Below are 64,931 nucleotides of genomic sequence, written 5' to 3' on the forward strand. Positions count from 1 at the left end.
ACAAAATGCCATCATTGAGGTTACTCATGACAGGACATCAGCCACAACTTTAAAAGCTATCACAGTGTATTTTTCTGATATACTCAAAAGAACTATTACAAACATTATATTTAAATGGGCAAGAGGAAGTATTGATAATGTACACACCTTTTAAAGGATGTAATCAAGCATCAGTACTACAGTATAGAAAGGGTAAAGTGTCTCTGCTGAAATGCAGTCTGTTCTGTTGGGCAGATGTGTTATTCTCGTTTTTATTTTTTCAGTGAGATACTTAATTGAGTAAATGAAATGTCTCTCTTTGGCTTTCAGAGTCTGAAGTGAAGGTCAGTAAAGTATATGACACCAATGAGGCAGAAGGATGAACCAGCAAAGGAAACATCTATAAGGGACAGTGTCTGAATGCAACTGTGCATGTAAATTTGTTTTTTACTGTAAGACATTGATTTTCCCCAACTCTGTCAAATACATTGTGCTGTTGACCTTACAAACTGTCTTTCATGGCTGAAAGCTTTTACCTTTTTTCTGACTTCAACAAAGAGTCTTATGGGAGATGTCACTTCTGCCTATTCACTCTGTTCTGTACCTTCCCTAGTTAAAACACCAAATGCCACGGAAGTTCACTAGAGGGAGTGCTTGTTACTTACATATAAGAGATCTATTCATAAACACAATTAAAATAGGCTATAAACAGCAGATACTAGGTTTTGTGTTCATGCCAGAATACAGATCATTCTTCCTTTCTTGGAAGAGGATATAATCCTCCCAGCTACACACGGTCCTATCTGGGTACTTCTGCTTTTCCTGAAATGCACCGTTTTCTTGACCTTAGTGGTCATGTGCAGAAATGTATGCAAGATGTTACCTGGGTGTTTACATAAAATAAAACAACACCCCCAGTATAATTCCATTTCCTTTCCTTCCATCTTCCTTCCTTTCTGAAACACACCAAAGAAGAAGACCTTTTTTAAGTATAAAACTTAGCTGTATCTCTTGGAGAATGATTCATCTAAATCTTTGCTACTACTCCAGAAATGCTCCTGGTACATATCTTTTCAGAAGCAGAGTATGTTGCATGCAGTAGTTCCTTTGGATATTATTTTGGTTTTCTGTTGTCACTGATCAGGGGATATCTCTTTATTCTCTCCCACAGAGAGAAAACTGAATGATTCACTGTGCAGTTGAACAGTTTATGAATGGAAATTGGAAGGGGAAGCAGGAGCACAGAAGAATCTCTCAGATGAAAAGATTGCATAACTGTTGAACAGACATTACAATGTTGGTTTTAGGCTCTAAATAGCCTCTCCCCACAAAGCAAAATTAATCCCTGAAGTGGGTAGGAATGGAGGAATGAACTTGAAATATATTGGGGTTTTTCCCATGGTAAGAAACAGCTCCACAAAAAATTCCATTTCCTTTCATTAGCTCTGCTCTTTCTTGTTTGGATTGTTCTGTGTGTCACTGAAGTTTGTGGGTGTGACAGATCATCTGCCTTGGAAATAATACATAACATTAGATGTAATACATATGCTGATTAGTAGGGCAGCTTCAATTAACTAGAATTAATAATCACTTCCCGGGCCTGGTTCTCTACAAGTCTAACTATTACATTCTGCTTAAAGCAATAGAAGATGGCAATATAAATATCCAGTTTCACTCTCTCTAACACAGCCTTATGGCAGAGAATCAGCCTTGAAGCACTGTGTAGGATGCAAAGCAGATAATTTTCTACTAATTGATCTCTGTGCCTGTGCCCACTGCCATCTATCTCACACTAAACAGAAATGGCAACATTTCTGCTTTTTGCTTTCACTGAGGCATAATTGGCATCTGTTGTGGTATTGGTTTATGAACTGTCTGGTCAAACTATAGTGTGCTGTAGCCTATAAAACATAAAAATTAGATTTAATTGCCAAGACACATTGTACTATACTTGTTAGCACAATGTGTTTTTTAAAAAGTTTTAGTGCTGTTTTGTCAGATGCATTGCTGGTTATTTCAGTTTTTATACATACATCCATGAAATGTTTTCACATAATGACAGATTTCAAGAACTATCACTTAAAATAAATGAAAATGTAAAAGACTTAAAATTTTTTCCTGTGTTTTTTCCAATGTCTGTTTAGGGGAAAATATTTTAATTGGATTCAAATTAATGCTTGAAAATTAAGCATTTCCTCCATAGTATTGCATGTTACAGATTGACACCAATCATGACAGCATCTCATGCTTTTATGTACACTTTTTAAATCCAAACATTTTCTTAGTAACTTATGGAGTGAAAGGCAAGAGCTGTTGACCTTTCTGAAGCAAAAAGAACATCAAGTTAATAACACTAACTTTCCTCAGCAGGATATTTCTTTTGACAGCTTCCAGAAGAGTAATTTCAAATGCAACTGTTGACACCATAAAAAGTTTATTTGAGTTTTTTAAAGCCATAAAACTATATTATTAAAATTGAAGAATTACAGTTCTGAAGAAGACAAGACCTTTTAAGCAGACAAGATCCCCTCTGTAGGTTCAGCCTGCCCTGCCCACTAAAAGTCTCACTAATCCAAAAAGACCTGAGATATTTGGTAGATCTGGCATAAGTATAAATGACTGGCATCAATTCCATGTTTTAGCAGCAATGTCTGAGCCTGTTCCAGTGCCCCATTAAAGACTAATGAAGTACAGGCAAAAGACAAAGAATGCATAGATAACTATACTATAACATTTAGCTTATGCAGATAATGGACAAGAAAGAAGAAAAATATTAATATTCAGACCTGAAGTTTCACCTTGAAGATCACTAACAGGAGAACAGCCTAATACAGGAAAAATGGAATGTAACTTGAATTGAGTGACTAAGCCTCAAGAGGGATGAGGAGTGCAAGGCATGGGTGCTGAAGCATAGACTCTACCCAGAGAAAGAGAGAGGGACGTATCTGCAAGAAAACATTACTAAGTATTACTAATTACTAATTCAGCACTGCATTAATTATGGGAAATTATTATTAGCATCACTATTTTTACCATATACTTCTAATTTATGTCAAAAGTAATATAGATAAAACTAACATTTTGACTCTATATTAGAACTCTGAATATGTACTTTTTTAATCATCAAGGCTTTCTGACTCTTACTTCTGGGAAAGCCCCAGCTTACTTCTCACTTCTGAATCTTTTCACCTCTGATGCTTTCAGGTTTTTGTATTTCGTGTTTGTGTGAACAAAGCCATGCTGGACATACAGATTTTTTTCATTTTTACTAATTTTATGGAAGCTGCTGTGTATATTACTACTCCAACTTACTTTGCTTCTATCTTCTACTGCTTAATATATGTTTCCTTAGAGGAGCTCATGTTAAAGGATGACTCCAAATGACTAGGTTGGAAGAGACCTTAAAGATCAATCTGCTGAATATGAATGAAATAGCTGAGGTCATAATTTCTTTCAACATCCCATCTAGACCTCAAAGAGGACAGCCTTTTCCCAGTCTCAGACATTTGCACCAGTCAGGAAGGATTCTTACCTGATCTGCTTAGCATGGGCCACTACCACCAGTGCAGAGAAGTTCTCTGGTTTAATAAATTAGGAAAACAAATGCAAACACCTTAACATTAGGAAGAAACTTTAGCATAGAAATGGATTTGACAGGAACAACAGAGGTCTAAGGAGCCTGTAAACATTGCTGGCATTACCTAATGTGATGTCTTTGTTAGTCGTCTCCAAAACAGGGTGTCTGTACCCCAAGGAGTGTGAAAGACAATACAGGGGAATTCAGGAAAAATATGGTTTTGTACCATTAACAAATGAAATAAAAATAGGAGTTTTTAAAAGAGTGATTCTTTCATCTTTGTCTCATCCTTTTTAATTCCTATTTCTTGTAGGTTTTATAACGTACATAATATGTTATTACAGTAGTACATCTGTATAACTTGTTTATAAATAAACATGCATAGATTGAGGGGCTGTGCTTAATTTTTTTTTTTTTTTTTTACTTGAGGTTCATGATCAAAGAAGTTTGGACATCTGTGTCATATTGGAATCATCCTGCACTGGACATTTGTCTGATCAGCTGCAAAGCATGAGCCTTGGTACAGATTAGGACTCCTCATGTGGCCAGCTTTAAGTAGCACTGTTGAAACAGGTTACCTGTTTTTTCCACTATGGAAAATTAACCTTATGGGTGAGTAACAGGGACAGATCAGGCTGCTGATATAGGTACAACATATTGCTTCCCTCATACACATCTCCATCTTCTTCTTGGATAGTACTTTATACTTTAAGAAATTCTTTGCAGTTTTCCTTTCTTTAAAGAAAGGAAATACATATATATATATGTATTCCAATACATATATATTGGAATTTCAGTGTTGCAAACCATATGCCAGTTCTGGAAAAATGCCTCTGATGGTGACTCCAGCATTTGTGATGCAAGGTTAGTAAAACAGCTGTACAATGCTCCATGAGTAACAAAAAAGATTTTTGAACCGGAAAATTTTAGCAAATATTCTAAAATAGCTTTGTCAGTGATTAAAAGAAAAGAAAATAAGAAGTAAGCATAATAGTATAACAGATTTATGTATTGGCACCCTACAGCAGAAATGCATTCAGTAAGAAGAGACTGAAGAAATTCAATGTACATTAAAAAATCAGGTAGGACAATAATTTATTTATTTATAATATATAAAGTCATTAAGAGCAAAATTAACACTTTCCACATTTTGTTTGACTGACAGGAGTATTTGATTTGTGGTAGCATTTGTTCAATATTTGTAGTTTGAAGAGATTGTGTTTGTCTAGACTAGAGAAGAAGAACATTTAGGGGGCTTAGGTAGGAAGGAGCCCATTATCTCTGTTTAGGGTGAGTTAAGCAGGAGTTCCAGGCTTCAGACTGAATAAAGAGCCACATCTGGAAGATTTTTTTTTTCTTTTTTCTCAATTAAAGGTGAACAAATTGCCTGAAAAATTTATACTCCCCATTATTCTGTCTAAGAAAATGTTAGATAACCATTTAATGTCAGAAATTGAAGTGATTCTGCCACAGGGAGAAGATATGAAGAAATAAGACTTCATCCAGCCTATTTGTTTTGTAAAACTGTATTGTTTTGTAAAATTGTTTTGAGTTATACAGGGCTAAATCTGGGTTTTGGTCTACCTTTGCTTTATCTCTCAGTGAAACAAATTCCAGAAGGATAAACCCCTATACCCCCAAAAAATATTTTACTCAAAGTCCCATGGATTGTAAGTGATGGTTTTATTTTTCTATATTGATTGTGTAATTTTGTAAAGCTGTACTGTAACAAGCCACATTTTCTTAAAAATGTCTGTATGGAATTCAGCCTTGACCATGGTTAAATAAAGTTGTGAAAGAATCCCTGTCTAAGGCAATAGCTCTTTTCTGAAAACAGGGTTTCATTGTTATATCTATTGATCTAGGTAATTTATTTAGCTAACTATGTATTTTGATCTTGCTCAGTTGTGTAATTCTACTTGTGTTTTATGATGCCAAGTACTTTACATATATAAATCCATCTCAGAAAAAGGCTGAGGTTTTTGGAACTGCTTTTGTAATTTAAGAGGAGCATGAGTCAGATTTTGCCTTCTAAAATTACTTAGGCTTCATAAAGAAATATTTTCCTCAGTGTCTCTTTCCAAAGACCTGCTAGTGTTAAACATGGACGAAGTTCCCACAACAGGAGAAGTGAGAAGGATGAGGACTGTGTGACAACAAAACCCAAAACTCAGAGAGCTAGTCAGTTTGTTCTGCTTGTTCTTCATGAGTTTGCTGCAGGGAAAGAGGCTGTTCTTGTCCTCCTGCCTGCATATGAATTCAACAAACTGCTGAGAGGGAAAGTCAAATTGGGGTGATGAGAACAAGGGACGATGGGTGAGATGTGGATGCTGTAGGGACAGTGGAGGACAGGGAGATGACCTGTACTGGTGGTGATGCACCATGGTCAGCTGGTTAATGTGGGGAGTGAATTGACTTTTCTGTGGAAAGCTTTCACTGTCCTGGAAAGACATATGTGACTTTATGAAGATATTACTGAATTAATAGCCACTGCATGTAGAGCTTATGAATACTCAGGTGGACAATATACAGAGCTTCTCGAGGATTTCACATAAAGAAATTAATTATAACTAGGCAAAAGGTTCTTTCCAAATAGAAAGGCTAATACAGAAGTGGGTTTGTGGTAGCTGCTTTTCTTGTGAAAGAGTTAATGTGATAAACTTTGGTTTCTGTCTTCACTGTTTTCCTCACAGGACAGTTACTTGACAATTTAGAATAAACCCCAGGGAGCCAGTGAAAAAGTCCAATGGTTTTCACTGGTTTTTATATGACTTTTTAAAGAAGGATAACATGTTACATAAGGAAATTGACACCTTCTATAAAAGCTCCCATTAAAGGACTAAAGCAGATCCTGGAGTCTTATAGATTTTGCCCTCCACTTCTGTTTGATATGATGCCAGAGCTAGTGAGGTCATATCATAGCCTATACCTATACCTCTCTGGTGAAAGTGTAAATCCTAATGAGAAATGTCCAAAATACTTCCTTTTCTGTTCAGCTGTGCTCTTTTGACCACGTGCTTGCATCTCTATGTGCACACAGAGCAGCTGTATTCTGGGACTTTTTTCCCCTCAGTTTTGTGCCCTGATTTTTATTTAGGAAATTATTGGAACCTGTAAAACCAGGTATGTTCACAAATGACAGTAGCTAAAAAATGAGCAAAAGAGCATCCTTTCTGCTTCCACTGTTCTATAAGGATGTCACAGCCACTGTGGGGTGGGCTGCTCCCACTGGGAGCCAGGAGTGGCCATGAGGTTGGCAGGGCCATGCTCTCTGTGGCAGGTCAATCCATCAGCAAGGGAGCAGGGATAAGACAGGGATGGGGCTCATGGCCAGCCCAGAGCCCTGCAGCCAGCTGGCAAGGCCCCAGGTGATGGGGCAGGTGGGAAGGCCAGTGGGGGCAGTAGGTGGTGGGCAGCAGGTACAGGATGGGCACAGACTGTGGGGTAGCTCAGGAAAGGGCCACGGCTGAGATCTGGGTGTGCATGGAGTTCCCAAGAAAATGGGAGCTGTAAAGTTACTTCAGTGGTACTTCTGCCCTTTCTGCCCTGACACTTTTCCAGCAGTGTGAACCCAACCAGGCTGCAGAAACAGGGGCAGCACCCCCAGCCTGGGAGAATGGGGGGCTCAGCAGCAAAGCTGGACTGAATTTTTCTTGCATCACTGAGAAATGCTGTTGTATTACCTGGAGAGTTTTCTTGGAAGCATATTGCATTATCAGCAAAGTCTCTGGGTTCCAAACAGGGCTCTCTGGGTCCTGGAGCATGAGGCCAGCAGTGTGAAAAAGCTTTAGGGTCCAATGGGGCCAGTGTGGCCATGGCCAGAGGAGCCTGTACTGGGCTGCAAGGTGTTTGTGCAGCAGACAGGGGGCATACTCAGTAAAATCCTTGAGGGTTTGAAGCTTTCAGAAGCATCAAGCTCCTGGAGGAAGGGCACCACCCAAGGTGTGCTTCCTCAGAGGAAATTAATTTCTTAGAATCTTTGGTTTGTGAGAGATGAAGGGAAAAAGGAGTATCACTGTGTGTATAGTTCTGACTCAGACCAAACCCAAAGTTTAAGAGCGCCTGAACTTCCCAGAAACTCAGAACTCTTTCTGATCATCTCTGGAACAAGACTTACTCCACTCACCATTTTGTTCTTTAGAACAAAAAGAATTGATTTCTGCACAAGTCCTTTTCAGGAAGCACATTGTTATCTTGTGGTTGTAACTGAAATTTACAGCACAGAATATATATATTAAAGAAAAAGACTTTCACAGTAGAGAAAAGAGAGGACTCTAAAGCTGTAATGAGGCAGAAAAAATTGGAGCAGGTAAAAGCCTTGAATACTGAGATCCCCCTATTTACATTTACTTCATACAGCCACAAAGATAACGACTTTTTTTTATTGTGGTATGGACTTACTGGTATCAGGAAGGGATAAAAGCAGACAGTTTTAAAATCTTTCTCTTCAGACAGCAGTGAGACCATAACAGAATTGTAAGTTGATAATAGAGTGACTTATTTATATTTCAGTACAAAGTTCCAATGTGCTACCTGATACTTCAGTGTGAAAAAATATTGCTGTGGATATAACAGTCATGAGCATGCAAATGAACTTCATATCACTTGTTTTAGATGTTAAAGTCTCTTTCCAGGCAGTGATGTAGCTCATGTTACACTCAGGTAAAAGATCTAATAGGAACAATGCAAGGCTTTTTGGTTTTTTATAGATTTATCCCTACCTCACCATACACAGGCAAGTGTGGGGTGTTATTGGATGAAATCTTTTGTGGAGAAGCAGCTGCATTGCCAAAACCATATCAATATAAGTCTTAATGGATTCCAGGAACTGGTCTGTATAGTCTGTCTGACCCCTCCTAAGTGGCTTCTATCAGGCAGTTTGCGAGAGGGATGAGGTTCTAGCCTCACCTGGATACAACAAAGTAAAAATTAACATCTTCTTGTTCCTCGTGATATGCTACAGGGAGGAAACAGAACTTTGTTGACCATGTAAGTGCAGTTTCATTTATGGATTGAGATTGTGGCCATGCCATAACATGAAAGCAAATAGATTTGACCTTTTATGCCCTCATGTTCAAATGTACAGTAGAAACTACCATAAAATCTGCATGAGTCCAAAGCATTGACATGAAAAGGCTTTAGGCACCTGGTCTGAGTCAGAGTAAAAATGTCCTTTTCTTCAGAGGTGTTTCAGGTGTTTTAGTAGTTACTGGAACAGTAATATGGGAACGAGCTTTCAATTACGACCCTCCACTTGGGGCTCAGAAACCTGACAATTCAGGCATACTACAAAGCCATGGCATTAAACATGTTCTTCCTGCCCTGCTTTGGCAGCAATTCCCTGGAAGTGAACAACAGGGGATTTCAGCAGGTGCCACTGCCCCAGCCTCAGGAATCCAAAACTGAGTCAGCAGCACCTCTTGCTATGACCTTGCTCAACCCAAGGCAGATCTCTCACCTGCTGAGATGGGCACATTACCTCTCTGTCCTTCAGTCTCAGGCACCTTCATCCAAGGATCTCCTCTGATGTGGAGCCAAGCCAGCTGCACTGAGCCCTGGGCCCAGTACTGTCCCAGGAGCTCTGAGGTAGGTGCAGGGGTTTTGCTTTCAGCACCTCGAAACTCTTGTCACTCCTCAGCTGAGTATTCAGGGTCCTGCTTCTTCAAAATGGCTGCGTTGTGTTAATGCTTTGTATGAGTGCTGATCCCTTGCAGTGTTTGTGAATTGGACTGACTCCCTTTGAAGTTGTTCTTTGGACAGTACTGAACTCTGAGAACTGTATCGTGGACCATTGCTTCTTGGACTTTAACATTCTTTATATGATTTTTCTAAAGCTTTTTAAATTATACTTCAGGGCTGTCTGGGTGAAACTATCAGGGCTGGTCAGTTTTTTTCTCACTTCCTCGCATTTGTATCAAATCTCCAAATAATGCAAAGAACACCTCTAAACTGAGATGCATTGAGAATCCCTTCCCACCTTCTGCCTGTACTTCAATGTTTATCTCTTGCTTTCAAAATGACCAGATTTTCCTATAGCTTGTGGCTCCTCAGCCCTGAGGATCAGCTGCATCCAGAAAGGATGATAGACACCTAGGAGGAATGAGTCAAATGGAAAGGAAGTCAAATGCTTGGTATAGATGAGTAAACAGGAGTTTACTCATCTATACCAAGCATTTGATTTCCTGGGGAGTTCAGGAAGGAGATGGAAGGCCAAGGATTGAAGATAACCTTTTTGGTTTCCGAAAAAATATTGTTAAGATGGGTGAGGGGGAAGGAGAGGAAGAGGGGAAGGGAATGCTAGTAAAAGTAATTGTGTATACAAGTGGAAGAAAGAGAGAGTATTACTGGATGTCAGAGCTCACCTCCTACTCTGGGACTGCAGATATGTGTATTTCCATCCCAAGCTGTATTCTGTCAGTCTTGATATTTGCTGACCAAAACCCAAAACTTTTCCATTATTGTAACACCAGTGTTCCTGCTCATGGCTGATAAGCCCAAGCTTTTCAACTCTGAATCATCAACTGAAACTTTTGTCTCTGGACTGAATACATGCTATTCCCTCATGTATTCAGGGAATAGGGGAAAGAAAGTACAGGGAGATAGGGTCAAAAAGCTATTAATTATAACAGTAGTTTCTTTATTGTTCTTTCCTTCATGATTACTTTACACTGTTTGTTGAAAAATAGAATACGGCTCCAAAGAGCAGAAACAGATTTGCAAGAATTATTTGTTAGGGTTGATTTCTGCTCAAATAACCTAAAAACAAACAAAATAAAAACCCCAAACAAACAAACAAACAAACAAACACAAAAAAAACCAAACCCAAAAAACCCCAAACAAAATTAAAAACAGTAACAAAACCAAACCAAACAACCTCTCCAATTTCCAGTTTGAAGGAGATGAGGTCCTGCTGGAGGTACTGCTGTAAACCAGGGATGGCAGCTCCTGTTGTCATGGCACCACCTGATGGGATCTGCTCGTCCCTGCTGCTCCCAAATCCCTCACGTCTGGTGGCAATTCCCCGGCGAGTTTTTTTGCATTTTGCCCACGGCTGGTCTTTCAGTGGAGCCCAGATACACCCGCAGCCCAGTCCATGATGGGGCACAGGCATAGCCAGATCTTCAAGAATTTGTCCCATCGTCCTGCTGTTTTCCAAGTTTCAAAAGCCAAGTCAAGTTCACTCCAGGCTCATCCCCTTGCAAATTGAGCCTGATTATCTGTAGATACTGAGCCAAAACTGCCCGTAGTCTTGTGTGCAGACACAAAAGAAATGGAACTGTGGGGCTTGGAGTGCAATAATGAAGCTCCTCTAATGAGCACTATCAACAAAACCTGTTTTTTTTGCATGTATGATTGACATTAGTAGTCCTTTGCATCCATAGAGGCAAGTAGAGCGAGGTAGCCTAGAAATAGGCACCCTGTGACTGAGGTCAAAGGAAGAGGAGGAATATGGGTATGTACTTAAAGAGCAAGCTTTCTCAGGGTGTTCGTGCAGGGGGAGAGTGGTTTTCATGCTATACAATATGGCATTCCAAGCTAATTCTAAAAGTGTCATTTAATGAGTGCTCACTTTCCTTTTGGTTTTTCCTGTTATTCTGGAAACATTTAGCTTGCAGTCTATATCTGTGTGCTGCAGCTGCCACAATATCCTTCAGAGAAGAACTCTCCTGCATCTTGCAACAGCAGCATGATGTGTCAGTGCAGCTGCCTGGGATTCTTCCACCAGGTCATATTCCAAACTGTTGATGATGCTGGATTTTTTCTTTTCACTGGGGAGAAGTCTTTTGTGGATAAATGAAACTGGTTTAGATTCAACTCCATATCACCTCAGATAGTTTTTTTAATTGCATTAATTGGTTATTTTTTAATTATGGCTTGAACTTTCTTCTTCACCTATTTTTGGCTCTTAAGAGAAAGTTTTCCATCCCCATCATTGCAGGAAAAGGTTTCAAGATATGTATCTCAGTGAATGACAACCCATAAAGTAATTATTTAAGAAATAAATAAAAAATAAATAAATTATTTGAAACCATTTCTTAGTACTTATCACATCTAGGATTTCTAGATGCATGAGACTGGCAGTAGGACTTCCAAGTAAAAGTGTGAAGGAATAAAAAAGCATTACTTTCTGGTCCCATTCTCTAATTCTGCCACATTTAATTTGAAAGATCTCTACACATAGCTAGCAATATTATAGACTTAATCTGCTAGAGCATCAGTTGCACCAACTGGTACTAACTCAGACTCTTTTTCTAATGTGTATACCCACAGAAATGTCATAGTTATATCACTTTTATAGTTACATCACTGAGAAATGGGGATGGGAGAGAGAAAATAATTTTTATACTTGTCTGTTATTAGATTTCATCTAAGCTTCAGTCTAAAGCAGTTTTGTTACTATAGACTGAGTATACCAAAGCTTTTTTTTGGAACCTACATCCTGAATATATACTCAGCAATGGCTTTAATGAGTTTAACTCATTAAAAAACCTATGAGCTAAAACTTGCCTTTCAAGTCACGGAGTAAGTCACGGAGGATGGGATTCAGCTCATGTGAATTAAATAGTCTAAAATGGAAGAGTCTGGATAAATCCCGGGGGGTGATAGACACTCCTATCTAGAAAAGAGATTTAATTTCTTGCTAAGGAGGAAGTGAGGGAGGGGGGAGAGGAGGGAGGCAGGTCCCTGCTGGTGATCAAAGTTTTCTGGTTTCGGTTGCATCTGACAGTCAAGCAGGGCCCAGGCAGGTTCCTGACAGTCAAGCAGGGCCCAGGCAGGTTCCTGACGACATCCCAGGCTCTCCAAGTCACAGAAGGCGCACTTCAGTTTGGTGTTGGGTTCATGGGGCAGCAGTTTGAAAATATAATCTGTGGGACAGAGCCCCCATTGCATCTAGTCCAGAGCCCACTGAGGGGATAAAAGCTGGGGAGAGTGTGGATAAAAAGCAAAGAGTTGGAAGTCACCTAATCTGATTTTCCTGAAGCTGGCCAAACAGAGGAACATTGCAGACACTTGGAGTAGCATCTGGCTTGGCTGTCCCTCCTGCTGTGTCCCTTCCCTTCCCCGGGACAGCAGCGGTTCTGGCAGGAACAGGAGGATGTTTGTGGTGCCAGCTGTTGCTGTAGGGAAAGGGGAGCACAGCTCATCTCAAAAGTGGGAGCCAGGAAGTTCTGCACAGAAGGAGGATCTTGCAGCAGGTGGGAGCAAAGTTTCAGGATTTGGTGCTCATGAAGTTCTGTGATCCTGTACGGTGCCAGTCGTGGCTTCTACATGTGTGATTAGCCTACCAAATAATTAAATTTAAATGTATTCAGTGTAGCTCAAAGAGCTGCAATTAGTGATGCACTAGCCTTATTTTTTATCCTGTTGCTCATATTTCTTCTCCTTTATAAATTAATATTCCCTAATGCTTCATCAGTAGGAAATGCAAACTAAATGTGTCATAAAATTGCTGATTTCAAAAACACATTTCATTTTTCTCCATTGTTACAAAAAACAATAGATGGAGCTGAAACCTGCAGGAAGTATGCCTTATCATCCATGGCCATGGGCTCATTAAAGACCCAGCCTCTGACATTTGAGGTATGTTTCTAAGAACAGAGGTTACAAACAGATCACTACATGTGTTAATAAAAGCTAAGGCAGCCACTCATATCTGTGTGTGGAAAGTCAATAATGTCCCCACATCTGAGGCGAAGCCGCAGAATTCTGCAAGAGAAAAAAAATTCAGGGCAAATTAGTTCACGCTTTGGGAACTGGGGCAACACAAAATATTTTGCTCTTCTGGAAGCTTACATGTGCTTAGAGATTTGAAAATCTGGCTGCCACTGCAAGTTCAAAAATCAATATCTTTAAATTTCCATCAAGGCCTTAAATTAAGGTTAAAGATGCTTCAACATTAGAAGTGGAAAAAGAAATCAAACTTGAGAAAAGTTCATTGTAGGTCTTAGCCTTTTCACAAAGCCATAGTGCCCAACTACATAGGAAACCAAGAATTTCTTGATTATTTTCTTTTTTGCTTTTTTCATTTGGCTTCTAGCTGCTTCTTAGGAGTTTGTTCAGTGCTGAGCTAGTCAATGAGAACCAAAGAAGATGCTGCTTCAGATGTTTTTGGACTGATTTTTTTTTCCCAGTCAGCCAAACAGGCTTGTTTTTCTGACACTGGATCCAGCATCCCCAAAGGTGTCCAGGTCATGTAAGAGAAGAATGGCTCATAGTGGGCCATCAGGTTGGCCACATTAACTGGCTTGGCTTCATCCCATGTCTCCATTAGAGCTACGAAAATATGTTAAACAAGCCAAGTGACCTCAGCATCTCCCCTCAAGGCCCTTCACCATTTTCATTGGCCTCCCTTGGACACTTTACAATGGCTTTATATCTTTCTTATATTGTGGTGCCCAACAATTAGCTGAGGACTTTTAGAGTTTGTGGCTTCAGGAACTCAGCATCATGGCAGAAGCCACCAGGAAGCCACCATCACCTGTCTTCTCTCACGCCTGCCCAAGACTCCCTCTACACCTCACTAACCTTGCAGCAGCAGGAGCTGTGGCAAATAAAAATTGGAATTTCTGAGGTGGTAAGTTGGTCCTTTTCAGAGGATGGACAGAAAAAGTGAAAACCCACATAATGCTCAGGGAGGAAACCCAGGGAGGGATGGAGGAAATTTCCCTGAATTCACATGGGGATGGTGCTTTTCAATCTCCAAATTCCTCTCACCTTTCTCCTCCAGTATCTGTTGTGGCAGACTGTGGGGTGAGAAGCAGCAAGCAATGACCCCTGCCCACCTTCACAGGGGTGATGGGAATCACAGGAAAATGAGCAGCTGGGTGGTATAAGAGCAGAGCTTGCCTTTAGGCTGATTGCCCATCTCTGTTCTTTAGAATGACACCTCAAGCACAGAGCAAGGCAGGTGCCACAAAGCTATTCCCAGCACAGTCTTAGCATGTGCTTCCCCACCAGAGAAAGAAGGAATACCTTGACTGGGGCTAAAAACATACATTAAAGGAAATATTCAACTGGTGGAACAGCTACTCAGAATGCCTAAGAGAACACATTCTTGTGATACATTATGTACCAATACCTAAATTGCTATTACAACTAGGAGACATCTTAAATACTGCAGAAAATAACTATTAAAAATATTTATGGATGAAAATGTATATTCTTTTCTGAGATGAAAATGAAGAATTGAAAAGGTCTCTGATCTGTAAGGGCACTTGTTCCTTAAAAATATATATAATATATAAATTTTAAAAAGAAATAATGGGTTTCTTTTTTACTCATTTGGCTTTCTTCCATTAAAAAAAGGCCTTATTTTTTCACTTTGTAAAGCAATTTGAGTAGAGATCACCAAATCCATCCTACAACTGTGGCAGCATTAGGTGCCAAAACAGAGGAGATGCCCAAGACCAAAAGCTGCACACTGCCCTGTCAGTCCTCTGCCTGCTCATTCCCCTGCCAGCCCAGGCTTCTGGCAGGAATCCTGTAGCTCCCTTGATGCCTTGGGCTCCCTTTGTGAAACTCCCCCATGAACTGAGCAGCAGCCCTTTGTTTTACAGCACAAGTGCCGGCATTGCCTGCTGTTCTCAGCAAAGAGCCAGCTCCTCAGCCCCGCTCTCTGTCACCCTGCAGGTGTTGCTTTCTGCAGAAGGAGGTGAGGCTCCAGCTCAGGCTGCAAACAGAAGCCTCAGGCACTGCCTGAGTGCCTTGACATTGCAAACATTTGAGGTGTTCAAATCTGCTCTTTTTGGTGTGCACCTTCTCCAACTCTTTAATTTAGGAAGACACATCACACTTTTCAGTGCAGGAATGACAGACAACAGCTAACTGTCTGTTTGTTTCCCTGACCTACATTTTCCTGAAGAAACACTGCATATATTAGAGATTCTGCTTTGGCTCATGTGTCTCTTCCTGCTCACTAGCAATGGCATCACAATTATTCAAAAACTTCTTACTAAAAATTTTTCACTTCCTCTTGTACACAGTTCAGGGAAACCAAAAGCACACTGCTGCTTTCAACTTTGTATTGTGTAGGATTTTTATGATGTTCTATATGCCTGAAACAGTGATAACAATAATCCAGTTAGCCTATATTGCCAAACTGAAGAGTTTGTTTGGGGTCATATAAGCTTTTGTTGACATTAAACAGTCTCCACTTTGCTCCTGTTGTTGTTATTGTGCTGCAAAGAGTTTCAATGAAAGGCACAAATGAAGATCTGCAGATACATTGCTGAGACATGCATTGGAAATGAAGATATGCTGAGAACTTCCAGAGAAAAAAATTGCAGAACTGAAAATGCATTTAATCTGGAATAGATGCCCATTTCATGATTTTTTGGGAACCTGAAAAGACTGGTATTTTAGACAGCAAACTGCTCTCTGCCAGAACAATTGCAACTTCTTTGGGAGACAATTACCATCACAAAATAGCTCAGTATGAATAGCTGAGTATGATCTTTCTTGGTATCAGCACACTCCAGCATATGAATGTCTCTGAATTAGATATGCAAGGTGTACATTAATGCAGAGGCCCTGCACTCTGTTGGACTATATTTCCTGGGCTGAAAAAAATTCTTCCAAAGCTTCTTTCCCATTTGCATTCCTAAAGGAAATGACTCAAGACAATACAATAAACTTCAGTCATGGAGCAAAGAAATATCTGGACCGAGAGCAAAATACATTGTTGCCTGGGTCAAGGGTAAGTGCAGATGAGTTGACAGACCCTGCAGTTAAAAACTGAATGGCAGAAGGACCCACAGATTATCTTCAATCTGTCTACGTAAATTTAGTTTCCTCTTTGCCATCAGTGTTTGTGCTGTTTATCACTGAGTGTTAACACATTGCATGTAATTTCCTAATGGTGTTTGTGCTTTTTCTGCCATTTCCGGGCACGGCCCATCATGTTACATACCCCCAAATATCTGAAATGTATGGCAAAGCACAGCACAGCAGAAAATCAGCCCGGTGCTCTGCACCTCTCCTCCCTCCAGGCACTGACCTGGCAGCCTCACCTGCTGCCCAAGGTTGGCTCCCAAGTCCACATCTGCTGCCAGGGAGCCTCAGCCACGAGAGCAGCTCCATAGGGCTGTAGCTGTGCCCTAAGGGAGCCAGAGCTGAGCCACAGCCAGAGCACTGTGGCTGTCCAAGCCAGCAGGTTTGCATGTGAGGCTGCCACTCCTCTGGAAACCTGCAGCTAAAAGGACCCCTGTCCCAGCAACACCTGTCCCAGCAACACCTGCCACAGAAACACCTGTCACAGCAACATCTGTCACAGCAACATCTGTCACAGCAACACCTGTCCCAGCAACACCTGCCACAGCAACACCTGTCCCAGCAACACCTGCCACAGAAACATCTGTCACAGCAACACCTGTCCCAGCAACATCTGTCACAGCAACATCTGTCACAGCAACACCTGCCACAGAAACATCTGTCACAGCAACACCTGTCCCAGCAACATCTGTCACAGCAACATCTGTCACAGAAACACCTGTCCCAGCAACATCTGTCACAGCAACACCTGTCCCAGCAACACCTGTCACAGAAACACCTGTCACAGAAGCACCTGTCCCAGCAACACCTGTCCCAGCAACACCTGTCACAGAACACCTGTCACAGCAACATGGATCACAACAACACCTGTCACAGAAACACCTGTCCCAGCAACAACTGTCACAGCAAGGGCCCCAGACAGCTCCTGCCCAGCTGCCTGGGCACTCCTATAAAATTCCTATAGGGACAGCTGGCTTCACAGGAGTGCTGTGAGGTGGCAGGTACAGACCTTCCTGACCCATGCTGCTTACTTCCTCCCTTCTTTCCCCTCCCCAGTGCCCTTCCAACACAAGAGCCATAAGCAAGCAGGCTATTGCCTGAGTCAACTCGAAGTGAGTGCCCTTTCCTGAATGAGAGAATTCTGGATGCACAGCTTTGCAAACGAAGGCAATGAGGATGTCAAGAGCAAGGCTATAGCCCCAGAAGGATGTCAGGAATACTGGAATCATTCCAGGAGCTGCCATGGTTTACTTGCACCTTAGCAGTGCTGGGAACATAATTTGACTCTCTCTTTTTTTATGTGTGATGGTCTCAGGAGTAAATTACAAGAGTAAAAGTGCAAGACCGGTGCATTTGTCATAGGAAATAGAATCCAGCTTTCTGATTTAAACTGCAACACAGAACCCCTTGGAAATATGCACAACCTGACCTCCCCCTCTCACACGCTTCATTCCCTTTTTGCAGGAAATAACAAATTTTTTTTGTATCTTGTTGAAACGATTTCTTACCAAATGTGTGTCTGGAAAAATCAAGAGCTTTTCTGAATGTAATAGCCATGCAATAAATAATTAATGAGCAGTAAGATCATCTGGGTTTTTTTATTTTCCTCTTTTTTTAAAAAAGAAAGGGTAAAAACAGACTTCTCTTGAGACACCTTTAAGCAATGGTACATGATAATTTAAGAAATTGGGTGGAGTACTTCCTTCCTGTAATCTGTTTGTAATGAGTGAGAAGTTAGAGATAAATAGGATGTCTTATGCAACGTCTGAAAAAAAGCATTTTAACAGTTAAAAAAAAAAAAAAAAGGAGCTTTTCCGACCTCCCTGTTGGGCCTAATCCTGAGTCTTCTTAAAGGCCCTGATGACAACCTGGTTCTTGGTAGATGGAATTGCTGGTGTTGTCCAGCTGGTAACTCTCCCTGTTATTTTCTCTTCTTGCTCAGTAGGCAGGCTTGCTTATTGCACACCTTGTCTTGGGGGTAAAAGTAGATTTGACTTCAAAGTATTTCTGGTGGCAGACAAGACTTGACAGCGTCTGCTTACCCAAACATGGGTGAATATATTTTCCCCGCAGCTGTGTGATGCAAGATGGGGACAAAGAGGAAAAAAACATAACAAAACCTGCAGGGATCTCACCATCCTGTATGCAACAGCCACAGCCTCCTTTTTTAACACCCTGCGCTTGAGCGCAGATGCCTGCTCTGAAACATCTACTGGCCATATTTCAGTTTGTCACACGTACATCTGGGCAACAAACCCTCACTTTTCAAATAGCTTAAAAAAAAAAACCCAAAAAGCCAAAAAAACCCAAACCCTGAAACACTTTAGTTGATAAAACGAAAAACAAAATAAACCCTAAAGCATTATAATTTTTTTTCAACTACATACAATACTTTGCTTCCCTAGGTATTGACTTTTGCAGGAGCTGACCATTCTCCTGCTGGTTTTGTCCAGTGGTTACAAGGATCTAGGAGGACGGTCAGCCTGAGGAAAGGCTTTCCCACTTGCATGTCCTTCATTTTGGGTTGGACTAGGTGATCTTTAAAGGTCCCTTCCAACCCAAACCTTGTATTATATCCATGACCTTGGTCAATCAGGGAACAGGCAGACAGGAAGCATTGGTTTCCTGCCCACTAGCCGCTGAAGTGTCTGGTCTGGCTACTGAGGTCTGTCAGGAAACAAGTCTGGTGGGTAAGGGACCAAAGAGCCTTGATACCTGGGGGAGCAAAGTGCATCCCATTGTAAGAGATCAGGTTTGTGGCCACTTGAGGAACCTGGTTGTGCATAAGACTATGGGACCTGATGAGATGCATCCCAGAGTCCTGGGGGAACTGGCCATTGTAGTTGCCAAGCCACTCTATGATACTCCAAAAATCATGACAATCAGGTGAATTTCCTGGTGACTGGAAAAAGGGAAAACATTTTACCCATTTTTAAAAAAGAGAGAAAGGACTGTGGGAACTACATGCCTATGGCCCTTACTTCTGTGCCTGGGAAGTTCATGGAACCTCCCAGGATCTATGCTAAGACACATGGAGGATGGGGATGTGACTCAGGACCGTCTGCACAGCTTCACCAAAGGCAAGTTCTGCCTGAAGAACCAGGTGGCCTTTGTCAGTGGAGTGGCTACAGCAGTGGACAAGGGGAGAGATGTTGTCTGTCTGGACTTTTGTAAGGCCTTTGACATGGTCCCTTCCTACATCCTTTCTCTCTAAGCTGGAGAGAGAGGGACTCAAAGGGTGGATTGTCCAGAGGAGTAGGAATTGGTTGGATGAATTTGCCCAAAGCTGTGTCCCTAGTAACACAGCTTTGACCAAAGCCTTGCCCATACTGATTTCAGTTGGTCAGTCCCTAGGAGTTTCAAGGCATGATCCCTGAAACTGAGACCCAAGAATATGTCTGCTTTGGTTTTACCAGCATCTCCTGAGAACTATGGGGCAGAGACCCAGGACAGAGTTCAGTTCTGGGGTAGCACTCAATTCCTTCTGCCATAAGAGTGTAGAGGGATCCCTACTTTCTGCAGGACCACAGAAATTTGTCTCTTGAGCTGCCCCCCACTTTGGGAGGGCATCAGAGCAACGAGGGATGTGGCCATGTCTGCCTACTCTTAGGGGCTCAGCTCAAACAAATGGCAACTACTGATGACATTTTCTCCCAACCCAAGTTACCTTGGGTAAATTTCTTATCACTCTGCTTGTCTCTGTCTGAGGGGAAGTTCCCTCTGTGAAATGCAGCAACCTGATAGACCAAGGTCGTGGATCCTGCCTCCTTCCAACATTTCTCTCACAGAATTAACACCTGAGGTTCTCAGTCCTGAGTCTGGGCCTTAGGCTGAAATTGAGATTTTTTTTCTTTTTTAAATGACAAACAGAATTGGACTTTACACAACTGGAGGAAAACTACTTCCAATAACTAAACACTAGGTAAGAAGTTTTGATCATTGCACTTTTTTTCCCTCCTCTTTTACAATGACTGGAAAATTAAGAGAGACTAATTTATGTAGGGATAACACTCTGAAATAAAAATAAGAGCAAGGGGAAGTCACTTTTAAAGGCTGACTGACTATCAGGATTATCAAACTGAAATCTGCCTCATATGGGTTAGTCAGACCAGCAGCCTGTCAGCAAACGTGCAATTTTCTGAACTATTTCAAAGGCAGTTGAAGGTTTTCTCAAAGCTGAGTCAATTCAAGCTAAGGCTCTAGCTGCTTCATGCTATGCAGTTAGATTTATTCACACTGAGGTTTTTAACCATGACAATGGAGGCAGTGATCAAAACAGCGATGACAGAGTGATTAGAACCTTAAAAACACCACCATGGTGAGGATCAGATATGAAAATCTCATTACTGCCTACTAGATCAAGAAATGTATACTTTATTTTGTGCTGATTAAATGGTCCAGGGGCATTTTTTCATTTGGGATTTTTTTTCCTAAAAATGCTTTTAGGGAGTCTAGGGACAGCTAGATTCACAGAGGTGCTGCTGTGAGGTGGCAGGTCCAGACCTGGAAAAAGAGAGCTCTGGTGTTTCACAAACTGGTGTTTCATTTCAGCTGCAGGAAACTGAGACACCTCTTGGTTCTCATTACAGGCATCACTTCCCTCCCAGGAGCAGTCACCAGTCACTGGACCACAGATTTATTTTGCACTGAGAATATTTTAATATTCTGTACAACATTGAACAGCAAAGACAAAGACTGCATCTGAACTTGGACTCTGATGCACGACACAATGCATCTGATGAGCCTGGTTATTCCTGATTTGGTGGCTGTGCCCCCTGCTTCATCCTACCTAAGGGCTTTTTCCCCTTTTCTTTGCTTCTTTGCTTCTCCACCCCCTTGCACATAACAGAGTATTAACTCTCCTCTGCCATCTATCATCACTCTCCCTCTATTCCTTCACAGACTTTTTCTCACTCCTTGCTTGCCTTCATTCACCCCTTCATTCACCTGAACCTTTGCTGCAAGGAAAACATATGCCAGGAGTCTGCTTTGGCAAATCCCTCCAGTTTTGCATAGAAACCAAGAGGAAAGTGTGAGTGTGTTTGGAGGGGGAGGAGATGTTGAGACTCTGGAAGTCTTGAGACAGTTTGATTCAGAGGTGTGACCAGGACACTCACATCAGTGTAAAATGTAGGAAGTTTCCCTGGCTATGGTAGAACAGATCTGGCTGGAGAGATCCTAGCCCCAAAAGGCTCTGCAGTCCAGTGACTGAAATGCTCCCCCAGAGGATGAAAGGCCCATCTCAAACAAAGCAAAGCTCCATATCATGTACTACTACCATTGCCACTCAATTAGGCAGCAGCTCTCATTTCCTATGACAGAAATTTCCTATGCTGAAATGAAAAGATGTCAGTTTGAAAACACTGACGTAAATTTTTTCACTTTGAGTTTTTTTTCCCATTCATTGGTCAACATTACACAAACCTGCAGTTTGGGGGTTGAATAACTGACAGACAAAATGTTTTGACCCTTGAAGGCTGTGACATTGGGCAAAGAGCCAGGTCACATCTCATGTGCAAGAAAGAACTGTTAGGTACATTTTCTTTCTCACCATACCACCCCTCCATGGGCCTAGAACATCTGTAATGAATCTAACTAGAAGTAATTGGCCAAGATATCTGCTTATTCCTTAAGAACTGATAGGAATGTCTCCTTTCTGGAAAGCTCCACAGGTGATTTCATGTTAGCACTAAAATGAACAATCAGTCATAACTGAGGACTGGAATTTCTTCAGATGTGTAATGGCATCATAGCACACAGGTCAACAGCATTGAGCAAAAAAGAGTTTTGCCACCTGGACAATGAGCACCAAAGTCATGTATTCTGCCTGCCATGTGCTCTGTCTTTCCTATCACTCTTGGCATCACAACTCAGTTCTGAGAGTGGATGAATGTTCCACAAATTGGAGATAATCAGATTGGTTCTGAGTCAGGGGTAGGTCTCCTCATTCTTTTCACTGGTTGCCTGCCTGCCATTCATCCCTCAAAAAGCTCACCTTGCTATGGGACAATTCATGCCATGGTTATCTCACCTGCCTAGAATGGACCAAACACCTGAGCCCTGAAGATTTGCTCAAGACCTCCTGGTGCTGGATGACAGAGAAGCAGAAGTTTTCAGAAAACTCTTCTCCTTTCCTTCACCTTTGCTATGATACAGGATAGATTCCCCAGACCCTTTTTCCTCCCTCTCTGTTCTAATTGTCTTCCTTCCATAGATCAGGGACTCCTTCTCTCAGTCCCCCTTGCTCCTGCCACCTTCTCTCACTTCCATGCAGATTTATCCTTTTTCCATCTTCTCACTCCTAAATCACAGGACTTCTTTTTGGAGGTTGCCCACTGTCACACTCCCATACTACTGTACTTGCAGACCTCCCACCACCACCTGTGCAAGCTGCTGATCTCTTTGTGTCCCAGTGCATCTAAAGCTGAGCTCCAACCAGAGCTGCACAGCTCAGCTCAAGCTGAGATAAGGAATCCCTTGGGAAGGTGGAATGATAGCTTGCATCTCTCTTGTTTTCATGTCACAGCTGCTAACATTGTGCCATGTCCTCCCACTGTTTGGCCTTCCTCTGCTTATGGAATGACAGGCTAGGTCTATGAGGGAGACCCCAGAAACAGGTCCTGTATTTAGCCTGCAATTCTGCATTCCTCCAGTCCCTCCTCAGCTGCAGAAGAGAATCCAGTGTTTGCTTCTCTGGAATAGCATTGCTGTTAATGAATGATAACATTCAGCCTTAGTGCAGCTCCCCAAAACCGTTTTTCTCTTTTTATTATGCAAAGGGTTGGTATGGCCTGAGGCTGAGTAGCCCTCAGAGCCTTGTGCAAATCAGATCCTCATCTGCATCTGCTTCCTCTGGGCTCCAGGAACCAGAGGCACATTCAGGTCAACCTCAAGGCTGTTGCAGATTGACTGTAGAGGAAGACCTCTGCACTGGAAAGATATTGAGGAGCTTTCTAACATTACTAAAAAAAAACCAAAAAAACCCCAAAAAACAAACCAACCAAAAAAACCCAAAAACAAACCAAAAGTCTAAAATGCCACATGCCACCAGACTAGTCTAAAATATCTTACACAAAAGTCATGTCCCTGTCTCCCAGGAAAACCAGTTGAATTGCAGTATTTTTACCAACAACGACAGGATCCCAAATACTCATAGACTGCTTGAAACAGCTCCAGGGAACACTCTCAAAGTGAACTCCAGAGCCTGCTGAGCTCAGTGAGAAGCTAAATGTAGACTCCACCCAAAGGAAACTCACCCATAAATATTCACACTCTTTCTCATAATCATTCTGAAAGACACGACCAGACTTTAGAGGGATGCTTTCTTAGCACTTAATTGCTTTCTGAGGAAATTTTAGCATGGCCAAATGAACATCATCAAATTGATTACCTTGTAGAAATAGTATATTTAATTATGAAATAATTTTCTTTTCATTATACTATGTTATGATATATCACAGTTTATTGTACTGTAGCATTAATTAATAATATACTCATTATAATACTTCAGGACTGTGGAATTTAATGTTTTTTTGCCAAAAGTACATGCTGGGTCTTTTCATTCTGAAAGTTTCTTTCCCCAGTTTTAGAGAGGAAAGCTTCTTTAAAAATTGTAGTGAATTAAAAGTTGCAGAATATTAATTATTTGTAGCCTTAAGGATCAAAAAGTTGAAAATAAAAAGCTCTTTTTCTAGCCTGCTATATTTGAACTAAAAGAAGATTGTTGAAAAAAATAACAACCAAAGAAGCAAATCTAATCTCATTTTTTGGAGGAGTTTTTAGGGGGTTTGATTTAATATATTTTTTACTCTTTGAAGCTATAAGACTGAAACTCCTTCCTGTTTACCTGTGGGCTCATGGTGAGAATACTGACAGTTGGTTTCAATTTTTTATATGTGGAAGTGAGAGGAGTTAAAGCAAGAACTTGAGTCTCCATCCTGCAACTGTCTTCAAATTAAAATGCCCTGGTGTTTCTGCATACGAAGCTACAGCATCAATAGCCATAGCTTGAAGAGTCACACAAGCGTTTTTTCCTCCATTCTGAGACAACACTAAGCACCTGCTCAGATCTAGGACCTTGAGTATCTTCATTCTTTTTGTGGGGTACTGTAAAAAGATAAACTTCAAGTGCAGACCAGCCTCATCAGTATCTTGTGGGAGCATGCCTCTGGAGTCTTTGTTACTGGAAATAATCATTAAAACTTAACTTGCAGAAAATACGGATTTTTTGTAGTTTTTATAATATCTTGATTGAATTAAAAAATCATGCCAGCATATATACATATATATATATATACAACAGAAGAAACTCTTATTTGGATGTTAAAATTCCCAGATAAAGAGCCTTGCAAAGGTCTTTTTCTTTCCACTGCCTATATTCAAGAGTGCCTTGAATGACAAACTCTGGTGTAGACATCTACAGTGCAAATGCCCAGAGCTAGGCAAGACAACCCCATCCCTGTCTCAGAAAACCCCAACACAGGGGTCTCTGTGCAGGCTCAGAAGCCCAGGTGGCAGCTTGGGTTCTGTATGGAGGTGCCCACTCCCCAGAAGCAGCTTGTGCTCTTGTGGGCAGCTGGCCTGTAATAGCTTTCAGGCTAGTGGGTGTTTATAAGCTCAGTCTCAGAAATGCCTTTTAGTCAAACATATACATTTAGGCAAGGAAAATAGGTGTGTTTTTAGGCACAGAGGGGTTTTACATGCAGAGGACTAACTCCTGATACTCTAGGATACCTGACTTTCAGCTGGAGACCCTCTGTGTATAAAAGTATCATACACCATATGTATATGAAATGCTTGTCCAGGCTGTAATGGATGCCACTCCTCCAAACAACCTCGGTTTTTACCTTGCTCTCTTGGGCACCACAACACTGAATTCATGATGAGAATGTTGCTCCACTGCTCTAAACCTCTTCTGTAAATGAGAGTTGGGAGGTTAAGCCATTACTCTAGGTCATTTCTGCATTTCATTACATAAGTGTCACTCAACAGTAAATTGTACTTGGTCACAGTTATGCAGAAGTTCTTCTCTTTCATAGAGGTGATCAGAGTCTTCTCCTCTGTCCACCTGCATTTTCTCAGTGTGAAACAGAAATCGTGTGTAGGGCAGAGCATTCACTACCAAACTGCAGTGGAACTGTACTTGAAAGACTTTGAAGTAAGGAAGGAGTTAATAGTTTCAAAATAGTCATTTCCTGAGCCCTCTGGTTGGATGAGTAAAAACTTTCAACTATTTCTATTTCTTCTGTGTCATTTAAGAGGCTTTCAAGGTGCACTGTACTTCTCAGACCAGGTAAGGAGTACAGCTTTTCACTTCTTGATTGTTTATTCATAATAGTTTTTCAGAGGAGCCAGACTCAGTCAAGACTGATTTTTCTCCCTCCTATTATTTACATCTGAAGTGAGAATGAAGTTCATTGCAATCCAAGAAGTACGTGTGTCTCTTTGTGCCAGATGATTGTGAGCTGTAGAAATAAATGAAGAACTGTATGGCTTAATAGTAGAGCAAAGATAGTTAAGAAATTATGTTGCACATATTTAGAAGTCAGAATTATTACAGCAAATACTGTAGTAAAAGAGAAAGAAAACGCATCACCAGTTTTAAGGAGTTCACTCTGCAGGAACCACTAAGAAAATAAGTTCTCAGGTGCAGTTTGCTTTAGTGAGGACAGTAGTAAAAATCATAGCATGTCTTTAACTCTGATTTTAAAAAGAGGAAGAATGAGCTTCTACATATTGGAGACAGAAAAGAAATCAAACCCAGATAATTTTGGACCAGTTTTAGTTGTAAATCTGAACCTGATATCTATCTTTAGCTATTGCAGAGTCATGTACTGTACTCATCCTGAGACGGCTCCAGCAGTTTGCAGCAGCCCGACACACATACAGAAGTGACTGTGGAACAATATCATAAAATGATACAATTTCATCAGGGTCTTTTAATGCATAAAAGCTGACCTCAGAAGAAAGTCCCACAACACAGTGCACTTTAGCACATGGCATTTGTTGCTTCTTAATAGATAAGGAGAGGGATTATTTGTGTGAAAACCATTTTGTTTTGTTTAATAGTTCAGAAACGAGCATAAAATAGTCATCTGTGGGGAAGTTATTGTAATAATGTGCTGTCATTGTGTCACCATACAGAAAGGGAAATGGTACGTGCCATGCTGATCCCTGAGTGAAATCATACAGTGGTATGGCATTTATGGGTTTTTTTAAAGATTCAGGGGGTTTTTTGCATTTGCGGGTTTTTAATTCTTTGCTTGTTATCAGTTTTAATGTTTGGATATTAACTCCTTGAATGTTTGGTTTAAACGCTTTCTGGATTTTATGCCTAGTAGTCAGGAGAATCTAGTAGGACTTTTAACAGCATTGGTTTGATTCAGACACAAAATTTCCATCCCTGTTTAGACTTAATTCCTAAATAATTTCCACTTTACTTGTGAAACTGCTGCTAGAGTAGTGATTGGACCTCTGTAATGAATTTCACGCTCAACAGACCCAATGATCCACATGAAGTTTTGTCACTGCATCTACAGATGGGGACTTAATATGAATCTCAGCTGGTGCCAGACTTGTGCTTTGGTTTTTGCAGCTGCCCTGTGCAGGCAATCTGATCAAGAGCCCCAATCTTGCCTTGCAAACAGCTGTGTCAGTTTAGAAACAACCTGAGAGCATGTCACCCTTCTGCTAGGGAAGCAGCTATGGCAGGGGTAGAAGCATTTGCATCAGCCTTAGTCTTAGTTTGAACATCAGTGCTAAGCAATTTGCTGTTCCTTACAGGTCTATATGGCCTTAGTTGGTAAATTCTTGCAGCCTTTTCCATAGTTTGCTGAAGGAAAGGTGGCTGAGGTGTGCCTACACTTCTGCAGTCACATTTCCCAGTTACTGAATAGGCATGGCTCAAGGGAAAGTGCTCAGCAACTTTGTGTGGGAAGAGCAAAGAGAACTCAGGCATCCCCTGTCACCAACCAGCATCTTACTCACTGCTTGTGTATTCACCTTCTGTCTTACAGTGTGGGTTTGGGTTCAACTCAGATGCATCTGCCCATGCAGATAATTAGGCTTTCACTGATGACTGTTAGTGCAGAAAAGGCCAGCTCAGGTGATATGAAATGTTTGCTCTCGGTGCCCTCTTTCAGCATCAGTATCTTTTTTTGATGTGGGAAAAGGGTGCACTCCCCTGTCTGAGGGTGCAGTATGTTATGTGCAGTGGTTACGTGTAACAGCACTGAAAACAAACAAATAGCAGAATGGTGATTCATTTTATGGCAACTTTGGTCTGCCACAGTAACTGCTGCATTCTGGTCAAGCGGCAAGAAGGGAGAAACCCAGACACAACTCAGCCACAACAAGTTGTTTTGTGGTAGACTCCCCTGTCCTGCTCAAAAATGAAGGCACAGCAAGACTGCGTCGCCATGCGTCTAAAGTGTGTGCTGGTGTTGTGCGCTTGTATTGCCACTGACAAACTTCACATTTGCACAGTTTCCAGATAAAAAGTCATTTTGAAACAGAAGTTCAGGGGGGTTCACTGCTGACAACTAATGTTTGCAAAGCTTTCAGTTGGACAGAAGTTTCCTTATCAGGCATATTTATTGACACTGGTTCCATGCGCTTCACAGCATGAAAAAGGAGCTTGAAAATGAGCTCTCCTCTGAAAAGTGACATTACAGAAATGCATTACAGTTTGGACCTTGACTACTGCCTCCAGAATTCCTGGATGAAATGAGCTCTATTTATAATTAAATGTCTGTGGGATTGTTGTTTTGGCTTGATTATTCTTACTGACAGCTCTCAAATGGGAAAGTCAAGCTGGTGCTCCTCTTGGGCTTACTATTTATACACAGGAAATCTGAGAGGAACTCAGCCTGAGAGTTAAGGTTGTTACTTAAAATAGGCTTTAAATGGGTAATATAATCATATAATCCAATTTTTGTCAAAATTTAGTTGCTAATCAATCAGAAATATCCCACAGGATTAATTTTCTGCATCTTTGAACCAGGTAATGTCAGTTTGATCCAGTCTCTTTTCCTATATTTTTGATTGGAAGCCTTCTGTCCTTACCAAATTTTCCATTGGTAATCTTATTTTTCAGTGTTGATGAATATTTAACTAAAGCTAAATATCAGAGAAAGAGAGAGAAAAATCTGTATATACTTCATGCAACAGCTCAATAATTAAATACTGGGTTTTAGCTGTCATTGATATCCTAACAGAGAGATTCTCCCTTTTTGCACACAGACTGATGAGGGTCCAAGAGTTGTTCAGGCTGGGGCCAAGGATCTGTAAGTTTGGTCAACAAGAGCTGCACATTTTGGTCATATTTTCACACTACTGCATGAAAAATTTAGGCTCAGCAGCTGGTGAATTGAAAATCCTTGCTTGCCCACCTGCTGACTAAATCTTGAAATAAGAACAGAAATTACACCTTGCTATGGTCATGAAGAAGCAGCTAGGCTACTTACTGTGAGATACTCTGCACCTGATTCACATCTGCACAAATGAGAAGGGAAAATAGCAAACCAACAAGTATGTGCTCTTTTATCTTCTCTTCATCTTCAGATGTCTGTATTCTGAAGCATTAGTAGTCCTGCACAGGTATGTTTTACAGCTAGTGAACCATATTTTTAAGGCTGTGAAAGAAAATAGAAAATATTATCAGTGCTTGTCACGGTCACTGTTTGTAATTATCTTTAGATATGTCCTCTTCTTTTTTTTTTTTCTTTTTTTTTCCTTATAAGATTTCTTGTTTGTTCCTTTCTGCAGATCTTACTCATAGAGGAAATCTGATCTGCTGCAGCGCGGAAACATCAGCAGTGAAATGGCGAGACAAATTCCTTAGGGAGCTGCTTGTAAGTCTGGTCAACATTTAAGATGAAAAGTTTTGCATTTTCTTTGGCAGGATGTTACATGCAGAGTTTAGCTGTATGAGGCAATTGCTGAGGCAATAAGGGAATATTCAGGAACACAAGCTTTGAGTAGGTGAGTAAGCACAAAGGCAGAAATAATCTTGTTAGGATTTTTTCTTTCTTCCCTGCCCTGCACCCCCCCACCCCCAGCCCCCCAACTTCTAAAAACATGATTTTCTAAAAACATGATTGGTCTTTGAGACTCACTAAATCATGAACAATTGAAATCCTGTTCTCCAGAATCCTGGATACACTGAATAGACCCCACTTTAGGGCTACAATGGTTCAGCAGTCGAAAGCTGTGAGAAAAAGCCTTTTGTACTTTTGTTGCTTCGCCTTGAGACAATCAAGCAATGCAGGGATCAAAAGGAAATCCCCTTGGAACACAGGCAGTGGTGAGAGATAGGGTAGGAAACTGTGGATAAGTCAGCCGTGAAATGGTGAGGATGAGACCAAAAAAAGGAAAACTGGTAGTACAAACTTGGGGTAGATGGGGACAGAGGGTGGGATCTGGGGAGCAGTTAACAGGAGGAAGAGAGACTTTGGGTTACATGATGATGATGATGAAAGTGGATTTGTAGAGGACAGCAAGGTGTGATTCTTTCAGGTCTTTCCCCCAAATACTCTGAGGAAACCCCTGAAATATCCAGGTCTCAGAAACATAGAAGTAAATCTTGGAGGCAGGTGTGTCTGCACCCTCTAGTGGGCTACAGAAAATTATTTTACCCAGCAGAAAATTACATTACACAGAATACGCTTTTACCCAGCAGTAACTTTCCACTTCATTTGCTAGGACCAGTCATATCCTGATGTTTAGCATATTTGACACACATGTAATAACTATTTTCAGCCTCTATAACATGATGGCTGCATCCAAACTTCTTTTTCTGGGATGGTCTTCTGTCTGTCATAGCCCCTGAACTATAAAAGAAGTTGATTGTGGCTCAGAGTTGTTTGAGGCAGCATTAGCTGGTGTGAGACAAAACCATGCCAGAACTGTAACAGCCCAGCAGTTGAATTTTGTGATCTGTTTTGACAGTGTTAAATTTACTAATATTGACATACTTTACATGTAGTAAAATCTGCCTTGTGCAGGTGATATCCTCCTCAGAGTCCTAAGGGTAAATATTACAGAACAATAATTCAGCACAAAAAAAATCAATGAACAACCTGTTTAGTGAGAGACCATTTCCTGTCTCATTGCTCAGCTCTCATCTACTTGCTGCTGGAGGACATATTCTGACTGAGATTTAGAACTACAGGAAAAAGCAAAGCAGCTTTGTGATTTCAGTGACTGAGTAATGTTCTGGGAAATATGATTCTGCCACTAATTCTACCTGGGAGTAGATGCTGATAAAAGCTTTTGTGATGGTCACAAAAAGGTCACCTTTTTAAGAAAAGGATACATGTGAAATGCCTGAAATGGAGCTAGGAGGGAACTTCAGAGCTTCAGCTCTGAACACGGAAAATTCTGATGCAGCCTCTGACTACTGGGGGATTATATTATAGTAGTTGCTTCTTATAACACAAGATAGCAGTATTTAAGATACTTAGAGACAAAAATAGAGAAGATATCCATTAGCAATTATAAGAACAAATGGATTTTGGCAGGTCTGAGAAAGCTGGTCTGGTGCCACCAAGGAGAATGCTTAAAGAATGTCAGTGAAACTGTTTCTTCTTTACATATACAGGCACTTGCTTTTGAAAAGGTCAAAGAATAGGAAATAGTATAACTTCTCCTCTAGAGCATGCTCCTAGGAGAAAGAGTGTGCACATTCAACTCTGTTCTTTGGAAAGTATTTAAAGTCTTATCCACCTCCCTCCTAGGTAGTATGCTAAACCTATGGACTGGGCTGAATTGCACCCAGCCAGCAGAAGCTGGAAGAGCAAGCAAAAGAGGAAAAAAGAGGTCAGCAGCCTGAAATACCATTCAGCTGGAAGGCTAAAGACCTTATCTCTAGTCTTGTCTTCAGAGACAGTTTCACAGTAATCACTGGATAACTCCAAAGGCCAAACTAAAGCTAGGTTCCAAGCCATGTGCACTTACTTGATGGCTGCCTTTAGAATCTCTAAATCTCTAATTTGCCCTCCTTCATGGTGTTTTCATCTTTTCCTGAGCTGTTGTATTGATAATTTTTTAGTGTGCGTCTCTGATGTGAAAGATGGGCAGTAACCAGAAGATTTGTGGTTAAAGCAGTCTCCAGCACAGATAATCTAACTCCCATGGTCAGACTTGAAAGGCAGCTTAAGGCATCTATTTCCTGAAATTAACCACTGTGTTATTGTTCAGACAGGGCTGGCCAGACAGCTGCAGAAAGGAAGCGTTTTCCTTCTATCAACCATCTTAAAAAATTGTAGTAAATTATATTTGGGCCCCAGAAAGAAAACGCAACAGGGAATTTTAACAGAAGGAACTTTGGCAAAGAGGTTCAAGGTCTCCCTGTATTTTCCCTGTGAGAGTGTGTTCTGTGAGAATTACTATGTTTACCCCCAAATTTTCATGTTTTTAAGGCTCATTCTCTGTCTGCACTGGATAATCTATGTGTGTGGCATGTGAAGTGTGCTGACTTAACACTGTTCCTTATAATTTTTCTGACTATTTCAGATCCCATTATGAGACACCAAAGCCTTCACTGGTGCCTTCATCCTTCCACCCATGTGATGCTTATCTTACAGAGCTTGAAATTCTGTTTCAAATCTGGTTTCAAGGGGTTAAGCTTTCAGAAACAGGAACCAACTCTGAGTTCCTAATTTTCAAATGCTTATTAAAAGATATCTGGATCTGACTTGCAGAGATTATTGAGTACTCACAAATCCAGGTATGGTCAATAGAAATGTGGTTTTGAAACAATAACATTTTATTTAATGCCAAATGCTCTTAGAAATCAGGTCCTAGGTAACTCAGGCCCTTCATTCCTCACATTTCTCTTTGTAATATGGGGTTAAATAATATTTATATTAGAGGAAGGCTGCAAATAAGAAAATTGTAGGTGTTTCTGAAGCACTTTGATGCTGCAACACTTGATGCCATAAAAATGCCCAAAAATAAATTGTTTATTTAGTATTTAGGACAAGAGTTTGAACAGTGCATTTTACATAGGACATAGCATCATTTATTAAACAATCAGGAGAAAAAAGTTGAAATTTTTCTGATAGGGCCTTTGGAAAATTGCGGGGAAGGCATTGGTTCCAACAGAAATCAAGTGGAAAAAGGCAAGCTTAAACATGTCCATTTTCAAGCCTGTGATCTGTAGAGTTTCTTGGCAAGTAATTGAGTTCAGTTAGAATAGAGATAGAGAATCTTGACTGATTTCCTGTCTTCAGCCTGTTGACTTACACCATTTCACTAGGAGGATCATTCAGCTAAAAAGCAACCAGGGGAACCTGCTGATGAAATTCTGGCTCTCAAGATCTTCAGCTGCTTGTTTATTTATTCAGGCTGCTAGAACAGTAACCTTCCTGAGATGAATGGGCATTGTGAGCATTTCAACATGGAAGGAAAAGACATGACATTTTCATAAGGGACACCTTCTCTTCCCCGCAGTCACATGTCTCTGCAAAGCTGCTGATCTCAGTTACTCAGTGTCTAAATCCTCAGTGCACAGATCAGAGCTGCTGGGGTCTTTACAAATACACAGTTAGTCAAAAAGTGTGCAACCTATCCATGATTGCAGCCAACAGAAGCTGGCTGCTAGCACGTGAATGTGAGACTGAGTTAAACAGAAGCAAGGTCAAGACCTTAAGCTGGACTAAACACTGCCTTGCACATTGCATACATCTCCTTATCAGCCCGATTTGTGACCTAAGTCTGTATATCCCTGTCACAGAAAATCACTGGACCAGTCTTTCACATGAAGATGCGCCTTCTTGGACACCCAGTTTGCCCATGGGGCATAAATATGTCTTTAACACCTCTAAGAGGATGAAGAATGAAGTTTCCTGTTACATGTCTGGCTTTTGCAAGTTTAGCAATTCTCAGCAGTGCAGACACATAATCTTAACATCCAGTGTTAGTGGATAAAATAGCCTCACAAACTCATCACTGAGGTTTTTCATGGTGAAATGCATGTTAAATGTTTGACATTTAAAACCATATATACTTGTGAAAAATTTTTTGAGCTTTTTAAATGAAAAGTTTTCTACCAACAGCTCTTCTCTGAGAAACAGGACACGGCACAGTTTTACATGTTATAGTAAGCTGATAAGTTTGCTCAACTCACATGTCTGTTCTGCTAATGTTTGTGGGTTATATATACATAATTACCCCCACATGACAGGGGCAGAGATCATAGCCAATATGGATATCATTAACAAATATGATTGGTTTACCCTGGGCTTGGAGATTTTTACAGTGAGTTGGGTGGATTCTCAGCACTTCACAGCTTTTGTTGCTGCAGTACTGCAAAAACCAACTGCAAACTCTCCCAGCAGTGCCTGGGAATCCCTTTGTTAAATGTGGAGCACCAGCATGTGGAAAGACTTTTGCTGTGTCAGTTAGCAGGGGAGAGCAGAGAGAGAAAGGAATCAATCATATTACAGAAAAATCTGTCCTGTGGTTGTGCCTGTTTTTCTGACTGCTTCAACTTGTCTTTGGGACTACTGTAGTCATGAGTGTAGAAGGAAAAAGAGGTGGTCAGAAACAGAATTATTAAGTTGGAGAAGAGTCTCAAAGTCATTGAGTCCAACCCTTAACCCAGCACTGCCAAGTCTGCCACTAAACTATGTCCTGAAGTGTCACATCTACACATCTTTTAAATACCTCCAGGAATGGTGACTCCACCAATTCCCTGGGCAGCCTGTTCCAATGCCTGGCAACCCTTTCTGTGGAGGAATTTTCCTATTATTCAGTCTAAATCTCCCTTGGGTTTACAGGCCAACCTGAGTCCATTTCCTTTTTTCCTATCAGTTGTTACCTGGGAGAAGAGACAAACCCCCACCCGGCTCCAACCTCCTTTCAGGTGCTTGTAGAGAGTAATAAGGTCTCCTCTTTTCTTCAGACTCAACATGCCCAGCATCCCCAGCTGTTCTTGTGCTCCAGACTCCATTGTCTTTCTCTGTACATTCTCCAGCACCTCAATGTCTTTCTTGCAGTAAGGGGCCATAAAACTGAAAATCTTTGCCATCTTCAAAAGTGCATGTGGTGACCTGGAGATTTGACTTTCTCAAGTTTGAAATAAAAACTTCAGTGTTGCGGCTTTGCCAATTATTTTGTTGTTCACACCAATGTGCTACAGGAGCTGTAAATGTTCCCCTGCCCAAACGTGCCTCAGCAAAGTGAAAAAGTTCACACTCTCCATGTATCATCAGCTTAAACTTTTCTAGTAAATTCAAAGGAAATGAGAAGGGGTATGTTTGCAAAGAACCAGCCAGAAATTCAAAGTGTGCCAGGTATTAGAAATAAAGCCATGCTTATATATTAAAGATATTTTGGTGTCCAGCTATGGACCCAAGAGGACTGAATGCTATCAATGGATGATAAATATATGGTTCATTCATAAATTAGGTCTGTCACATGTTGGATCAAGCAGGATTTGGTGCAAGATTTGCAGACTGATATTTGTATCCACAAGAAATACTTTGTCTTCTATTCTGAGCCACATTTTTCTTGTTTTGACTGACCCCAGACAGAAAAAAGGGCTAAATGAAAGGCATTTTGAACAGTTTGGATGAGACAATGACACTTCCCTGCAAGGGGAGATAACACCAATATGTGTGGATTCACTGGCTCTGGAAACAGTAGAAAACACTGGTCTGTTTTCTTACTATGACTTACAGTGAAATAATATATAATGAATATTATCCTTATTGCCATTGCACACATCTACAAACTTCTCCTGAGTTATTATGGCCATTACACACAGAAAACCATATGCAGTTGCACTAATCAGGGAAAGGAGCTAAAAAATTAGGTGGAATTATAAATGTCTGAATTCCAGGCTTTCATCCAGCCAATTCACATTTTTCGAGAAAAAAAGAGAGAGGAAAAATATAGGCTTATGTATATGGGCCAAATATCCTTTTCAAACAAAGCTGGACAGCAGCTGGGCTCAGTGGCTCTCTGGGTTTTATTTACATTCTTGCTTCTAAGGATAAAGTGAACAAATGTGTGATACCTGTTCTGGCTGATAGTTGCCCAGGTCCTTCCCTTCTGGATTGTCCTGTATTACATCCTTCCCGTACAGATGAGGCTACATGCTCACCCACAGACTTCATTTGTCTGGTAAGAAAGTGTACTGAAATATCTTTCACTTCTAGAGTCTTTCACTTCTAAGTCCAAGCTGCCCAGTTGGTTTCTGGGAATAGCTTTCATTGACTGACTCAGAGAAAGAATTGCCTGGCCCAGCATCTCAGTGTAGGTTCTCTCTGTTATCTCCAGTGTGCTCCACGGAGCCCTAGCCCACACCTTTTATTTCTGCAGGCCAGTGTCACTGTGCCCCTTTACTTTCTTCTGGGAGGGAGACAATAGGTTCAGGCTGAGCTTTCTGCATGGACATTATTGTCTCAGTGCTCTCCTCCTCCTCCTCCTCCTCCAGAGAAATGTGGTGTAGAGACTTCTGGGGGCTTATTTCCTTTTTTCAGATCTGAGCCAAAGCTTAACTCTCTTGATGTGTAGCCATCAAAGGCATCAAAGATAAATAATTCACAGTAGTGCTGGTAAATAAATATCTTGCAGACTGTTACTCACTGCCTTACACATGCTCAGAGTTAAATAGGATTATATAGAAGCAGAAGGTTAAGCTTGCAGTAATTAAACTTCTAAATAGTTTTGAACATCAAAATTAAATGTTTTCAATTTTATCTATTTATTTTATATTTATTTTATTCACATTTATTTCACTTACAAAATTAATTAGTCCTAAACCATCCTTAATCTAAATCCTTTCCACAACAACTCACAATGGTGAGAAATTATGCCATAGATTTTGGCAAGGCCCTACAGACAATTGCAAAATGACAGCACTTTTTTGATTACATCTGCAACATGTCTTATGCATTTATTTTTTTATATGTTAGGGCTACAAAGATTGCATTGCTGCTGAATCACTACTGTTGATCATGATAAATGACAAGAGTATTTCCCCAGTGGAGAAACAGCCAAATATGTTACAATTTTTTTAAAGCAAACAGAGCATTCTCAGATCAGAATTACAGAGTACGTAAATGCTCTTTGCAAATCAGTTTGTATTTATCTTTTCAACACTGACAGTCTCAGTGTCCTTTGTGGTAAACATCACAAAGGGTTTTAATGTGCTTGTTCTGTTTTATATACTTTTGATCCACTCATTCTTAAATTAAATAATTAGATAGAAAAAATTGTGCTACTCTACACTGAAAGAGTTTGGAAACCAGCCTCTCTTCTCCTTATTAGAAATAATCTCTTCATGTTTCAGTCTAGTGGGTGAGAAAACTGTGCTTGTTTTTTTGGCTAAAAGTGTAGTGTTTCCAATTCTGAAGTTCTCATTGCAGTTTCCACCAGTTATGAACACCCACATCCCCAGGAAAAAAAAAAAAAGAAAACACCTAGTCTGGGGCTCTTCTGTGTTGTTTATACACTGTTTAAAATGTTATCAAGTATTTCTTAACCTTTCTCTTTGCTTAAAAGCAGATTGTTTCAACCACTACTTCCTTATTTCTCCTCCCTTCCTCTTAACTCTTTAATAGAGGATCTCTATGTGTGCTTTTCTTCTTCATTTCCAGTCTATGAATAAGTTGATCTGTGCATCCTTCCAACCAACTGGGATTATGAAAACCTAACAAACTTTAGGGCAGCTTTTCATCAGAACAGCAAGATAGAGTTGAAGAGTTTGCTGGGAGTGGGGGGAGAGGTGGTGTCAGTCTTTTACCACTGAAAATCTTGTAGTCTTCCCATTCATCCTTCTGACAGTTTTATTTTGACAGCCTGCATCACAGATAGCATCATATTGTCACCACACCATGCTGAAAATGACTTGATCATCTGCTGCTTTCCTCAAACCTTGTCCTTCACAGTGATGTACCCCCATAGCCACTGATAGGAGTTACTCATGCCAGCAATGACAGGATGTCACAAGAGATAGCTGAGGTCTCATGCTGGCACAAGAAGGTGTGTGTGATCTTCTCCATGTATGTCCTGTGAGCCTTGTTCTGTTAAAAAAATATTGGGTTGATCTTTGCTCTGAGGCCAGCCTGAGCACTGTTGTAGCTCCATGAGCACAGCTTTCATTCTCATTGGAGTCCCTTTCTCTGGCCTGGCTTCCTAGGTATTTCCCTGAGTAATTGCCACCCTTGGCAGAAAATGAAGTCAGTGTAAGTATGGGATCTTTTTACTGTTCTTCTCCAATTCCATCCAGGAAGTGGGAATGTGTAAAGGATCTTAGCAAAATGAAGAGCAAGTAGATAGATACCTATACCCCTGTAGGCTGAAACCCATCATCATGACATCATCCATCTAAACAATGCAGGAATTCAGGAATTTTTGTTCAACTGGAAACAGCTCTACTTCACCCCTGCCTGTCACAGGGGGAAAAGATACACGCACACTCAGCCAGGTGATTTGCAGTGAAAGCATCACACACACCTACCAAACTCACCCTCACACACTTCCACAAGCACCTTATATCTGCCTGGGGAATAGTGCTAAAACGTGGAGTTGAGCCAGGCACCTTTTCTATGCTGAATGTCTTTCTTAGTCTGCTGGGACAGGATATCCGTTCTCAAAGAGTTTAGCAAGACATTTTACCGTCATGATCTAGAAGACTGATTGAGTGGCAGTACATTCTGGAAGATCTGCTAGAGTTCTTGAACTAGAGAAAAGCAATTGGCACTGCAACAAAAGCAGAAAAAGGAAGTATTTTTATTTGACTGCCACTGATTCTTACAATAGAGGATGAAGACCATTCATCCACTGTGGCACTATGCTCAACAACGCATGATTTAGATAGGAGCATAAGAGATTCTTCTGCAAAAAGGGCAAAATCCCAGGAGGCAGAGCAAAGCAAATGTGCATTTGTGACTCACATTATGCCTAGCATCAATCCTCTGCCTGTTCATGTGCCTGACCTACTTGCTGGGATCCACTGAAATCCAACACTGAATGAGAAAATTTCCATCGCAGGTGGAATTTCCAATTTCTGATCTTTATGCTAGCACTGACAAAGGCTTTAGGAGCCTAAATACCCTTTTGTTGTCACTCAGTGCTAAGTCTCAAGACTGAGATCTTCAGCTGCACACCTTTTGCTAAAGGTGCCATTATAAAAGCTGTGAATCCAAAGGACTGAGTCCTCAGAAGCCCATATATCCTAATACCCAGCCCAGCTGCAGGCCTGAAATCACAGTTGTTGAGTGGGGGGAAGACTTTTCCTTATGCTGCATCAGTTTGAGAACCTAGTAAACCATAAACTGCCAAAACACTCTTTGGAGTACATCCTCCATGGGATACAGAAGGAAGCAAGATGTCAATGCCATGTGCCCTTTAGTCCTGTGGATACTTAGGGCACTCCCTACAGACTATGGATGTTTACCTGGCCTAATTGGAGCCAAGCATTCTTGCAGAAATGCATTAATCATAATGTTATTTATCTACAAGTTGTCTTTACTCCTGCAGCTGAATTTGTTCCAGGTTGCATGGTACCACTGTGACATAAATTCCATAGGTGAGAAAAACAAACTCTAGTGTTTGTTTAGTACTAGAGAGGAGAAGACATCCAAAATGCAGTTCCTATTTCAATGTAATTTATATATTTTCTGTGAATCAATTAATAGAAAATCCTATTGCTTAATGGGGAGGTGGGGGGGAGAGTAGATTTAAATCTCCTCACTCTGATGAGAGAAATAAATTCATATCTCCCACTTCCCCATTGTGTGATGTTTAGGAAGTGTGAATAGTACTCTTTTTGCTGGTTTGGATACTTCTGGGTTTTATGAGATAAGACAGAGGCAAACATCTCCCTGCAGGAAAAATTTCAGGGGTAATACATGGTTGTATCTAGACATCTCCTTGAAATCCTCCACAAAGGGTGTGGAGGGTTTCACACACTTCCTCTGAAGCTTTCTCAGAGACTAAGGTGTTTCTGTCTAGTTTTCTTGCTGCTCGGTGTCCTGGTTTTCTGTATCTCATGGTAAAATGCCTAACTATGAGCTGATGAGGTGGGGACATCTCAGACCAGGCCATGGAAACTCCTTGACAGTGGCAGGCAGGTGTAAAAATTTACATTTCTACAACCCAAGGCAGAGTAGGTGTGGATGGTGGTGCACTGGGCTCTCTCTGTGGGTTTACACTCTGTTTTAACTCCTCTAGGTACTTGCTGCTCTCCTGTGTCTCTCTTTTTCTTTTTACTTTTTTTTTCTTTTTTGTGATTGAGCAAATCTAACCACAATCTCTTTTTACACCCAGTTTCTAAAGAAAGTCTTTTGCCTGGTTTTCAGCTGAACTTTTGCTTCAGTAGTAACAAGAACGAGACATCAGAAATCCAGTATACAAAATAATACATTGATTCTGTAATATGAGGCATTCAGTCATTTGAGAACCAGAGAATCCTACAGTACCCTGCAGTTTGTGGAGATTTTTCCTCTTGGGATATTATTATATTATTATAATTCATGCAAAAAAAAAAATCCACTACCTCTAAAGAAATACTTATTTTATTTTGATTATTGATTTAGGAAGTGTCATTATATCATCAGTTAAAGTTCAAGGAAGTGCTCAATTTCAAAAGCTACTTTAAATGTTCTCCTTATGACTCTTGTAACATTTACAAAGCAAGACACTAATATGCCTTGAGCCATCAGCAGCAAGGTAACTGAGTTGTGCAAAAAATGTTAGTTATTTAGAGAAAAAAAAATATGAGATTAGGAAAGTGACTTTTTAGAAGGCATTGAGCAAGTGAGAGAGAGCACTGGAATTTAAGATGCTCTGCTTATTATAGTCAAGAACATACCTACAGTCTTGCCAACTCTTGCCAATGCGGTCAGCCCTCAGAAGAGATCTGATTCTTAATCATCTGCCTCTCGTAATTGCAAGGAGGCTTTTTCACAAAGAGATGCAAAGTAGTCATTAACATTTTCATCTCCTTACTGACATGGCTCTCTGCAGCAACAGTAATGAGGAAGCTCACTGTGAGCACTTCCTTCAGTCCACTTCATCCCAGCACTTTAGAAGTGTTTTTGGAGTGCCAGATCCTTTTACACAGTTCAGTAAGGAGGCTCCTGGCTCTAATCTAGAAAGTCATATTGCTTTGGATATTGTGGCATTGTGGGGAGGCCACTGACATACTGGTCAAAGTATTGCTGCTACATTCTCATTGACGGTTTTGGCAGGAGACAAATTGTGTTGTTTGTGTTTGCTTTTGCTTTGGCAGAAGCATACAGGGAAACTAGTCAGGAATGCCACTGCTAAGGACTGATTCATAAAATATTTGGATGCCTTCTGAGGACTTAAGGCAAAATTAGCATATTTTTCAAATATTGCTTTGCATCAGGTGTGTAAAGAAATGGGGGGAGAAAAAAACCCCAGAAAAAACTAGTATTAATACAAATGGCAATGGCAATGAGTTGGAATGTGATGCAACTTAAAAATAGGGGACTAATATAAACACTTGTTCAGACTAAAAAGTACTCTGTCTTGTGATTGATGTGACCATTTCAAAATATTTCCTGTTGTGATTGTATAACCTTAAAAAGAAAGGATAAGTTTGACCTGGTGAATCCCTAGGTCTTCTCTTTCTGCTGGTCTTGGTAAAGGGATTTCTTTTACCTTAAAGAAACTGGAACAAAAGTAAAAGACAAGCCTTGAGGGTTTTGTGTAGATTAGTTTACATCATGCTGTAACAGAATGCTCTAAAAACTATCAACCTACGCAGTACAAACACAAGTAACTTTTATGTGTAGTTAATAGTACATCTAAGAAGCATCTGTAGAGATGGTGTGGGAGTGAAGGGAGGGCTGAACTGAGGAAACTGCTTTTGAAAGTTGGTTTTTTGTGTGTGTGCAATTTTTTTTTTAAAGAATTTCAGAGAATGGAAAGAGGAACCTACACTGAGAAGCTAGGCCCAACTTGTCAAAAACTTTCCCCACAGCGTGTGGTGAAACATCTTTTATCACTGCACTCTTATCTTTAGTATGTTGGCACTATGGTTTGCTCGCCTGCATGGACAGATGGATGGATGGGGCTAGAAGGGATTCTGAGAATTTATTTTGTTTTTCCAGGCTCTTTTATGAAAATTTAATGCACAGCCTTTATTAAACCACTATCCTCAAGAAAATGGATCTATTTTAAAGTTTGAAACTCCTTTCCTTTTCTTTCTCTTTCTCTCTCTTTCTCTGTATATTTGTATGATGATTAGGCAATATAAGAGAGAGAAACACACAGAGAAGAAGAAAGGAAACTAAAGCTGCTCTTCTGCAAAGTATTGCCATTAGGTTTTTATAAAAGTCTTTCTCACATGTTGAAATAAAAAGGACTCAGGTCTGTTTCTTTCAGTTCCCTGAAAAAGCTTCAAATCACTGGCATTTTCCTTCATTTGCTTGCCAAACCACATTAAACCCTGCCACAGTGGCTGTCACAAGCATGGGTGACTTCATCTGTCATGCCCCAGCAGGCTCCCCTCTGCTGAGCTGATGCCACACAGAGATGCTGGCTGGATACCACGTGCACATGCAAAAAGTGGCCCAAGGTGCCAGGGCATTTCAGCAGGGCTGGGGAGAACATGGAGTCTTGGCAGCTCTGTGGGAAAATCCCATGAAGGCTCTGAGCCCCTGATCTTCTCAAGAGCAAGCAACAAGTCCCAAAACAGAGCTGGGAACTAAGCAGTAGTAAAAAATAGATCACTCCACTGTTCTCAGAAAGAGAAGTGAGAAAGTAGTTGGTGCTGATGTTTCTTTACTGTGAGCTGGGGAGCAGGCTGCGTTTTCAAAAGGCCTATCCTGAATCTACTCCCACGTAGCTGAGGGCAACCTTGGGGTTTCAGAAGAAAAGGTGGCTGCTGTGATGGCTGGGATCACACCTCAGCCACTGCCAAAGCATCAGGTGTCTGCCAGCAAAGAAGCTTCCAGCAGCAATTCTCCTTCACGATCTGTGGCACCACAACAGAGTGAAAAAGAGAACCAAAACCTTTTGATAGGGAAGCCCTCATGAGAATACAGGTTTCAAGATTGCCATTTGCTAAAAATTCTCAGTTAAAGAGTTCAAGTTGTAGAAATTTATCTGCAATAGTCTATAGGCCAAAGCTCTTTGGTGCCTCGATTGGGAAGGGGAGACCCCAGGTGAGTGCTCCTGCTGCTGTGGACACTCAGGATAGCCAAGGCCTGAGCCAAAAGCTGCTAATCCTCATCTTCTGAGGGCCTCCTCACTAGGTCTTGAACAGATGATTTCCACAAGAAATCATATTTGATGTGCCTGAAGACACACATTGCCAGAGTGCATTTTCCTAGTTTGGTTAGGGGTACTTGAAAGGTTTTGTTATTTCCATATTGTTTGCTCTCACAGCTGATTTTTCTATCCCAAGCACATTGCTACCACATTTACCATCCTCGTTATGTGATTAATGATGCAGTCCTCCAGTCACAGCCTTCAGCCCATGGAAATTCTGTCTTGTGTAACAATCCTGAAGCAACATGGCCCATTTTGGCAGCGCTGTATCAGTGTGTGCCTTACCCATACCATTCCTAACAATCACTTTCTGTCATCAAACTTCTCAGATGCCTAAATTAGGTCAGATTCCCAGCTGAAAACCAGGGCAATCTGCCTCAGCATTTTTACACCTCTCATTTAACTGTTTTTTTATGTATCTGGGGTTTTTTGTGGCTCACTGTTTTATGTGATGTGCTTCACACACTTGACACGTAGCAGCTCTTTGTCTGGTTCCTTCCTGGACTTTATTGACACCTTTTCCTGTCCTTTTTACTAAGATTGCAGGGGATTTAATAACATTCCCACCACTAAGTATGTGCCATCCTGAACTGTACACTTTTCTGTGCCACTTGGCTCTCTCTAATTTTTAGTTTAAAAGCTATAACATTCATTTTCAGTAACAGAAAATTGCCCTATTTTAGTTTAGGTCAAACCATATTTTCTTGATGGCACCATCTGCACCAAACATTTCCTTTATTCTTAAGTGCATCTATATCATTTTTCTATGCATCTGCTGTCAAGTTACACACTGAAAGTTCAGGAATGTGGTAATATTTCAGAGCACATCACTTAGAGATCTCTAGGTCTCTTAACAGCCCAAATTTTGTCTCCAAAGAACTCTCTCCTAGTGCTCTAGTGTTATATGTATCTTATTGAAGCATAACGGTACCAGTCATCAAAATTGCCTTAGAGCAGAGTCTAGATGGGGTGCCTGATGGTGGTACAGAACTGTGAGGAGTTTGATAGTGATACAGAAGGGGGGGAGTGGCTGATAACACCAGGGTGCTGAGCTGTCAGCCTGCAAGACCTGGACTGGCTCCCCACACAAACCAGGTTCAGAACACTTGACTTCTGCCTGTGATTATTTCATAGGTAGCATTCATTACAATAATGTATCAGCATACATCTCGCTATAGTTAGGGCACTTGCATGCTTCTCCAAGCAAAAAGAGTATGTTAGACAAGGATAGAATCCAATTTCTCTCTTATTTATGTGTTTGAGTTAATTAAGTGCAGAGAGGATGGGAGAGAAGACCGAACCCTGAATACCATGGCACTTGCAGTCAGGTTCAGCTGAAAAGCTGAACTTTTGACTTCCTGTCTCGCCTGTACTTGAGGATATCAAGAGGAGTGAAGCAGATGTAGTTTCAGGGTGCTATTCCTGTTGTAGCTATTTGTATTAGTGTGGTCACAAAGATACTGAACTAAAGGTGAAGCTTTTCTCAGAAATCATTTTCCTTTTTTTTCCCCATTTTATAATCTCTGCTTCTTGCAAGTTACCAGTCATACCTCTAACTGGTATCAGATTGCCAAGCTGAGGAGAAGTCAAGAAAAAAAGTGTTAAGTCACAAAGAAAGTAATAATTGTGTTGACTCTTTGCTCCTCCTTTTGTGCATTTATGATGCTGCTTTTAAAACTAGGTCATATCTGCTCCTGTAGTCCGTTGTTTCTGAGGTTCCTGTTACCTGTGCACTTTGCCTTTGGGCAGCTGAGCTCTGCACTGTTCAGGCACTTGTGAGTCCATTTTGTGCCCTGTGCCAGCCACAAGCAGCACAGCTGCAGTTATTGATACTCAACATAAGCTGTGAGCTTTTGCAGAGAAGACAAATTTCAGGTCTTTCCACATGTGAACAAAGTGATTTTGCACAAGCTGAAAAACAATGATCTTGCTTCTACCTACGAAGCAAAGAGCTCTGAGGTGCTGTGCATACAACACACAGAGCTGCCTCAGACTTCTTTGTCAGCTGGGTGAATACCAGACCTACAGGACTGCTCTGAGAGAAATGCTCCCTGGTCATGCCATTGGGCCTCCAGAGATGATATAATCACAATTAAAGGCAGAATCAGCCATTGTAGGATTGACGGGGGTAGCACGGTCGGGACGAACGGAAATGGGAGATCTCTGAAGCCAGGTCATGGAACTTGGGGTTTATTGCAAAGGGCCTGGGTGCAGGGGCCCTGCTGGGAGCTGCCAGCCACAGCTCAGAGCAGCCCCGAGAGAAGAGAGGGATAGAGAGAGGATGAGAGGGTAAGAGAGTAAAAGGGGTAGGAGCATAAAAGGCAAGAGCTAAGAGACAAGAGGTAAGAGTAAGAGCATAGAAAAGTAAGAGCTAAGAGACAAGAGCTAAGCGAGCAAAGTTTTTGTTACAATACAATAAATCATCTTCTGTGTTGAATATTCTGATTCTCACTAACCAATCTAGTACAATATACAAATCTTATAGCATTTCCATACAGCCTATAAGAATCACTACATTACTATACTGTGGTACATTCTAAACCCTAAAAACTACTCTTTGGACCCCTTCTGCCAAGCTGGCAGGGTATGCTCGGACTCTTAGACTTGCCTGCAAGCAGAGGGTCTTGTTTCATCAAAAGGGGATTACCTTCAGTCAGGCCACACCATTGTTTTCCAGTTGTTCAGTAACTAAGGTATCTCAAAGCTTTCTTTCATTTCAATCTCGCTTATAGTTTCTATATTCTCAAAATCTTTTGCCAGGCAATCATATTTATAAGGCTTTCCTGTTTCATCTTCCCCGACAAGCCATGACTGTAGCTTGAATACTATTGAATGGTGATGATATTTTATTTAAAAAATGCAGAAATTTTCTCTAGCAGAGAACCACAACCACATATGTGACCATATACACGAGCAACTGAACATCACTCTGGAAAAATACAGCTCATCTATAGCTCAGTAGCACAATTCAGGGTTCACATTTTGATCTGTGACGATAAGCAGTAAAAGAAACTGGGCAAAGGAAAGAGTGACTGTGCAAGGTTCCTCATGGAGATGACCTGAGGTGTGCCCCAACCACCAGTCCCTTCAGGCCAAGCTGGAAAGGAAGCATTGTCCAAAGTCCTAGGGAATGAGCTCACATTTCCCACTGCCTTGGATTGCCTGCATTTCTGCCTCCTAGACATTTGTCAGCCCAGGCACACCTCTCCTCCTGAAATACATGCAGTCACCTATTTTCAGTGGGTAAAACAAGAGGCTCAGGAGAATGGCTGAATGCAATATCAGTTCCAGTCATACCAAAGTGCCTCCAGCAGCCTGGTTTTGTATCAAAGCCTTCCAGTAAGATGTGCAGTTTGACAGGAAGCAAGGCTCACTCTTTCTGTATATCTGGCTCCTCTTACCCTTTCGGGAGCAGAGAATAAGATATGCAAGAAGCTGCACAGTGCACATCAGTTTAGCTCCTACAGAGCCCCTGGTCTCGTATTTTTCAGCCAAGACTGTTTTCACTAGCACTGATGGGGGAGCTACTCCAAACTGACATGAAAATCAGGAGAACACAGAGTCTGCAGGAGTTCACTGCCAGAACATTGCAGAAGGCACCTGGGGGGAGAGCAGTGGTCAGCCATGGTCTGCCAGTAAGGGCTAAATGTTATGTGCTGAGCAAATACTGCAGCAGGAGCAGAAGAAGACAAAATAATTTTTATTCTGAGTCCTTATGATCATGTAAAACTGACTTGTAGGCTTCAACACACAGGTGGAAGAAGATGGATACAGGTAAAACAATGCATTTGATCCTATTCTGTGCCAATTGATTTTTACAGAAAAGCTGACCTGGTCATTTAAAAGTAGCAGCTGGGTGATCCAAGTGTGAAAGGGGTCAATTATGTTTTAGTGAACTAGCTCAGATTCTGACAGATTCCAGGCAACTGTGGGCGTCCAGGAAATCAGGATCTGAATCAACAGGATGTTTAAAACAGGCTGGAATCAGCTTCAAACACCTGCATTTACTGTGGAAGTGGCTACGTATGCAAATACTGCAGTCACTGGAGATCTGCCCAGTACAGTAAACACTTTCCAACTCACCCTAAAATAGATACTTAGATTTCTATGGATGATAAATCCATAGCTGTAGCAAAGACCAGGCAGGAATGGCCACCTATACCCAAATTCTGCCACTTAGTACTGCTGTGGAAAGAGTTTTGCCTATTCATATAGATCTTAGTTAACAGGAGGAACAACAATTCATCCAGTGTTTTTACCAGTCACCTGTTGTAATGAATGGATCCAGTACAGGCTTATTGAAGACATCTATTTATTCAGGGGGTAGAAAGATGAATCTACTGAGACCAGGTAGTGGAAGCAGTGGAAAAAGACACATCTGAAGGCAGCTTACACTGTCAAACAAGTTACTTGATACACCCCTACAAATATTACTTACAATTTCTGGCCCCAGTATTTATATGGCTGTTCGAATTACTCTACATTGTTTGCTCAAAACATTTCCCAAATACCACACCAAATTATCCTTTCAGGTACTCCTGCAAAAATTCATGACCTGTCCTGTTTATGGGCTCAATCACAAGCTAAATCATTTAACAGCTACAGACTGTCATATCCTTACTGCAAATATGAAAAAAAACCCCATAATCTGAGGTTCTTTTTTTTTTTTTTTTTAAATTTTTATCTCTAAAGATAATCTTCAAGAGCACACAGCAACTCACCTCAATTCCTTTGTGGACTGATCAGGAGAGGAAACACTTGAAGAGAACTTCGCAGAAAAGAGAGGTGAAAAGATAGAAAGTAGAGATTTCAAACAGAATATATACACATATATATGTGTATAGCATAAAAACATATGTGCTTTTATGTGTGTATACTTATATATATTTGTTTGCTGCAAAATGCCAGTTTGAGCACACAGATTCAGTTTAAGACCACCAAGTTACTGAAGATTGAGGGATTCTCTGTTAGGAATCTGTCATATTGTCTACCACAACTGCCTTGTGCTGATAAACTGTTAAATTCTTTTCCTGGAATTTGAGGTTGGAAGGGAAATGATTGATTACACTTTTTCCTCTGACTCTCTCAACAGCTATGTGAGGCAATTACTTGTAGAGGGAAGTAGTTGATGACCAGAAGCCATTGTCTGTCAATCCCGGATACAGACAATATTTAAAACTTAAAGTTATAAAGGAAACCAGTTCATGTGTTATTTAAAGTTCAACTAGATGAGGCAATTTCATCAAAGTTTTATAAAAACATGTGTCTTCATCTTGCCATAAGTCAAGGCCAAGGTACCTTCAGGCATGCCCTCTGGCACAGGATAACTCCACACTGTGCAGGATGTCTGCCAGAGGAGTTAAAGGAGGTTTACAAGCTGATTGTTCATGGCCCTGCACCATCTGACAAACTCTGTGGTGCATTTAAGTGAAGGTTCCTTGCCAGGAATCAGCAGTTTCAGGAACTGCTTGCATGGCTCTTCCTCCCTGCGCAAGATAGCATGGTTTCACTCAGAGGAAAGTTACCTTGTGCTGTTGGGAAATACAAGTGTGCGTATGGGCAGTGATCACAGAGGCCTCTATATCCTACAGAATGAATTCTTGAGTTGATATGTTGAACTCTTCTGTTGCCTTAGCTTTGCTAATATTTTTTAAAATATCAGTCTTCAAAAAAATTAAGCTTAAAAAGTCTGCTTATGTAGGAAAGATCAACATACATATAATATTCTAGCTATTAGCCCCTAAATTGGAACCTCTTCAAATCCAGTTTAGGATACTTATTCTTACTGAAATTTAAACCAGCATACAAAATTTATCAGTAGTTACACAACTTGGGTTTCAACTGATCTAAGGTTTTGTGCACAACATTTTTATAGGCTGACTTGTGCACTGGTAAAGAAAACTGCAAACTGATTTATTTTGTAATCTAAGTAGCACTTGAACTGTAAAATCATACTTCAGATGCTGAGAGGTTTTTGTCAATACTGGCCCACAAACTTACTATTTCCAAGAACCTGACTGCTACAGAAATAAAGTTTTTTCAAGACCACATTGATGAGTTTTGCTCTGAGCCAGCTCATAGACACAGATGACAGTGGCTGTGTTTATGCAAATCTTACCTAAATTAGGGTGAATGTTGCTAACACCAGCAGAGAATCCTGACCTTGCTGATTTATATTTCGAAAAGGTGAAGGTTCAAGTGAACTAAAATCAGCACAACTGCATAGTCCAGGACAGACACAGGAAATTTGAAAGTAGATAAGTACATTTAATTTTACTACTTAGCTAGTTCTGAAGATTCGGTGCAGTATTTGCTTGTGGAGTTTCTTTGCCTCTCATCTGTATTTTTTAAATTTCACGGAAACAAATTTTTGGTTCAATCTTGGAAAGTGCCTGCTTTTATTCTGTCAGGCTGGAGAACAGAAGCACTCCCTAGTAGGCAGAAATGACAGCATTATTTTTATTCACTTTTGAATAAAGCAGTTTTTCTCTAGAATGATACAGCTAACAAGCTCTAACACGTATGCACCCCTCTACTACATGAAAGCTGGTAATGTTTCTATATTTTCTTGCTGAAAAAAGAGAGGGGTTTTTACCTCTCAATGTGAAATCCTTGTGGAGAGAAGACACTCTTGTTTTACCTTGCCCTGATGGTTTGAGGTCAGAGCTATAACCACCATAGGGTTTACTTTGACTGTGTGTACTAAGATAAAGACTGACTGAAGGTAAGCTAAAACATCAAATACTCCCTTTGTGATAACATAACTAAGGCTTGACAACAGTTTCTGACCTTTGTGATAATGATACTCAGAACAGAACAATAGGAAAACAAATCAGCTAAAAGAACAAAGAAGCCCAAATACAAAGAAATTTCTTAGAAGATTTAGGTTCACATCTTCACTGAGTGAACCAAACTCTTGGCTTTTAGAGATGTAGAGATGTAACACTGCCAGCTAAAATTTGCATGAAAGTTTTTTGCAAGGGTGAGAAAGAACCATCATTACAAAACCTGCAGCCCCTTTCGGTAAGGCCCATGTTCTGTTTAGGAAACATTCAGACAGCAATGGACTCATTTACATTGCTCAGTTTGGTGACCTTGAACATTTGCAGAAGTGTTACTCTGAATCACATGAATGGTGCTTTAGGAACTGTACTTGAGAGGTGTTACAAAAGGGCACTTTTTCTTCTTGTTTTTCATATTAAAACCCCTTACTTTATTTAAATATCAAAGCGTTTGTCACTTTTCCCACAGCTCAAGATTACTGAATCTTGGCTCTTTACTTTCCTGATTCCTTCTTCTCCTCATACTCAGTCTACAATAGAAATTAAGCATTTGTTTTACGGGCTTTTACTCATCTCAGTAGTAATTCACACAGTCCAGGAGGGGTTGAAAACCCAGCAGAAACACTCCATACTGAGAACCCCCAAGTTGTCTCTAGTTTTATCTACCATTAGGTAGACATAAACTATCCTAGCCCTTTAGCTCTTGTTACTGCTTTTTAATCAAACCAAGTAAGCAAAAAATAATGTAAAATTTAAATATACTAAAAAGCAGTCTTTTAAGAAAAAAAAAATACATTCTTCAGCTACACTTGCATTGATGAAAAACTATTAATAGGGGTTTTCTATGTACTTGCAATAAAATCTGTGCTTTCACTTTGCTTCATTCTAAACCTATTTGCAATTGAGTTGAAATTGCATTTTGGCTTGTTTTTCCAGTAAACATGCCATCCTGCATTCTTCAGCTAGAAGGGTGTCTTTCTAAAAGAGTAACAATATCAAAGAATTTATAAAATCAGAACTTTTTTCCCCTATGCAATAGTGCTTTGACAAGTAGTGAACCAAAAATTATGAAACACAATACATTTTGAAAGGCTTTCTGCTGCGGGATATATTTTAAGAGGTATTTTTCCAGCTCAAATCACAAAGCAAATCTCATTTTTTTTATAAATCAGCAATTTTCATTTTGACTTCACTCAAGGGCTTTTCAGTCTTTTTCACAGGTGTGCTTGACACTGAGAACAGGAAGATAATAAATGTAAGAGAGAAATCACATCAGCTTAATTTAGCAGTTCTCTAAAAATAGAGACATCTCTACTGTTCCTCTTCCACAGCAAAGAAGCAACACATATCTTGTGATTTTTTACTGTTTGGTTTTCAGTACACCCTTAAATGTTTTATTTATCAACTTTTGTCAATTGAAGGGAATGAAATCCCTATACCTATCAGAAAAGCATTTAGCAGCTGTCACCTTAGCTTATGGTTGCAGCTTGGATGAAAACATGATGCCACTGAATTTCCAAGTAAGTTTTCTGTGCAGAGTGCCACAAGCCAGTGAGTACAAAGAGTAGCAAAAAAAATCCTACATGGATTTAGTGAGCATTACTCCAGAGGCTTAGTACTTAATATGAGACTAATATTCATCCATCAACTAAATGTTTCAGAAATCAGGCAAGCAGAAAAGCTTAACATTTCTCCTTCTATGTCACAAGCTTGAGGACTACTGTAAATGTCTCTAAGACTGGATCATGTCACTTGAAGAATCCTTATTTAGTTTTTGTCTCAGTATGTCCATTGGTCTGTCGTATTTTAAATATAGGTCTCCCAATATTAAAGAAAAAGCATGTATTTCTAACAGGGAAATTTATGTAACAGAACTATATTTTGAAAAATTATGCATATGAAACCATAGCTTAGGGTGGATGTTTTAAAATCCGTGCAAGCTTAACTGATTTGAATTCTGTTGTAAAGCTGAAGTTGGATGGAAAAAGCTCATAAAATGTAAGAAGAGTCTAATTTTAAATCTCTAAAGAGGGATTCTTTTCTCTCTTGATGTGTTATATTTACAAATTAAACCACAAGAGACAGACAGAGACTGCGGGTGCAGTGGGGGAAGGACACAGTTACCCTGAACCAGATGAAAATGATGTAAACACAGCATTAACTAAGCCCCAACAGACGCAGGAATGGGAGTGGTACATTGTGGTTCCAGCAACTTAACCTGCTGTGGTAGTTTCAGTCTAGCCAGCAGCCAAACACCACACAGTCACTTGTTCACCTCCCCCACTAGGCAGGGTTGGGGAGAGATTTGAAAGGGTAAAAGGAAGAAAAATTGTGGGTTGAGAAAAAGACAATTTAATAAGAAAAACAAAAGCCATGCACACAAACAAAGTAAAACAAGGAATTAATTTGCTGTTTCCCATGGGCTGACAGGTGTTCAGCCATCTCCAGAAAAGCAGGGCCCCATCACATGAAAGGCTTACTTGGGAAGACAATCACCATCACTGCAAATGGTCCCCCCTTCCTCCTTCTTCCCTCTACTTTGTATGCAGGTAATGGAATATCCCTTTGGTCAGTTTGGGCCCCTGTCTGTGTCTCCTCCCAGCCTCTCGTGTACCCCCAACCTCCTTGCCAGCATGGCACTACAAAAAGCAGTGTGGTGGCTCTGTGTAAGCACTGCACAGCAATAACAAAAATATCTCTCTATTGTCAACTCTGTGTTTAGCACAAATCCAAAAAACAGTCTCATACCAGCCACTGTGAAGAAAATTGGCTCTATTCCAGCCAAACCCCACACACCTGGGCATTTAAAAAGCAAATCATTACAAGTCAGGGTGAATTAGAGCAGGAATTTCTTCTAGTCAGGCTTTCCTGACAAGGAATTCAGGATTAGTGTCAGAGAATCTGGCAAAAGGAAAGATGACATTAGGGGGAGGATTTTCTGTACTCCACATTTCCTGAAGAGGCTATCTGCCCTCACCAATGACATGCAACATCAGTCCTGTGTGCTTTGCATGCCCCCTCTCCCCTGCAGAAGACTCTAAAGGAACCACCCGTCATTCTTCTGCTCATTGTGATGGACATCTTCATTACTAAAAACGAGGTCAAGGAGACCTACCCTTTTTGGAAAGCTCTTGTAGGCACATAATCAGTAAGTCTGGTGTCTTTCAACTCCAATTCAAGAGGTGCTGCATTTGGAGGCACTTCTGTTTTACTGACAGTAGCATTCCATGAGTGCATAAAATTCACCTTTAGTCAGGCTCTGAATGCTGACACTGTTTTGCATTTGGCAGCATCTAGGCATGCATTTTTTATCTCCTTCTTATCAAGATGTTCTCTCAGAAAAAAAAGCAAGTACAGAAGAAAATACATTTGAGATTAACACAAACCAAAATGTGAGACAGATAGCTTTATGACCAGTGTGATAGATTTAATGGAAATTTTTACCTATATTCCTACCTTCCCAAGTACCTGTAATTTCTATAGGAATAGCATCTAGGGGCCAGTGATAGCAAATATCTTTCATTTGCTCTATATTATTAGAGCTTTGTGGTAACTCTGATACAGACAACAATCTTCTGTTTGTTTTGAGAAGTATAGAGTTGTTAGGCACAAAGGGATGCTACTTGAGCAGGATTTTTGAGGTAATAGACTTAATAAACATTTGCTATGCTAAGTCACAGACAGATGAGTTGAAATAGAGAGCATTAAGGCTTTCTTCCCAGAGTTATGTGACAGTGAGTGCTTTTTCAAGTTAGCCTGAAAAATGAAGAATTAGTTTCAATCTTGATAGTTCTCCCCTGATAAGATTTGAATTTCATTTGCAACAGATTTGGCTCAAAGGGCTTTTTGCAATTGTGCCCATATGATGATCACTTCACTACCTGAAACATGCTTGCTCTGTGTCATGTGCATGATATATGTCCATCTCTGATTTCTTTGAAATTCCTATTATCTTGTTCCTTTATCTAGAATTCCAACAACTCAGCTGGAAGCAACATTAATCAATATAACTTTCTTGATACTGACTCTCACCACTTCTGAATATTTTTAGGTGACATTTAAAGCACTATTGTCAAATGTATCAGATCAAGAAAGAACTTTAATAAGCCCTCACTGAGCTGCTTGCTGCTGTAGCTGTACCTTTTTCTGGATCTGCACTTGGGTTTTTCTCAGTTGATTATCTCTTTACTGCACTGCAGCCTCCAGTAGAGACTTCACATTTGCCAGGTCCCAGTAATCATCAATGGTTCAGAAAACAAGTTTTCAGTTAAAGCCTCTCTTAGAAAGTACATTTTTTTTTGTCAGAATTATTATTTCCAGAAACTATAGAGTTTCTCAGCACTGTGGGATGAGCTCTTTGAGGACTGACTGGTTGCACTGCTCATGGCCTATGAGCACACAAACTAAAGCTCTTTTTAAACAAGATATCAGGTTAAGTGACACCAACATGTTTTTTTAATCTAACCTCCTACAGCAGGGCTGTCTTGCAACAAGATGCTTGGAATAAACCATGCAGGTGATGAGAGTCCACAAGCAGGTGTGTCTGAACCCACTCTCTGCCTGTAATTAAGAAGTAGAGATGTGCCCACAGTTATTGGCTGACTTGGCCTGTCACCTCTTCAGCCCTTATTGTAACTCTTTGCAGAAACTACTGTAAATCTATCCTCTGCCTTTCTGGGTATTTGTTGCCATTTCTTCACTTTTTCAGTGTTGTACTTTTGTGAAATTGCCTCCCTGTACTCACAGTTTAAGGAAAGCAAGCACACACATTGAGGTGTGAGTTCTGTCCTGCAGCTGCTGAATGCTTCCATGCTGCTTAAAATAAATACACTAAACCATGAGCTATTGCATCTGCCAAGAAAGATCTATGAAAAGCAGACAGTGAAAGCATGGGTGTGCTTTGCAGACTGCAAAACTGAAAGTAATCTTGCAGAATTACAGATTATGCAAATAAAACAGCTACAAACAGAATATTTTTAACTAACTTACATTTTGCAGAAACTGAAGCTCAATAGTTTTTTTTTCTTGGTAGAAGAGGGCTTCTCCAGCCTGTAAACCAGTCCAAGCAATTGCAATCTGTCCCTGGTTCTCATGTTTCTTTCCTTATATTCTTTTTATATTAGAAATATAGCAAGAGTCATTGAATGCATGTTTTCCTTTCCCTAAATTGAAAAAAAGCAAAAAGAAATTAAAATCCGCACCTTATTTGAAATGGATCACAGTTTAGTTGTGGGGAAAAAATGTCAGAAGATACTGTGCACTACAGAAATCAAGGTTATGACATCTAGAGTAGATGCAATGGATTTAGCTCACGGACAATCTATGGACTAGTGTTCTCACGCAGACATCAATTGAATGTCAACTTGTGATATGTGATTTTCCTTATGTTACAGTCACATAGGAGGTGTGATAATGAATAGACTACAGAGCAATCCATGTGAGAGGGATTGATGGGCCAAGGTCAATGGTGTGAGGTTCAATAAGGCAAAATGCCAAGTCCTGCCCTTGGGTCAGAAGAACCCCACACAGCACTACAAGCTTGGGGCAGAGTGGCTGGGAAGTTGCCCAGTGGAGAAGAACCCAGGGGTTCTTCATAATCAGTGCTATGATCTAATTGACATGGTGATGTTTGCTCAAAGATGCCATGATCTTGGATGTCTTTTTCAAGTTTAATGATTCTGTGATTCTAAGTGTCAGAAAACCATTCACCAGGGAAAAGGTAGCTGCTCCAAGATAGGAAGAAGTCAGATTGGCAAAACATTATGGTGATTTGAAGGGAGGCAAGACTTTTCAGAAAGTAATTTTAATGGATTGAGTGCATTCAAGGAAAATCTGTCAAACTAAAGAATTTTTTTAGTTGATTAATACATGATTCGTGTCCTAAATTTCTGCTTTGACATATTGCTTTTCTCACTTAACATTTCTCCTCTAGGTTTTCAAGCCAAGTGTTCATGATATGATCCAGCTGGCTTACAGGGATCAACAACCCACTTATGAAAAATGGTTAAAAACGAATCCCACCTGGACAATTTGACACTGGCAATGCTCCAGAATAAAACAGTCTCCATCACCCTCCCAATTGTGTATACAGTAGTGGCTCTGGTCAGCATCCCTGGCAATTTGTTCTCCCTTTGGGTGCTCTGTTGGCGCATCAAACCCAAAACACCTTCTGTTATTTTCATGATCAACTTAAGCATCACGGACCTTATGCTAGCCTTATGTTTCCCCTTCCAGATTTATTATCACCTCCAAAACAATCACTGGACATTTGGCAAGACTCTTTGCAGCCTTGTGACAGTGATGTTCTATTCCAACATGTATTCTTCCATACTGACCATGACCTTTATCAGCGTGGAGCGGTACATGGGTGTGGTACACCCCTTGAAGTCGATCAAGTGGAGAAGAAAAAGATATGCCTTGGCTGCCTGCCTAGCTATGTGGATTGCCTTGCTACTAGCCTTCTACCCACTAGAAACTACAGACCTGACCTATGAAGTGAAAGAATTAGGGATTATAACCTGTTTTGATGTCCTTAAATGGAATATGCTGCCCAACTTTGCAGCTTGGGTAGCCTTTCTCCTCACTTTATTTGTTGTGCTGTTCCTGATCCCTTTTGTTGTAACAGTTGGATGCTACATTGGTATCATTAGGAAGCTAATTCAGACATCAAGCAGATACGGCAATAAGCAAAAGACTAGATCCATATACCTGGCAATAATTGTCCTTCTGTCCTTCATCACTTGCTTTGCCCCCAATAACTTTATCCTACTTGCACACATGATCAGCCGCCTATTTTACAACGGCAGTTTGTACCCTGCCTACAAGCTCACCTTGTGCCTCAGTTGCTTCAACAACTGCATAGATCCCTTCATTTATTATTTTGCATCAAAAGAATTTTACCAGAAATTCATGCAATTGTTTCACCCTACGGTACTGCTCAGCGACAGCTTGGAAAACAGAAGGGAAAGTTTATTCTCTGGCAGGACCATGTCAGCCAGATCGATGTCAAGTGGACCTATGGATGGGTTAGAGGGAGTAAGGATCAATTTGGAAAGGCAGGAAAGTGTTTTTTAGCTTAAGATATTCCCAGAAGAAAGACACCTGCGAAACTCATGAGTAGACACAGAAAACATTTCCTTTTGAAAGGCCATGCTCAAAATACCTTGCTCCAGTGACAGAACTCAAGCTGTATTTAAATTGCATTTCAGGATTTTCTGGTCATGGAAGTGCTAAAGGAACTGAATTTCTTCAAGAAGGCACTGAAGCAGGGTTAACCTGGAAATAGCCTTGCTGCATAAGACCAAGGGACAGGTTTAAAACAGTTACTCTCAGGTTGTACTATAGTTAACCAAAGACTTGCAATTCTCAGTGAATGTAAAACATTACTGTACATGAATTACAGCATACACCAAAGCTGGTTTGGGAGTAACGCAGTTGTTTTTCTAAAGAATGTGCCAAGCTTTGTTTTTGTTTTTTGATTATATTTGCTTCTCTGTTGTATTTTTATAAAAGAAAGAATAAAAGTAGCATGGTATTTTACCATTAATGCATAATGCAGAGCCACTGTGAAATCACCACAACACTCACCCAACTGGTTTTCAAAGTCAAACCAAACTGACACTTGAAAAGGTTAGGTTGACTCACATTATTTATTTATTTCAATCTTATACAGCAAAACGTCTCATACAATGAAAGGAAAGCTAACAATGTTTGCAATACAGCTGCACTTCTTGAAGTTATTCATTTCTCAGGACTATGGGGAGCACTTTATTTAAAGTAACAGACCTTCCCACATTAACCTATTATAGTACCAATGCTGCTTGTATGGGGTTAGTATCAACTGGTCATTTTCACCAATGTGAAAAGGCTACACATAGAAGAACCATCCCCCTCAGCAGAATTTAGCTTCACATAGCGCCTGGGGAGTGATGTTTTCTTCCTTACAGAGATGGTGTAGATTATAAACCAGATTTTCAGCTGCATAAATGAAAATTCAACCACAGACTGGAGAGTCATTCTGTGCCAGCAGAAACCAGATGAAAACTTTTCCTGATGGCCAGATGTCAGAAACAGACTTTCAGGCAGGCAAGAAGAAAGAAGAAAAGAGAGATGAAAATAAGGCTTGAGAATGGGAGTTGTACAAAACATCCTGAAAATAAGTTATGGCAGGTAGGTTGAGCAGTCCTGTGTTTGGAGCCCTCCTCTGAAATATCTTTCTACAGCTTGTTTGCATATTGTGTGCCATGTTTAATCCTTCTCACTTCGCAACAACTTCCTGCATGCCTGGAAAGACAACTGCTACAGAACATGCACTGGGGACAGACAAAAGAGAATGTTTTCCTGTAGTATTTACAGCTTTTTACCTACATTTGACTCTCACTGACAGAGGAGAGACTCAAACCACCTGAGAAGACCAGACAAGACCCCCTCACAAGGAAGACAAAAATACACCATATCCTTTTGCTGCGTTTTGACTTTTTGACTCCATCCAGCCCTGAGGAGGAAACCGTCTGCAATGTTGTAGATAGTTGGTTGAGACATCTCATGCTGCACTGCTTCCAGAGCTCCTGTGCCTAAGTAATAGGCAACGCCCAAGGGCCTTAAAATTTGCCATTTTCTTTGGGTATCTCATGGTTCAAAACCAATTTTCCACCACTAATTACCATGAATTTCTTCACAGTGGAGGGTGGAAAACCGCAACATGCACAGTGAGATATTTGAATGTCCTATCTTCTGCTAAAGTATTATTAGTTTTTGGAGCAGAATAAATGTGAGTGGACCTAGCACTAATGTTTACAAGCCAATGTGAACATTCAATGCTTTGTGGCATTTCACAGTGCTAGTTTTAATTGATCTGCACATTTCCTGTGTACAAGGCAAATCTTTGCCTGGAAGCTACCCTTCACTATTCACTTTCACATGATTTCAGCTTTCTCACTATCACAGTTGTTTAATTGTTTTCTGCATTTTGTTGTGGCAGAAAACTTTTTAAAGTTTATACTGAAATCTCCCTCCTTTTTCTTTTTTTTTTAACATGGAAATACTTTTACATTGAAAACCTTTACTTCTCCTACATCTAATGCAGACTTTGACTCTGTTTTATCTTGAAAATGGTCCTCAAGTGCATAGTCCCTCCTAAAATATGCTGCAAAGTGCCTGAACTATAACTGACACAAAATAGAGCCAAAAGGGCAGAAACCTTGCACTTTGGACATCAACTGCTATATTTTGAAAAATGGTGAATTGCTCCTTTTTCAAGTGAAAAAAGATGCTCACAATGGACTGAAAATGTTCTCTCCAAACTCATTCATCTCTTCATAACCCTTCATCTCTCTTCTGAAAATGCTTAAAAAGGAACAGGAAGGAAGCCTCATTTGAGTACACTTCATGCCATTTCGCTAACTAGCTCCTAGTTAACTCCTGTTGGGTCAGTGAGATTGTTCCTTGAGAAAGGAATGTAAAAATGTACCCATTAACAATCCTTTGAGTCCAATGGCATATACTGTGAAGTCTTGGAGAGTTCTTATTCGAGAGGAAGAGAATAAATTATTATTAAAAGAGGCCCATCATGCTGTTCTTTCATCCTGGAAATATATCCTTCTGGAGCACCATAAGAATAATGGCTTCTACCATACTTGATCAGTAAGTTGACATCCATATACATATACACATATAAATATACATTGCAATTTGTGAAGTTATTGAGAAGTTCATGTCCATATTATGTTCAATTTGGGGAATATGGGCCCTGGGCAACTTGCTTACTTGTAAGCATTACTATGTAGTTAATGTAATTTTACTGAAAAGAAAAGAATGTAAAGGCTTCTGTTTGTTTTCAAGGTTGGGAGGGAGTTTGTGTTTAATGTTGTTTTTTAATTACAGTATATAAATTTAATCCATGAATGTGTTTGGACTTTTTTGTAATATAATGATAATAAAAAAGAAAAAGAAAAGTACATGATTTAAGATTCATTCCCGTGTTTTTACCTGCCATGCATGAAAAACTTCCAAGCATAGAAGAGGGCAAGGAAACCAAGTTATGAAACAAAATTAATCTATTTCTCATTGTTATTGTGGATTTTTTCTTTTTTTCATATTTCTTTACAGAATATATATATTAGAAGTTGGCATTATCATAGACACTTCACACAAATTTGAAAAGTATCAATACTTTAATGAGATGTTGGCTAACTTGAATCCTTCTCCTTATGCAATAGGTGCACTGATACCTATTATAAATTACCTATTATAAATTACCTATTATAAATTACCTATTATAAATTACCTATTATAAATAGGTATCAGTGCACCTATTGCATAAGGAGAAGGATTCAAGTTAGCCAACATCTCATTAAAGTATTGATACTTTTCAAATTTGTGTGAAGTGTCTATGATATAAATATATATCATATATTTTTTTTAATTTCTATGCATTTCTGAAGGAGCCTAGCAGTCTGAGCCTGTCCCACCCCCAGTCTGCAGCAGGGCATTGGAGGAAACTGGGAACAGACAGTCAGAGTCAGTAGTCATGGAACCATAAAATATATAAAGTTGGAAAGGACCCACAAGGATCATCAAGTCAAGCTCATGGCCCTGCACAGGACCATCCCTAAGAGTCACACCATGTGCCCAGGAGTATTGTCCAAACACTTCTTGAACTCTGTCTGGTGCTGTGATCATATCCCTGGGGAACCTGTTCCAGTGCCCAAATACACTCAGGGTAAAGAATATTTTCCTGATATTCAACCTAAACCTCACCTGACACAACTTCAGGCCAAGCCCTTCAGTCCTATTCCTGGTCATCAGAGAGAAGAGATCAGTGCCTGCCCCTCTGCTTCCCCTCACAAGGAAGTTGTAACTGCAATGAGGTCTCCCCTCAGTCTCCTCTTCTCCAGGCTGAACAGCCCAAGTGGCCTCAGCCGCTCCTCATACAGCTTCCCCTCTACACACTTCACTATCTTTGTAGTGCTCCCTTGGATGTTCTCTAAGAAGTTCATGTCTTATATTGTGACACCCAGAATGCAAGGTAAAGCCACAGCAGCACAGAGAAAAGCAGGACAATTACCTTGCTCAACCAGGTCGTGATGCTGTGCTTTCATGAATGCTCCCTAGACTGACTATGTTCCATTTTGAGTTCATTATCTGTTTGGCTACATATATGCTGATACATGAGAGGGCCAGAGATTATCCTGAAGTCAACTCATCACTTTTTGTCATTTTTTCCAGTTCAAATAGTTTATAATACCATGAGGTGTTATCTACATTGATACCCACCAGCGTGTTATTTCTCTAAGGTGATGGTTAGGGTATGTGCTTACCCAAAAATGGGAGGGATTGCACAAATGTTTGTGTGTGAAATTCAGTGTTGGTAAGCGTGAAGTAATGCACACAGGGAAACCCAGTCACAGCTTTGTGTATAAAATGATGTTGCTTGTCAGTGACTACAGTGGATCATAATCCATAAATCCATCAGCTCAGCATAATAGAAATCCACAGTTCACCCATTCCTAGTTTACTCTCTGCACTTCTGGCCTCTGGCACAGAGAGGATCAACAAGGACTAGAAAAGACCAAGGTAAGAGCACATGGTATCCTCTAAGAAATTAATTTAAAATCTTAGAAGTCAAACAGTTTGGGACTGCTCATCTCAGAAAAGAGACAATATAAGGTAGGTAGGAAAAAGGCCTCCAAAATCTTCAATGGAGTTGCCAAAGCTGATTTGGATGACTTACACTGCCTTTGCCCAATAATTGGTGAACAATATATTAAGCTAATGAGATCTAGGCTTAAAACCAGATCAAGTTCATATCTCTTCTTACAACACATAGTATAATTAGAAAACACTTTGCCAAGAATGTTGTGGATGCACATAGTACACTGGTCCAGAGAAACTGGAAAAGAGCATGGAAAAGAAATCCATTGTAGGTTATTAAACAGGAAAACCACCACAGGCCCAGGAAGACCTCAAGGATTAAAATTGTCAAAAGCTGGAGGAGTAATAAGAGGAAGTCATGGCATATGATTGCCCTGTTCTCCCTTCTCTTGAAATGCCAGTGTTTGAGACAGGACTCCATAAACAAGACAGCCCCTTGGCTCCCCTCTGGTCCATCTAACACTCCCAGTTAAGCCCTGCCAGAACCACCTTGGAGCCTGGCCTCTTCCACCCTGCCTGCTGGAGGGCTGCCAGGGGGATTCAGCAGGAAATTCAGCCTGCTACCATTGTGGAAGAGGCTATTCCATAGTCAGGGGAGCCTGGAGCACGAAACATCTGTCATTTAGTCCTTTTGACAGATCACAGAATCACAGGATGACTGAGGCTGGAAGAGACCTCTGGAAGTCACCTTGTCCAGCCCCCCTAACCAAGCAATCTCTCACAATCAGGTGAAGATGAATTGTGTCTTGCTCTTCAAGAAATCTCTCCAGGTGCTTGTAACAGTTCATCCATTTTGCTTCAAAACACATAATTATTAATTCAATTTCTGACATATTGGTCTCATTTTTTCCATCACCTATCTCTCTCAAAGGCTGCTGCTGTTGAAGCTGACTAGCTGCAGACCTGCTTGTGCATTTGAGGCATGGCAATTCACTGTTGCTGGTTTTTTTTAACTTCTCAGGCAGCAGTCTAGTCTACTCTTTAATGCTCACAGCTGTATTAGTGAAGAACAACATTCTCTGGCATGAATTGTCACAAATACATTAGCAAATACACTCTAGTGTACCTTTTCTGCAAAAAAAAAAAAAAGGAAACAAAATCTTTTTCAATAACCTGATAAGTTCCTCTAAAAAAGCTAACTTAAGATGCTATGACCTGGAAAAGTCCATTAAAATAATCAGTTTTATTGGTAAAATTTTTAGATGTATCTAAAGTCACAGTTCTTTTAAGTGCCCCAAATGAAAATTCTAATAAAAAATAACTCTTACAAGAATTATTAGGTTATAAGACTTGGTTATTGTTCTTAGCAATTAAATCCATCCTGGAGGAAAAAAAAAACAACCTAGAATCTTTTATAGGAATAAATATACTTTCTTCATTTATGCCACAGTTCATAGTCTCAAAAGGAGTTACTGAGAGCAAAATTTCAGTCATACTATTAATTTTGATATAATTGGATTACCTTCATTCTGGATTAAGTTTTTGCAAGTAATTGTTTTCTTCTTGAACATATAAAGTGTAATTATGTAATGCATAATAGAGTACAGCATAATGCTTAGTTGAAATATCTTTTTTAAGCTTTCTTTTTTATTTGACAAAGAAACCACCACCCTGCATAACTGAAGTCTGGACTGCCACTGAACTCCTGGTCTTTCATGACTTAGTTGCAAGTCTTCTAGCATTTTTCCTTAAAGTCTAAACAGCTGGAATATATTATCAAATAAGGACACTCTCAAGCATCTTTAATTATAAAACACGAAGTTCAGAGCTGCCAGACAAATTACCTTTCTAGCTTTTAGCATAAATAAATACCTCAACTCCTTTCTTGACTATCTTATCTCAGGATGATGTCTTGCCGTCGGACTTTTTCTTCTGCGGAGATTTTCAGCACAGGGACACTGATGGTTCTCTTTCCCCAGTTTCTGCACCACTGCCCACATGACCTGGCTCTGGCATGCCCCAGTTTGCAGAAAGAAAAGTGCTGTTGTCCTACTGAGAGCTTCCCAGGCTAATTGTCCTTTGGAGCTTTTCCTAGTATGTTCCACAATCTTAACTGCTGCTGTTGGGTATGGTGAAGTACCAGGAAAATGGAGACATGTTTTGTTGAGTGCCTTAAATCTGAGGAAATTTAAAGGTTTTTCTCCTCTGCTGTGTAGCTGAGAAGCTTTATCAAAGGAGAAAGGACAACAGACTTCTATGAAGTATAAGTAGAAAATGGAAGAAGGGTTAAAGAAGTAACTTCTGTGGCAGCTGAGCAGAGAAATACTTTAAGTATCTGCAGAGAGACACAGGAAGTCAGTTTCTGCACTAGGCTATCTGCAGTTAGAGAATGTCTGTAAATAGTTCTTTCATAAACAGCCACTTTCATTTTAGAAACATGGCACCTTTTCAGCAGAAAAGCTGGGAGCAGCAGTAAATCTCCAGATCTCTGCTGCAAGGAAAGAAATGTGATTAACAGACATACAAACACTATCAAGATACTGAACAAACATCTCACAGAGTGACTCAAACCTCTGGAAATGTGGGCTTGCCATGCACAAAGGTGTAACTTACCTGATCAAGTGTTGCCTTAAGCGTCTTATTGTTTGGAAGCATTCATGATGACTGGTGACTGTCTCCTTCATTTCCTAAACAATACGTGCTTTGGTTTTTGATTGCATTCAGACATCCGATGTCAGCAGATCTCTCTGTAGACAAACACTACAAAAGAAATAGTGGTATCCCACAGCTGTTACCATCTTCTTCTTGACAGCTGTTTTTGAATTTTGACATCTTCATGCTTGTAACAGCAGGTTACAATAATATTCCTGAGGATCCCTGCAAACACTCAAATAGGCTGTGGGTCTTTCTTATCTCCCCAAACTCACACAGCTTCAGAAAATAAAGGAAAATATATAAGTTAATGTATAAAATAAAGTATCTTCCCGTTATTTACCTCTGAAAAGAGTCTGTCCATCTTCTCAATTAGAAATTCTCTATGAAGTACAGTGGCTTTTTCTCTCTCAAAAAGTTTCAGCACCACACGTCTGACTTGGTTTCCTCAGTTCCTTATTATTGACAACATGCTGGTATTTTTTTCTTTTCCCTATTTCATCTTACATTCCATAGTATGTGTAGAACGCATTGGTATCCCACCCCATTCTGATGAGCAATGGAAATTTCTCTGTACACTTTCACATAGTGTCCATAATTTGAGCTTTTTTAAACTCCTAAATGAGTACAAAAATAAGTTAAAATACAACATCTAATTGTTCTTCACTTGATTCATCTGATAAAATTGAGATGATAGAAGACAGAAGTCTGACCGGGTTCATTTCCATATTCAATAAAGGTATTTGTTTCATAGGGCAGAATTATTCCTGTTCTTACAACCATGAAAATTTGCTGAAGGAGCCTTAAGATCTGTGGCAATGATATCTTAGCACTTCTTAGCATGCTTATGGTGTCTCTTTATCCCTCCAATCTCAATGCATCCCTTTCGAGATATTGCTAGACATATTGCCATTCACATCAGCTCTTACTGTCCCTAAAAGTACACATCTGCACACACACATGTGGATCCATTGCTCAGCCTGGAGAAGAGGATGCTGAGGGGAGACCTCATGGAGGTTCTGAGGTCCTCTTGCCTTCCTCTCGAGATCAAGAGGAGGGACAGGTAACTGACCTCTTCTCTGTGGTCACCAGTGACAGGGCCCGAGGGAATGGCCTGAAGCTGTTCTGTTATGTAATCCTTAAAATTAAAATTAGGAATGTGAGCGTTTGGGGTGTGTGGCCTTTAGTTACTAGAAGTTACAGCATTTTGGAGGTACTTGAAAGTTCAGGTTCATGATCAGATACGTAGGGAAAAGACAGGACGCACTGCCCTCCGGTGGAGATTCAGATAATATATAAGAGCTCCAAGATGCTCTTCATCTCGG

General features: G+C 40.4%; 1 protein-coding gene across 3 annotated transcripts; it reads left to right on the forward strand.

Moving 5' to 3' along the window:
- The first annotated feature begins 25,555 nt into the window (after positions 1 to 25,555).
- Positions 25,556 to 59,318, forward strand: P2RY8 (P2Y receptor family member 8). 3 transcript variants are annotated; one of them, XM_071455197.1, is made up of 4 exons: positions 25,556 to 25,619; positions 29,093 to 29,178; positions 47,273 to 47,365; positions 55,295 to 59,318. In XM_071455197.1, the coding sequence occupies exon 4, from the start codon at positions 55,363 to 55,365 to the stop codon at positions 56,434 to 56,436; it is 1,074 nt and encodes a 357-aa protein (XP_071311298.1). In that variant the 5' UTR covers positions 25,556 to 25,619; positions 29,093 to 29,178; positions 47,273 to 47,365; positions 55,295 to 55,362; the 3' UTR covers positions 56,437 to 59,318. The 3 variants fall into 3 exon arrangements, with proteins under 3 accessions (XP_071311298.1, XP_071311300.1, XP_071311299.1); XM_071455199.1 differs by lacking the exon at positions 47,273 to 47,365; XM_071455198.1 differs by lacking the exon at positions 25,556 to 25,619 and having other exon boundaries at positions 28,936 to 29,178.
- Positions 59,319 to 64,931: the final 5,613 nt, after the last annotated feature.

Source organism: Agelaius tricolor, unplaced genomic scaffold (genome assembly GCF_023055355.1).
Source record: "Agelaius tricolor isolate 1412-34295 unplaced genomic scaffold, bAgeTri1.0.p SCAF_45, whole genome shotgun sequence".
NCBI classification, from domain to species: domain Eukaryota; kingdom Metazoa; phylum Chordata; class Aves; order Passeriformes; family Icteridae; genus Agelaius; species Agelaius tricolor.

Bases quoted from the DNA above. Each gene is read 5' to 3' on its own strand.
- P2RY8 (XM_071455197.1), top strand. From the start codon at position 55,363: ATGGTTAAAAACGAATCCCACCTGGACAATTTGACACTGGCAATGCTC.